Source organism: Ovis canadensis, chromosome 21 (genome assembly GCF_042477335.2).
Source record: "Ovis canadensis isolate MfBH-ARS-UI-01 breed Bighorn chromosome 21, ARS-UI_OviCan_v2, whole genome shotgun sequence".
Taxonomy (NCBI): domain Eukaryota; kingdom Metazoa; phylum Chordata; class Mammalia; order Artiodactyla; family Bovidae; genus Ovis; species Ovis canadensis.
The window spans coordinates 614,161-680,371 of NC_091265.1; positions in this window are offsets into that span (position 1 = coordinate 614,161).

Genomic DNA, 66,211 nt, shown 5'->3' on the forward strand with positions numbered 1-66,211 from the left:
GGAGGCGCAGAGCGCCCCCACCTGGAAGCCGAGTGAACAGCTGGCGCGGAGGCGAGCCTCCTCGAGGGAAGAAGAGGCAGCCCAGCCTCGTTTGGCTCAAGCCCTACTTGGCTGGAGCCGAGTGCGCCTCCAGGACGGCAGAGCTCCAGCTCTGCTCAGAGGCCCGATCTGGCAGAGTTGCTGGCGCGAGGCTGCTCTGCCCTGGGCGAGCCTTGCCCAGACTTGCCTCGCTGCTAGGCTTCCTGCCCAGGAAGGAGCAGGCTGCGCGAGGCTGGGAGACGCCACTGGCACCTTCCTGGCCTCAGCTCCGCTCCTGCCTTGCCTTTGCACCTAGGCCCCAAGCGTCCTTGGGGAGGGCTTAGGGGCCGGTGGCTTGCACACTGCCAAGGGCTCCAACAGGAAGAGCTCTGTGCGAGGGAAGGGAAGGGCCTGTGAAGGGCTCCTCCAGCGGTTGCTTGGCCGCCCAGGCTCAGCGCCGCACGGTGTGCACCAGGCTCCCAGGGCCCCTGGCTGGGGTCTGCAGCCCCGCACACCCGGAGGCTGACTCCCTGGGAGTCCAGCAGCTGCCTCACACACGTAGCTTCCCTAGCGCTCTCCTCCCCAGCAGAGACGTGTGCAGCTGGTTGGGGCCTGCCCCTGCGTGCCTGGGCTCCCGCGCACAGCCCCAGCTCAGGGCAAGCAGCCCCTGAGCCAAGACCTGCAGGAGGCGCAGAGCGCCCCCACCTGGAAGCCGAGTGAACAGCTGGCGCGGAGGCGAGTCTCCTCGAGGGAAGAAGAGGCAGCCCAGCCTCGTTTGGCTCAAGCCCTACTTGGCTGGAGCCGAGTGCGCCTCCAGGACGGCAGAGGTCCAGCTCTGCTCAGAGGCCCGTTCTGGCAGAGTTGCTGGCGCGAGGCTGCTCTGCCCTGGGCGAGCCTTGCCCAGACTTGCCTCGCTGCTAGGCTTCCTGACCAGGAAGGAGCAGGCTGCGCGAGGCTGGGAGACGCCACTGGCGCCTTCCTGGCCTCAGCTCCGCTCCTGTCTTGCCTTTGCACCTAGGCCCCAGGCGTCCTCGGGGAGGGCTTAGTGGCCGGTGGCTTGCACACTGCCAAGGGCTCCAGCAGGAAGAGCTCTGTGTGAGGGAAGGGAAGGGCCAGTGCAGGGCTCCTCCAGCGGTTGCTTGGCCGCCCAGACTCAGCGCCGCACGGAGTGCCCCAGGCTCCAAGGGCCCTGACTGGGGTCTGCAGCCCCGCACACCCGGAGGCTGACTCCCTGGGGGCCCAGCAGCTGCCTCACACACGTAGCTTCCCTAGCGCTCTCCTCCCCAGCAGAGACGTGTGCAGCTGGTTGGGGCCTGCCCCTGCGTGCCTGGGCTCCCGCGCACAGCCCCAGCTCAGGGCAAGCAGCCCCTGAGCCAAGACCTGCAGGAGGCGCAGAGCGCCCCCACCTGGAAGCCGAGTGAACAGCTGGTGCGGAGGCGAGCCTCCTCGAGGGAAGAAGAGGCAGCCCAGCCTCGTTTGGCTCAAGCCCTACTTGGCTGGAGCCGAGTGCGCCTCCAGGACGGCAGAGCTCCAGCTCTGCTCAGAGGCCCGTTCTGGCAGAGTTGCTGGCGCGAGGCTGCTCTGCCCTGGGCGAGCCTTGCCCAGACTTGCCTCGCTGCTAGGCTTCCTGCCCAGGAAGGAGCAGGCTGCGCGAGGCTGGGAGACGCCACTGGCGCCTTCCTGGCCTCAGCTCCGCTCCTGCCTTGCCTTTGCACCTAGGCCCCAGGCGTCCTTGGGGAGGGCTTAGGGGCCGGTGGCTTGCACACTGCCAAGGGCTCCAGCAGGAAGAGTTCTGTGCGAGGGAAGGGAAGGGCCAGTGCAGGGCTCCTCCAGCGGTTGCTTGGCCGCCCAGACTCAGCCCCGCACGGAGTGCCCCAGGCTCCCAGGGCCCTGGCTGGGGTCTTCAGCCCCGCACACTCGGAGGCTGACTCTCTGGGCGCCCAGCAGATGCCTCACACACGTAGCTTCCCTAGCGCTCTCCTCCCCAGCAGAGACATGTCCAGCTGGTTGGGGCCTGCCCCTGCGTGCCTGGGCTCCTGCGCATAGCCCCAGTTCAGGGCTAGCAGCCCCTGAGCCAAGACCTGCAGGAGGCGAAGAGCGCCCCCAACTGGAAGCCGAGTGAACAGCTGGCGGGGAGGCGAGCCTCCTCGAGGGAAGAAGAGGCAGCACAGCCTCGTTTGGCTCAAGCCCTACTTGGCTGGAGCTGAGTGCGCCTCCAGGACGGCAGAGCTCCAGCTCTGCTCAGAGGCCCGATCTGGCAGAGTTGCTGGCGCGAGGCTGCTCTGCCCTGGGCGAGCCTTGCCCAGACTTGCCTCGCTGTTAGGCTTCCTGCCCAGGAAGGAGCAGGCTGCGCGAGGCTGGGAGACGCCACTGGCGCCTTCCTGGCCTCAGCTCCGCTCCTGCCTTGCCTTTGCACCTAGGCCCCAGGCGTCCTTGGGGAGGGCTTAGGGGCCGGTGGCTTGCACACTGCCAAGGGCTCCAGCAGGAAGAGCTCTGTGCGAGTGAAGGGAAGGGCCAGTGCAGGGCTCCTCCAGCGGTTGCTTGGCCGCCCAGGCTCAGCGCCGCACGGAGTGCACCAGGCTCCCAGGGCCCCTGGCTGGGGTCTGAAGCTCCGCACACCCGGAGGCTGACTCCCAGGGAGTCCAGCAGCTGCCTCACACACGTAGCTTCCCTAGCGCTCTCCTCCCCAGCAGAGACGTGTGCAGCTGGTTGGGGCCTGCCCCTGCGTGCCTGGGCTCCCGCCCACAGCCCCAGCTCAGGGCAAGCAGCCACTGAGCCAAGACCTGCAGGAGGCGCAGAGCGCCCCCACCTGGAAGCCGAGTGAACAGCTGGCGCGGAGGCGAGCCTCCTCGAGGAAAGAAGAGGCAGCCCAGCCTCGTTTGGCTCAAGCCCTACTTGGCTGGAGCCGAGTGCGCCTCCAGGACGGCAGAGCTCCAGCTCTGCTCAGAGGCCCTTTCTGGCAGAGTTGCTGGCGCGAGGCTGCTCTGCCCTGGGCGAGCCTTGCCCAGACTTGCCTCGCTGCTAGGCTTCCTGCCCAGGAAGGAGCAGGCTGCGCGAGGCTGGGAGACGCCACTGGCGCCTTCCTGGCCTCAGCTCCGCTCCTGCCTTGCCTTTGCACCTAGGCCCCAGGCGTCCTTGGGGAGGGCTTAGGGGCCGGTGGCTTGCACACTGCCAAGGGCTCCAGCAGGAAGAGCTCTGTGCGAGGGAAGGGAAGGGCCTGTGCAGGGCTCCTCCAGCGGTTGCTTGGCCACCCAGGCTCAGCGCCGCACGGAGTGCACCAGGCTCCCAGGGCCCCTGGCTGGGGTCTGCAGCCCCGCACACCCGGAGGCTGACTCCCTGGGAGTCCAGCAGCTGCCTCACACACGTAGCTTCCCTAGCGCTCTCCTCCCCAGCAGAGACGTGTGCAGCTGGTTGGGGCCTGCCCCTGCGTGCCTGGGCTCCCGCCCACAGCCCCAGCTCAGGGCAAGCAGCCCCTGAGCCAAGACCTGCAGGAGGCGCAGAGCGCCCCCACCTGGAAGCCGAGTGAACAGCTGGCGCGGAGGCGAGCCTCCTCGAGGGAAGAAGAGGCAGCCCAGCCTCGTTTGGCTCAAGCCCTACTTGGCTGGAGCCGAGTGCGCCTCCAGGACTGCAGAGCTCCAGCTCTGCTCAGAGGCCCGTTCTGGCAGAGTTGCTGGCGCGAGGCTGCTCTGCCCTGGGCGAGCCTTGCCCAGACTTGCCTCGCTGCTAGGCTTCCTGCCCAGGAAGGAGCAGGCTGCGCGAGGCTGGGAGACGCCACTGGCGCCTTCCTGGCCTCAGCTCCGCTCCTGTCTTGCCTTTGCACCTAGGCCCCAGGCGTCCTCGGGGAGGGCTTAGTGGCCGGTGGCTTGCAAACTGCCAAGGGCTCCAGCAGGAAGAGCTCTGTGTGAGGGAAGGGAAGGGCCAGTGGAGGGTTCCTCCAGCGGTTGCTTGGCCGCCCAGACTCAGCGCCGCACGGAGTGCCCCAGGCTCCAAGGGCCCTAACTGGGGTCTGCAGCCCCGCACACCCGGAGGCTGACTCCCTGGGGGCCCAGCAGCTGCCTCACACACGTAGCTTCCCTAGCGCTCTCCTCCCCAGCAGAGACGTGTGCAGCTGGTTGGGGCCTGCCCCTGCGTGCCTGGGCTCCCGCGCACAGCCCCAGCTCAGGGCAAGCAGCCCCTGAGCCAAGACCTGCAGGAGGCGAAGAGCGCCCCCAACTGGAAGCCGAGTGAACAGCTGGCGGGGAGGCGAGCCTCCTCGAGGGAAGAAGAGGCAGCCCAGCCTCGTTTGGCTCAAGCCCTACTTGGCTTGAGCCGAGTGCGCCTCCAGGACGGCAGAGCTCCAGCTCTGCTCAGAGGCCCGTTCTGGCAGAGTTGCTGGCGCGAGGCTGCTCTGCCCTGGGCGAGCCTTGCCCAGACTTGCCTCGCTGCTAGGCTTCCTGCCCAGGAAGGAGCAGGCTGGGCGAGGCTGGGAGACGCCACTGGCGCCTTCCTGGCCTCAGCTCCGCTCCTGCCTTGCCTTTGCACCTAGGCCCCAGGCGTCCTTGGGGAGGGCTTAGGGGCCGGTGGCTTGCACACTGCCAAGGGCTCCAGCAGGAAGAGCTCTGTGCGAGGGAAGGGAAGGGCCAGTGCAGGGCTCCTCCAGCGGTTGCTTGGCCGCCCAGGCTCAGCGCCGCACGGAGTGCCCCAGGCTCCCAGGGCCCTGGCTCGGGTCTGCAGCCCCGCACACCCGGAGGCTGACTCTCTGGGCGCCCAGCAGATGCCTCACACACGTAGCTTCCCTAGCGCTCTCCTCCCCAGCAGAGACGTGTGCAGCTGGTTGGGGCCTGCCCCTGCGTGCCTGGGCTCCTGCGCACAGCCCCAGCTCAGGGCAAGCAGCCCCTGAGCCAAGACCTGCAGGAGGCGAAGAGCGCCCCCAACTGGAAGCCGAGTGAACAGCTGGCGGGGAGGCGAGCCTCCTCGAGGGAAGAAGAGGCAGCACAGCCTCGTTTGGCTCAAGCCCTACTTGGCTGGAGCCGAGTGCGCCTCCAGGACGGCAGAGCTCCAGCTCTGCTCAGAGGCCCGATCTGGCAGAGTTGCTGGCGCGAGGCTGCTCTGCCCTGGGCGAGCCTTGCCCAGACTTGCCTCGCTGCTAGGCTTCCTGCCCAGGAAGGAGCAGGCTGCGCGAGGCTGGGAGACGCCACTGGCGCCTTCCTGGCCTCAGCTCCGCTCCTGCCTTGCCTTTGCACCTAGGCCCCAGGCGTCCTTGGGGAGGGCTTAGGGGCCGGTGGCTTGCACACTGCCAAGGGCTCCAGCAGGAAGAGCTCTGTGCGAGGGAAGGGAAGGGCCAGTGCAGGCCTCCTCCAGCGGTTGCTTGGCCGCCCAGGCTCAGCGCCGCACGGAGTGCACCAGGCTCCCAGGGCCCCTGGCTGGGGTCTGCAGCCCTGCACACCCGGAGGCTGACTCCCTGGGCGCCCAGCAGCTGCCTCACACACGTAGCTTCCCTAGCGCTCTCCTCCCCAGCAGAGACGTGTGCAGCTGGTTGGGGCCTGCCCCTGCGTGCCTGGGCTCCCGCGCACAGCCCCAGCTCAGGGCAAGCAGCCCCTGAGCCAAGACCTGCAGGAGGCGCAGAGCGCCCCCACCTGGAAGCCGAGTGAACAGCTGGCGGGGAGGCGAGCCTCCTCGAGGGAAGAAGAGGCAGCCCAGCCTCGTTTGGCTCATGCCCTACTTGGCTGGAGCCGAGTGCGCCTCCAGGACGGCAGAGCTCCAGCTCTGCTCAGAGGCCCGTTCTGGCAGAGTTGCTGGCGCGAGGCTGCTCTGCCCTGGGCGAGCCTTGCCCAGACTTGCCTCGCTGCTAGGCTTCCTGCCCAGGAAGGAGCAGGCTGCGCGAGGCTGGGAGACGCCACTGGCGCCTTCCTGGCCTCAGCTCCGCTCCTGCCTTGCCTTTGCACCTAGGCCCCAGGCGTCCTTGGGGAGGGCTTAGGGGCCGGTGGCTTGCACACTGCCAAGGGCTCCAGCAGGAAGAGCTCTGTGCGAGGGAAGGGAAGGGCAGTGCAGGGCTCCTCCAGCCGTTGCTTGGCCGCCCAGGCTCAGCGCCGCTCGGAGTGCCCCAGGCTCCCAGGGCCCCTGGCTGGGGTCTGCAGCCCCGCACACCCGGAGGCTGACTCCCTGGGCGCCCAGCAGCTGCCTCACACACGTAGCTTCCCTAGCGCTCTCCTCCCCAGCAGAGACGTGTGCAGCTGGTTGGGGCCTGCCCCTGCGTGCCTGGGCTCCCGCCCACAGCCCCAGCTCAGGGCAAGCAGCTCCTGAGCCAAGACCTGCAGGAGGCGCAGAGCGCCCCCACCTGGAAGCCGAGTGAACAGCTGGCGCGGAGGCGAGCCTCCTCGAGGGAAGAAGAGGCAGCCCAGCCTCGTTTGGCTCAAGCCCTACTTGGCTGGAGCCGAGTGCGCCTCCAGGACGGCAGAGCTCCAGCTCGGCTCAGAGGCCCGTTCTGGCCGAGGTGCTCGCGCGAGGCTGCTCTGCCCTGGGCGAGCCTTGCCCAGACTTGCCTCGCTGCTAGGCTTCCTACCCAGGAAGGAGCAGGCTGCGCGATGCTGGGAGACGCCACTGCCGCCTTCCTGGCCTCAGCTCCGCTCCTGCCTTGCCTTTGCACCTAGGCCCCAGGCTTCCTTGGGGAGGGCTTAGGGGCCGGTGGCTTGCACACTGCCAAGGGCTCCAGCAGGAAGAGCTCTGTGCGAGGGAAGGGAAGGGCCAGTGCAGGGCTCCTCCAGCGGTTGCTTGGCCGCCCAGGCTCAGCGCCGCACGGAGTGCACCAGGCTCCCAGGGCCCCTGGCTGGGGTCTGCAGCCCCGCACACCCGGAGGTTGACTCCCTGGGAGTCCAGCAGCTGCCTCACACACGTAGCTTCCCTAGCGCTCTCCTCCCGAGCAGAGACGTGTGCAGCTGGTTGGGGCCTGCCCCTGCGTGCCTGGGCTCCCGCGCACAGCCCCAGCTCAGGGCAAGCAGCCCCTGAGCCAAGACCTGCAGGAGGCGCAGAGCGCCCCCACCTGGAAGCCGAGTGAACAGCTGGCGGGGAGGCGAGCCTCCTCGAGGGAAGAAGAGGCAGCCCAGCCTCGTTTGGCTCAAGCCCTACTTGGCTGGAGCCGAGTGCGCCTCCAGGACGGCAGAGCTCCAGCTCTGCTCAGAGGCCCGTTCTGGCAGAGTTGCTGGCGCGAGGCTGCTCTGCCCTGGGCGAGCCTTGCCCAGACTTGCCTCGCTGCTAGGCTTCCTGCCCAGGAAGGAGCAGGCTGCGCGAGGCTGGGAGACGCCACTGGCGCCTTCCTGGCCTCAGCTCCGCTCCTGCCTTGCCTTTGCACCTAGGGCCCAGGCGTCCTTGGGGAGGGCTTAGGGGCCGGTGGCTTGCACACTGCCAAGGGCTCCAGCAGGAAGAGCTCTGTGCGAGGGAAGAGAAGGGCCAGTGCAGGGCTCCTCCAGCGGTTGCTTGGCCGCCCAGGCTCAGCGCCGCACGGAGTGCACCAGGCTCCCAGGGCCCCTGGCTGGGGTCTGCAGCCCCGCACACCCGGAGGCTGACTCCCTGGGAGTCCAGCAGCTGCCTCACACACGTAGCTTCCCTAGCGCTCTCCTCCCCAGCAGAGATGTGTGCAGCTGGTTGGGGCCTGCCCCTGCGTGCCTGGGCTCCCGCGCACAGCCCCAGCTCAGGGCAAGCAGCCCCTGAGCCAAGACCTGCAGGAGGCGCAGAGCGCCCCCACCTGGAAGCCGAGTGAACAGCTGGCGCGGAGGCGAGCCTCCTCGAGGGAAGAAGAGGCAGCCCAGCCTCGTTTGGCTCGAGCCCTACTTGGCTGGAGCCGAGTGCGCCTCCAGGACGGCAGAGCTCCAGCTCTGCTCAGAGGCCCGTTCTGGCAGAGTTGCTGGCGCGAGGCTGCTCTGCCCTGGGCGAGCCTTGCCCAGACTTGCCTCGCTGCTAGGCTTCCTGCCCAGGAAGGAGCAGGCTGCGCGAGGCTGGGAGACGCCACTGGCGCCTTCCTGGCCTCAGCTCCGCTCCTGCCTTGCCTTTGCACCTAGGCCCCAGGCGTCCTTGGGGAGGGCTTAGGGGCCGGTGGCTTGCAGAGTGCCAAGGGCTCCAGCAGGAAGAGCTCTGTGCGAGGGAAGGGAAGGGCCAGTGCAGGGCTCCTCCAGCGGTTGCTTGGCCGCCCAGACTCAGCCCCGCACGGAGTGCCCCAGGCTCCCAGGGCCCTGGCTGGCATCTGCAGCCCCGCACACCCGGAGGCTGACTCTCTGGGCGCCCAGCAGATGCCTCACACACGTAGCTTCCCTAGCGCTCTCCTCCCCAGCAGAGACGTGTGCAGCTGGTTGGGGCCTGCCCCTGCGTGCCTGGGCTCCTGCGCACAGCCCCAGCTCAGGGCAAGCAGCCCCTGAGCCAAGACCTGCAGGAGGCGAAGAGCGCCCCCAACTGGAAGCCGAGTGAACAGCTGGCGGGGAGGCGAGCCTCCTCGAGGAAAGAAGAGGCAGCACAGCCTCGTTTGGCTCAAGCCCTACTTGGCTGGAGCCGAGTGCGCCTCCAGGACGGCAGAGCTCCAGCTCTGCTCAGAGGCCCGATCTGGCAGAGTTGCTGGCGCGAAGCTGCTCTGCCCTGGGCGAGCCTTGCCCAGACTTGCCTCGCTGCTAGGCTTCCTGCCCAGGAAGGAGCAGGCTGCGCGAGGCTGGGAGACGCCACTGGCGCCTTCCTGGCCTCAGTTCCGCTCCTGCCTTGCCTTTGCACCTAGGCCCCAGGCGTCCTTGGGGAGGGCTTAGGGGCCGGTGGCTTGCACACTGCCAAGGGCACCAGCAGGAAGAGCTCTGTGCGAGGGAAGGGAAGGGCCAGTGCAGGGCTCCTCCAGCGGTTGCTTGGCCGCCCAGGCTCAGCGCCGCACGGAGTGCACCAGGCTCCCAGGGCCCCTGGCTGGGGTCTGAAGCCCCGCACACCCGGAGGCTGACTCCCTGGGAGTCCAGCAGCTGCCTCACACACGTAGCTTCCCTAGCGCTCTCCTCCCCAGCAGAGACGTGTGCAGCTGGTTGGGGCCTGCCCCTGCGTGCCTGGGCTCCCGCGCACAGCCCCAGCTCAGGGCAAGCAGCCCCTGAGCCAAGACCTGCAGGAGGCGCAGAGCGCCCCCACCTGGAAGCCGAGTGAACAGCTGGCGCGGAGGCGAGCCTCCTCGAGGGAAGAAGAGGCAGCCCAGCCTCGTTTGGCTCAAGCCCTACTTGGCTGGAACCGAGTGCGCCTCCAGGACGGCAGAGCTCCAGCTCTGCTCAGAGGCCCGTTCTGGCAGAGTTGCTGGCGCGAGGCTGCTCTGCCCTGGGTGAGCCTTGCCCAGACTTGCCTCGCTGCTAGGCTTCCTGCCCATGAAGGAGCAGGCTGCGCGAGGCTGGGAGACGCCACTGGCGCCTTCCTGGCCTCAGCTCCGCTCCTGTCTTGCCTTTGCACCTAGGCCCCAGGCGTCCTCGGGGAGGGCTTAGTGGCCGGTGGCTTGCACACTGCCAAGGGCTCCAGCAGGAAGAGCTCTGTGTGAGGGAAGGGAAGGGCCAGTGCAGGGCTCCTCCTGCGGTTGCTTGGCCGCCCAGACTCAGCGCCGCACGGAGTGCCCCAGGCTCCAAGGGCCCTGACTGGGGTCTGCAGCCCCGCACACCCGGAGGCTGACTCCCTGGGGGCCCAGCCGCTGCCTCACACACGTAGCTTCCCTAGCGCTCTCCTCCCCAGCAGAGACGTGTGCAGCTGGTTGGGGCCTGCCCTTGCGTGCCTGGGCTCCTGCGCACAGCCCCAGCTCAGGGCAAGCAGCCCCTGAGCCAAGACCTGCAGGAGGCGAAGAGCGCCCCCAACTGGAAGCCGAGTGAACAGCTGGCGGGGAGGCGAGCCTCCTCGAGGGAAGAAGAGGCAGCACAGCCTCGTTTGGCTCAAGCCCTACTTGGCTGGAGCCGAGTGCGCCTCCAGGACGGCAGAGCTCCATCTCTGCTCAGAGGCCAGATCTGGCAGAGTTGCTGGCGCGAGGCTGCTCTGCCCTGGGCGAGCCTTGCCCAGACTTGCCTCGCTGCTAGGCTTCCTGCCCAGGAAGGAGCAGGCTGCGCGAGGCTGGGAGACGCCACTGGCGCCTTCCTGGCCTCAGCTCTGCTCCTGCCTTGCCTTTGCACCTAGGCCCCAGGCGTCCTTGGGGAGGGCTTAGGGCCCGGTGGCTTGCACACTGCCAAGGGCTCGAGCAGGAAGAGCTCTGTGCGAGTGAAGGGAAGGGCCAGTGCAGGGCTCCTCCAGCGGTTGCTTGGCCGCCCAGGCTCAGCGCCGCACGGAGTGCACCAGGCTCCCAGGGCCCCTGGCTGGGGTCTGCAGCCCTGCACACCCGGAGGCTGACTCCCTGGGCGCCCAGCAGCTGCCTCACACACGTAGCTTCCCTAGCGCTCTCCTCCCCAGCAGAGACGTGTGCAGCTGGTTGGGGCCTGCCCCTGCGTGCCTGGGCTCCCGCGCACAGCCCCAGCTCAGGGCAAGCAGCCCCTGAGCCAAGACCTGCAGGAGGCGCAGAGCGCCCCCACCTGGAAGCCGAGTGAACAGCTGGCGGGGAGGCGAGCCTCCTCGAGGGAAGAAGAGGCAGCCCAGCCTCGTTTGGCTCATGCCCTATTTGGCTGGAGCCGAGTGCGCCTCCAGGACGGCAGAGCTCCAGCTCTGCTCAGAGGCCCGTTCTGGCAGAGTTGCTGGCGCGAGGCTGCTCTGCCCTGGGCGAGCCTTGCCCAGACTTGCCTCGCTGCTAGGCTTCCTGCCCAGGAAGGAGCAGGCTGCGCGTGGCTGGGAGACGCCACTGGCGCCTTCCTGGCCTCAGCTCCGCTCCTGCCTTGCCTTTGCACCTAGGCCCCAGGCGTCCTTGGGGAGGGCTTAGGGGCCGGTGGCTTGCACACTGCCAAGGGCTCCAGCAGGAAGAGCTCTGTGCGAGGGAAGGGAAGGGCCAGTGCAGGGCTCCTCCAGCGGTTGCTTGGCCGCCCTGGCTCAGCGCCGCTCGGAGTGCCCCAGGCTCCCAGGGCCCCTGGCTGGGGTCTGCAGCCCCGCACACCCGGAGGCTGACTCCCTGGGCGCCCAGCAGCTGCCTCACACACGTAGCTTCCCTAGCGCTCTCCTCCCCAGCAGAGACGTGTGCAGCTGGTTGGGGCCTGCCCCTGCGTGCCTGGGCTCCCGCCCACAGCCCCAGCTCAGGGCAAGCAGCTCCTGAGCCAAGACCTGCAGGCGGCGCAGAGCGCCCCCACCTGGAAGCCGAGTGAACAGCTGGCGCGGAGGCGAGCCTCCTCCAGGAAAGAAGAGGCAGCCCAGCCTCGTTTGGCTCAAGCCCTACTTCTCTGGAACCGAGTGCGCCTCCAGGACGGCAGAGCTCCAGCTCTGCTCAGAGGCCAGTTCTGGCAGAGTTGCTGGCGCGAGGCTGCTCTGCCCTGGGCGAGCCTTGCCTAGACTTGCCCCGCTGCTAGGCTTCCTGCCCAGGACGGAGCAGGCTGCGCGAGGCTGGGAGACGCCACTGGCGCCTTCCTGGCCTCAGCTCCGCTCCTGCCTTGCCTTTGCACCTAGGCCCCAGGCGTCCTTGGGGAGGGCTTAGTGGCCGGTGGCTTGCACACTGCCAAGGGCTCCAGCAGGAAGAGCTCTGTGCGAGGGAAGGGAAGGGCCAGTGCAGGGCTCCTCCAGCGGTTGCTTGGCCGCCCAGGCTCAGCGCCGCACGGAGTGCACCAGGCTCCCAGGGCCCCTGGCTGGGGTCTGCAGCCCCGCACACCCGGAGGCTGACTCCCTGGGTGCCCAGCAGCTGCCTCACACACGTAGCTTGCCTAGCGCTCTCCTCCCCAGCAGAGACGTGTGCAGCTGGTTGGGGCCTGCCCCTGCGTGCCTGGGCTCCCGCCCACAGCCCCAGCTCAGGGCAAGCAGCCCCTGAGCCAAGACCTGCAGGAGGCGCAGAGCGCCCGCACCTGGAAGCCGAGTGAACAGCTGGCGGGGAGGCGAGCCTCCTCGAGGGAAGAAGAGGCAGCCCAGCCTCGTTTGGCTCAAGCCCTAGTTGGCTGGAGCCGAGTGCGCCTCCAGGACGGCAGAGCTCCAGCTCTGCTCAGAGGCCCGTTCTGGCAGAGTTGCTGGCGCGAGGCTGTTCTGCCCTGGGCGAGCCTTGCCCAGACTTGCCTCGCTGCTAGGCTTCCTGCCCAGGAAGGAGCAGGCTGCGCGAGGCTGGGAGACGCCACTGGCGCATTCCTGGCCTCAGCTCCGCTCCTTCCTTGCCTTTGAACCTAGGCCCCAGGCGTCCTTGGGGAGGGCTTAGGGGCCGGTGGCTTGCACACTGCCAAGGGTTCCAGCAGGAAGAGCTCTGTGCGAGGGAAAGGAAGGGCCAGTGCAGGGCTCCTCCAGCGGTTGCTTGGCCGCCCAGGCTCAGCGCCGCACGGAGTGCCCCAGGTTCCCAGGGCCTCTGGCTGGGGTCTGCAGCCCCGCACACCCGGAGGCTCACTCCCTGGGCGCCCAGCAGCTGCCTCACACACGTAGCTTCCCTAGCGCTCTCCTCCCCAGCAGAGACGTGTGCAGCTGGTTGGGGCCTGCCCCTGCGTGCCTGGGCTCCCGCGCACAGCCCCAGCTCAGGGCAAGCAGCCCCTGAGCCAAGACCTGCAGGAGGCGCAGAGCGCCCCCACCTGGAAGCCGAGTGAACAGCTGGCGCGGAGGCGAGCCTCCTCGAGGGAAGAAGAGGCAGCCCAGCCTCGTTTGGCTCAAGCCCTACTTGGCTGGAGCCGAGTGCGCCTCCAGGACGGCAGAGCTCCAGCTCTGCTCAGAGGCCCGTTCTGGCAGAGTTGCTGGCGCGAGGCTGCTCTGCCCTGGGCGAGCCTTGCCCAGACTTGCCTCGCTGCTAGGCTTCCTGCCCAGGAAGGAGCAGGCTGCGCGAGGCTGGGAGACGCCACTGGCGCCTTCCTGGCCTCAGCTCCGCTCCTGCCTTGCCTTTGCACCTAGGCCCCAGGCGTCCTTGGGGAGGGCTTAGGGGCCGGTGGCTTGCACACTGCCAAGGGCTCCAGCAGGAAGAGCTCTGTGCGAGGGAAGGGAAGGGCCAGTGCAGGGCTCCTCCAGCGGTTGCTTGGCCGCCCAGGCTCAGCGCCGCACGGAGTGCACCAGGCTCCCAGGGCCGCTGGTTGGGGTCTGCAGCCCCGCACACCCGGAGGCTGACTCCCTGGGAGTCCAGCAGCTGCCTCACACACGTAGCTTCCCTAGCGCTCTCCTCCCCAGCAGAGACGTGTGCAGCTGGTTGGGGCCTGCCCCTGCGTGCCTGGGCTCCCGCGCACAGCCCCAGCTCAGGGCAAGCAGCCCCTGAGCCAAGACCTGCAGGAGGCGCAGAGCGCCCCCACCTGGAAGCCGAGTGAACAGCTGGCGCGGAGGCGAGCCTCCTCGAGGGAAGAAGAGGCAGCCCAGCCTCGTTTGGCTCAAGCCCTACTTGGCTGGAGCCGAGTGCGCCTCCAGGACGGCAGAGCTCCAGCTCTGCTCTGAGGCCCGTTCTGGCAGAGTTGCTGGTGCGAGGCTGCTCTGCCCTGGGCGAGCCTTGCCCAGACTTGCCTCGCTGCTAGGCTTCCTGCCCAGGAAGGAGCAGGCTGCGCGAGGCTGGTAGACGAAACTGGCGCCTTCCTGGCCTCAGCTCCGCTCCTGCCTTGCCTTTGCACCTAGGCCCCAGGCTTCCTTGGGGAAGGCTTAGGGGCCGGAGGCTTGCACACTGCCAAGGGCTCTAGCAGGAAGAGCTCTGTGCTAGGGAAGGGAAGGGCCAGTGCAGGGCTCCTCCAGCGGTTGCTTGGCCGCCCAGGCTCAGCGCCGCACGGAGTGCACCAGGCTCCCAGGGCCCTGGCTGGGGTCTGCAGCCCCGCACACCCGGAGGCTGACTCCCTGGGCGCCCAGCAGCTGCCTCACACACGTAGCTTCCCTAGCGCTCTCCTCCCCAGCAGAGACGTGTTCAGCTGGTTGGGGCCTGCCCCTGCGTGCCTTGGCTCCCGCCCACAGCCCCAGCTCAGGGCAAGCAGCCCCTGAGCAAAGACCTGCAGGAGGGGCCGAGCGCCCCCACCTGGAAGCCGAGTGAACAGCTGGCGGGGAGGCGAGCCTCCTCGAGGGAAGAAGAGGCAGCCCAGCCACGTTTGGCTCAAGCCCTAGTTGGCTGGAGCCGAGTGCGCCTCCAGGACGGCAGAGCTCCAGCTCTGCTCAGAGGCCCGTTCTGGCCGAGTTGCTGGCGCGAGGCTGCTCTGCCCTGGGCGAGCCTTGCCCAGACTAGCCTCGCTGCTAGGCTTCCTGCCCAGGAAGGAGCAGGCTGCGCGAGGCTGGGAGACGCCACTGGCACCTTCCTGGCCTCAGCTCCGCTCCTGCCTTGCCTTTGAACCTAGGCCCCAGGCGTCCTTGGGGAGGGCTTAGGGGCCGGTGGCTTGCACACTGCCAAGGGCTCCAGCAGGAAGAGCTCTGTGCGAGGGAAAGGAAGGGCCAGTGCAGGGCTCCTCCAGCGGTTGCTTGGCCGCCCAGGCTCAGCGCCGCACGGAGTGCCCCAGGTTCCCAGGGCCCCTGGCTGGGGTCTGCAGCCCCGCACACCCGGAGGCTGACTCCCTGGGCGCCCAGCAGCTGCCTCACACACGTAGCTTCCCTAGCGCTCTCCTCCCCAGCAGAGACGTGTGCAGCTGGTTGGGGCCTGCCCCTGCGTGCCTGGGCCCCCGCCCACAGCCCCAGCTCAGGGCAAGCAGCCCCTGAGCCAAGACCTGCAGGAGGCGCAGAGCGCCCCCTCCTGGAAGCCGAGTGAACAGCTGGCGCGGAGGCGAGCCTCCTCGAGGGAAGAAGAGGCAGCCCAGCCTCGTTTGGCTCAAGCCCTACTTGGATGGAACCGAGTGCGCCTCCAGGATGGCAGAGCTCCAGCTCTGCTCAGAGGCCCGTTCTGGCCGAGTTGCTGGAGCGAGGCTGCTCTGCCCTGGGCGAGCCTTGCCCAGACTTGCCTCGCTGCTAGGCTTCCTGCCCAGGAAGGAGCAGGCTGCGCGAGGCTGGGAGACGCCACTGGCGCCTTCCTGGCCTCAGCTCCGCTCCTGCCTTCCCTTTGCACCTAGGCCCCAGGCGTCCTTGGGGAGGGCTTAGGGGCCGGTGGCTTGCACACTGCCAAGGGCTCCAGCAGGAAGAGCTCTGTGCGAGGGAAGGGAAGGGCCAGTGCAGGGCTCCTCCAGCGGTTGCTTGGCCGCCCAGGCTCAGCGCCGCACGGAGTGCACCAGGCTCCCAGGGCCCCTGGCTGGGGTCTGCAGCCCCGCACACCCGGAGGCTGACTCCCTGGGCGCCCAGCAGCTGCCTCACACACGTAGCTTCCCTAGCGCTCTCCTCCCCAGCAGAGACGTGTGCAGCTGGTTGGGGCCTGCCCCTGCGTGCCTGGGCTCCCGGGCACAGCCCCAGCTCAGGGCAAGCAGCCCCTGAGCCAAGACCTGCAGGAGGCGCAGAGCGACCCCACCTGGAAGCCGAGTGAACAGCTGGCGGGGAGGCGAGCCTCCTCGAGGGAAGAAGAGGCAGCCCAGCCTCGTTTGGCTCAAGCCCTACTTGGCTGGAGCCGAGTGCGCCTCCAGGACGGCAGAGCTCCAGCTCTGCTCAGAGGCCCGTTCTGGCAGAGTTGCTGGCGCGAGGCTGCTTTGCCCTGGGCGAGCCTTGCCCAGACTTGCCTCGCTGCTAGGCTTCCTGCCCAGGAAGGAGCAGGCTGCGCGAGGCTGGGAGACGCCACTGGCGCCTTCCTGGCCTCAGCTCCGCTCCTGCCTTGCCTTTGCACCTAGGCCCCGGCGTCCTTGGGGAGGGCTTAGGGGCCGGTGGCTTGCACAGTGCCAAGGGCTCCAGCAGGAAGAGCTCTGTGCGAGGGAAGGGAAGGGCCAGTGCAGGGCTCCTCCAGCGGTTGCTTGGCCGCCCAGGTTCAGCGCCGCATGGAGTGCACCAGGCTCCCAGGGCCCCTGGCTGGGGTCTGCAGCCCCGCACACCCGGAGGCTGACTCCCTGGGCGCCCAGCAGCTGCCTCACACACGTAGCTTCCCTAGCGCTCTCCTCCCCAGCAGAGACGTGTGCAGCTGGTTGGGGCCTGCCCCTGCGTGCCTGGGCTCCCGCGCACAGCCCCAGCTCAGGGCAAGCAGCCCCTGAGCCAAGACCTGCAGGAGGCGCAGAGCGACCCCACCTGGAAGCCGAGTGAACAGCTGGCGGGGAGGCGAGCCTCCTCGAGGGAAGAAGAGGCAGCCCAGCCTCGTTTGGCTCAAGCCCTACTTGGCTGGAGCCGAGTGCGCCTCCAGGACGGCAGAGCTCCAGCTCTGCTCAGAGGCCCGTTCTGGCAGAGTTGCTGGCGCGAGGCTGCTCTGCCCTGGGCGAGCCTTGCCCAGACTTGCCTCGCTGCTAGGCTTCCTGCCCAGGAAGGAGCAGGCTGCGCGAGGCTGGGAGACGCCACTGGCGCCTTCCTGGCCTCAGCTCCGCTCCTGCCTTGCCTTTGCACCTAGGCCCCAGGCGTCCTTGGGGAGGGCTTAGGGGCCGGTGGCTTGCACACTGCCAAGGGCTCCAGCAGGAAGAGCTCTGTGCGAGGGAAGGGAAGGGCCAGTGCAGGGCTCCTCCAGCGGTTGCTTGGCCGCCCAGGCTCAGCGCCGCACGGAGTGCACCAGGCTCCCAGGGCCCCTGGCTGGGGTCTGCAGCCCCGCACACCCGGAGGCTGACTCCCTGGGAGTCCAGCAGCTGCCTCACACACGTAGCTTCCCTAGCGCTCCCCTCCCCAGCAGAGACGTGTGCAGCTGGTTGGGGCCTGCCCCTGCGTGCCTGGGCTCCCGCGCACAGCCCCAGCTCAGGGCAAGCAGCCCCTGAGCCAAGACCTGCAGGAGGCGCAGAGCGCCCCCACCTGGAAGCCGAGTGAACAGCTGGCGGGGAGGCGAGCCTCCTCGAGGGAAGAAGAGGCAGCCCAGCCTCGTTTGGCTCAAGCCCTACTTGGCTGGAGCCGAGTGCGCCTCCAGGACGGCAGAGCTCCAGCTCTGCTCAGAGGCCCGTTCTGGCCGAGTTGATGGCGCGAGGCTGCTCTGCCCTGGGCGAGCCTTGCCCAGACTTGCCTCGCTGCTAGGCTTCCTGCCCAGGAAGGAGCAGGCTGCGCGAGGCTGGGAGACGCCACTGGCGCCTTCCTGGCCTCAGCTCCGCTCCTGCCTTGCCTTTGCACCTAGGCCCCAGGCGTCCTTGGGGAGGGCTTAGGGGCCGGTGGCTTGCACACTGCCAAGGGCTCCAGCAGGAAGAGCTCTGTGCGAGGGAAGGGAAGGGCCAGTGCAGGGCTCCTCCAGCGGTTGCTTGGCCGCCCAGGCTCAGCGCCGCACGGAGTGCACCAGGCTCCCAGGGCCCCTGGCTGGGGTCTGCAGCCCTGCACACCCGGAGGCTGACTCCCTGGGCGCCCAGCAGCTGCCTCACACACGTAGCTTCCCTAGCGCTCTCCTCCCCAGCAGAGACGTGTGCAGCTGGTTGGGGCCTGCCCCTGCGTGCCTGGGCTCCCGGGCACAGCCCCAGCTCAGGGCAAGCAGCCCCTGAGCCAAGACCTGCAGGAGGCGCAGAGCGACCCCACCTGGAAGCCGAGTGAACAGCTGGCGGGGAGGCGAGCCTCCTCGAGGGAAGAAGAGGCAGCCCAGCCTCGTTTGGCTCAAGCCCTACTTGGCTGGAGCCGAGTGCGCCTCCAGGACGGCAGAGCTCCAGCTCTGCTCAGAGGCCCGTTCTGGCAGAGTTGCTGGCGCGAGGCTGCTTTGCCCTGGGCGAGCCTTGCCCAGACTTGCCTCGCTGCTAGGCTTCCTGCCCAGGAAGGAGCAGGCTGCGCGAGGCTGGGAGATGCCACTGGCGCCTTCCTGGCCTCAGCTCCGCTCCTGCCTTGCATTTGCACCTAGGCCCCGGCGTCCTTGGGGAGGGCTTAGGGGCCGGTGGCTTGCACAGTGCCAAGTGCTCCAGCAGGAAGAGCTCTGTGCGAGGGAAGGGAAGGGCCAGGGCAGGTCTCCTCCAGCGGTTGCTTGGCCGCCCAGGTTCAGCGCCGCACGGAGTGCACCAGGCTCCCAGGGCCCCTGGCTGGGGTCTGCAGCCCCGCACACCCGGAGGCTGACTCCTTGGGCGCCCAGCAGCTGCCTCACACACGTAGCTTCCCTAGCGCTCTCCTCCCCAGCAGAGACGTGTGCAGCTGGTTGGGGCCTGCCCCTGCGTGCCTGGGCTCCCGCGCACAGCCCCAGCTCAGGGCAAGCAGCCCCTGAGCCAAGACCTGCAGGAGGCGCAGAGCGACCCCACCTGGAAGCCGAGTGAACAGCTGGCGGGGAGGCGAGCCTCCTCGAGGGAAGAAGAGGCAGCCCAGCCTCGTTTGGCTCAAGCCCTACTTGGCTGGAGCCGAGTGCGCCTCCAGGACGGCAGAGCTCCAGCTCTGCTCAGAGGCCCGTTCTGGCAGAGTTGCTGGCGCGAGGCTGCTCTGCCCTGGGCGAGCCTTGCCCAGACTTGCCTCGCTGCTAGGCTTCCTGCCCAGGAAGGAGCAGGCTGCGCGAGGCTGGGAGACGCCACTGGCGCCTTCCTGGCCTCAGCTCCGCTCCTGCCTTGCCTTTGCACCTAGGCCCCAGGCGTCCTTGGGGAGGGCTTAGGGGCCGGTGGCTTGCACAGTGCCAAGGGCTCCTGCAGGAAGAGCTCTGTGCGAGGGAAGGGAAGGGCCAGTGCAGGGCTCCTCCAGCGGTTGCTTGGCCGCCCAGGCTCAGCGCCGCACGGAGTGCACCAGGCTCCTAGGGCCCCTGGCTGGGGTCTGCAGCCCCGCACACCCGGACGCTGACTCCCTGGGCGCCCAGCAGCTGCCTCACACACGTAGCTTCCCTAGCGCTCTCCTCCCCAGCAGAGACGTGTGCAGCTGGTTGGGGCCTGCTCCTGCGTACCTGGGCTCCCGCGCACAGCCCCAGCTCAGGGCAAGCAGCCCCTGAGCCAAGACCTGCAGGAGGCGCAGAGCGCCCCCACCTGGAAGCCGAGTGAACAGCTGGCGGGGAGGCGAGCCTCCTCCAGGGAAGAAGAGGCAGCCCAGCCTCGTTTGGCTCAAGCCCTACTTCTCTGGAACCGAGTGCGCCTCCAGGACGGCAGAGCTCCATCTCTGCTCAGAGGCCAGTTCTGGCAGAGTTGCTGGCGCGAGGCTGCTCTGCCCTGGGTGAGCCTTGCCCAGACTTGCCTCGCTGCTAGGCTTCCTGCCCAGGAAGGAGCAGGCTGCGCGAGGCTGGGAGACGCCACTGGCGCCTTCCTGGCCTCAGCTCCGCTCCTGCCTTGCCTTTGCACCTAGGCCCCAGGCGTCCTTGGGGAGGGCTTAGGGGCCGGTGGCTTGCACACTGCCAAGGGCTCCAGCAGGAAGAGCTCTGTGCGAGGGAAAGGAAGGGCCAGTGCAGGGCTCCTCCAGCGGTTGCTTGGCCGCCCAGGCTCAGCGCCGCACGGAGTGCCCCAGGTTCCCAGGGCCCCTGGCTGGGGTCTGCAGCCCCGCACACCCGGAGGCTGACTCCCTGGGCGCCCAGCAGCTGCCTCACACACGTAGCTTCCCTAGCGCTCTCCTCCCCAGCAGAGACGTGTGCAGCTGGTTGGGGCCTGCCCCTGCGTGCCTGGGCTCCCGCCCACAGCCCCAGCTCAGGGCAAGCAGCCCCTGAGCCAAGACCTGCAGGAGGCGCAGAGCGCCCCCACCTGGAAGCCGAGTGAACAGCTGGCGGGGAGGCGAGCCTCCTCGAGGGAAGAAGAGGCAGCCCAGCCTCGTTTGGCTGCCCTACTTGGCTGGTGCCGAGAGCGCCTCTAGGACGGCAGAGCTCCAGCTCTGCTCAGAGGCCCGTTCTGGCAGAGTTGCTGGCGCGAGGCTGCTCTGCCCTGGGCGAGCCTTGCCCAGACTTGCCTCGCTGCTAGGCTTCCTGCCCAGGAAGGAGCAGGCTGCGCGAGGCTGGGAGACGCCACTGGCGCCTTCCTGGCCTCAGCTCTGCTCCTGCCTTGCCTTTGCACCTAGGCCCCAGGCGTCCTTGGGGAGGGCTTAGGGGCCGGTGGCTTGCACACTGCCAAGGGCTCCAGCAGGAAGAGCTCTGTGTGAGGGAAGGGAAGGGCCAGTGCAGGGCTCCTCCAGCGGTTGCTTGGCCGCCCAGGCTCAGCGCCGCACGGAGTGCACCAGGCTCCCAGGGCCCCTGGCTGGGGTCTGCAGCCCCGCACACCCGGAGGCTGACTCCCTGGGCGCCCAGCAGCTGCCTCACACACGTAGCTTCCCTAGCGCTCTCCTCCCCAACAGAGACGTGTGCAGCTGGTTGGGGCCTGCCCCTGCGTGCCTGGGCCCCCGCCCACAGCCCCAGCTCAGGGCAAGCAGCCCCTGAGCCAAGACCTGCAGGAGGCGCAGAGCGCCCCCACCTGGAAGCCGAGTGAACAGCTGGCGCGGAGGCGAGCCTCCTCGAGGGAAGAAGAGGCAGCCCAGCCTCGTTTGGCTCAAGCCCTACTTGGATGGAGCCGAGTGCGCCTCCAGGACGGCAGAGCTCCAGCTCTGCTCAGAGGCCCGTTCTGGCCGAGTTGCTGGCGCGAGGCTGCTCTGCCCTGGGCGAGCCTTGCCCAGACTTGCCTCGCTGCTAGGCTTCCTGCCCAGGAAGGAGCAGGCTGCGCGAGGCTGGGAGACGCCACTGGCGCCTTCCTGGCCTCAGCTCCGCCCCTGCCTTGCCTTTGCACCTAGGCCCCAGGCGTCCTTGGGGAGGGCTTAGGGGCCGGTGGCTTGCACAGTGCCAAGGGCTCCAGCAGGAAGAGCTCTGTGCGAGGGAAGGGAAGGGCCAGTGCAGGGCTCCTCCAGCGGTTGCTTGGCCGCCCAGGCTCAGCGCCGCACGGAGTGCACCAGGCTCCCAGGGCCCCTGGCTGGGGTCTGCAGCCCCGCACACCCGGAGGCTGACTCCCTGGGCGCCCAGCAGCTGCCTCACACACGTAGCTTCCCTAGCGCTCTCCTCCCCAGCAGAGACGTGTGCAGCTGGTTGGGGCCTGCCCCTGCGTGCCTGGGCTCCCGCCCACAGCCCCAGCTCAGGGCAAGCAGCCCCTGAGCCAAGACCTGCAGGAGGCGCAGAGCGCCCCCACCTGGAAGCCGAGTGAACAGCTGGCGGGGAGGCGAGCCTCCTCGAGGGAAGAAGAGGCAGCCCAGCCTCGTTTGGCTGCCCTACTTGGCTGGAGCCGAGAGCGCCTCTAGGACGGCAGAGCTCCAGCTCTGCTCAGAGGCCCGTTCTGGCAGAGTTGCTGGCGCGAGGCTGCTCTGCCCTGGGCGAGCCTTGCCCAGACTTGCCTCGCTGCTAGGCTTCCTGCCCAGGAAGGAGCAGGCTGCGCGAGGCTGGGAGACGCCACTGGCGCCTTCCTGGCCTCAGCTCTGCTCCTGCCTTGCCTTTGCACCTAGGCCCCAGGCGTCCTTGGGGAGGGCTTAGGGGCCGGTGGCTTGCACACTGCCAAGGGCTCCAGCAGGAAGAGCTCTGTGTGAGGGAAGGGAAGGGCCAGTGCAGGGCTCCTCCAGCGGTTGCTTGGCCGCCCAGGCTCAGCGCCGCACGGAGTGCACCAGGCTCCCAGGGCCCCTGGCTGGGGTCTGCAGCCCCGCACACCCGGAGGCTGACTCCCTGGGCGCCCAGCAGCTGCCTCACACACGTAGCTTCCCTAGCGCTCTCCTCCCCAGCAGAGACGTGTGCAGCTGGTTGGGGCCTGCCCCTGCGTGCCTGGGCCCCCGCCCACAGCCCCAGCTCAGGGCAAGCAGCCCCTGAGCCAAGACCTGCAGGAGGCGCAGAGCGCCCCCACCTGGAAGCCGAGTGAACAGCTGGCGCGGAGGCGAGCCTCCTCGAGGGAAGAAGAGGCAGCCCAGCCTCGTTTGGCTCAAGCCCTACTTGGATGGAGCCGAGTGCGCCTCCAGGACGGCAGAGCTCCAGCTCTGCTCAGAGGCCCGTTCTGGCCGAGTTGCTGGCGCGAGGCTGCTCTGCCCTGGGCGAGCCTTGCCCAGACTTGCCTCGCTGCTAGGCTTCCTGCCCAGGAAGGAGCAGGCTGCGCGAGGCTGGGAGACGCCACTGGCGCCTTCCTGGCCTCAGCTCCGCCCCTGCCTTGCCTTTGCACCTAGGCCCCAGGCGTCCTTGGGGAGGGCTTAGGGGCCGGTGGCTTGCACAGTGCCAAGGGCTCCAGCAGGAAGAGCTCTGTGCGAGGGAAGGGAAGGGCCAGTGCAGGGCTCCTCCAGCGGTTGCTTGGCCGCCCAGGCTCAGCGCCGCACGGAGTGCACCAGGCTCCCAGGGCCCCTGGCTGGGGTCTGCAGCCCCGCACACCCGGAGGCTGACTCCCTGGGCGCCCAGCAGCTGCCTCACACACGTAGCTTCCCTAGCGCTCTCCTCCCCAGCAGAGACGTGTGCAGCTGGTTGGGGCCTGCCCCTGCGTGCCTGGGCTTCCGCGCACAGCCCCAGCTCAGGGCAAGCAGCCCCTGAGCCAAGACCTGCAGGAGGCGCAGAGCCCCCCACCTGGAAGCCGAGTGAACAGCTGGCGCGGAGGCGAGCCTCCTCGAGGGAAGAAGAGGCAGCCCAGCCTCGTTTGGCTCAAGCCCTACTTGGCTGGAGCCGAGTGCGCCTCCAGGACGGCAGAGCTCCAGCTCTGCTCAGAGGCCCGTTCTGGCAGAGTTGCTGGCGCGAGGCTGCTCTGCCCTGGGCGAGCCTTGCCCAGACTTGCCTCGCTGCTAGGCTTCCTGCCCAGGAAGGAGCAGGCTGCGCGAGGCTGGGAGACGCCACTGGCGCCTTCCTGGCCTCAGCTCCGCTCCTGCCTTGCCTTTGCACCTAGGCCCCAGGCGTCCTTGGGGAGGGCTTAGGGGCCGGTGGCTTGCACACTGCCAAGGGCTCCAGCAGGAAGAGCTCTGTGCGAGGGAAGGGAAGGGCCAGTGCAGGGCTCCTCCAGCGGTTGCTTGGCCGCCCAGGCTCAGCGCCGCACGGAGTGCACCAGGCTCCCAGGGCCCCTGGCTGGGGTCTGCAGCCCCGCACACCCGGAGGCTGACTCCCTGGGCGCCCAGCAGCTGCCTCACACACGTAGCTTCCCTAGCGCTCTCCTCCCCAGCAGAGACGTGTGCAGCTGGTTGGGGCCTGCCCCTGCGTGCCTGGGCCCCCGCCCACAGCCCCAGCTCAGGGCAAGCAGCCCCTGAGCCAAGACCTGCAGGAGGCGCAGAGCGCCCCCACCTGGAAGCCGAGTGAACAGCTGGCGGGGAGGCGAGCCTCCTCGAGGGAAGAAGAGGCAGCCCAGCCTCGTTTGTCTCAAGCCCTACTTGGATGGAACCGAGTGCGCCTCCAGGACGGCAGAGCTCCAGCTCTGCTCAGATGCCCGTTCTGGCCGAGTTGCTGGCGCGAGGCTGCTCTGCCCTGGGCGAGCCTTGCCCAGACTTGCCTCGCTGCTAGGCTTCCTGCCCAGGAAGGAGCAGGCTGCGCGAGGCTGGGAGACGCCACTGGCGCCTTCCTGGCCTCAGCTCCGCTCCTGCCTTGCCTTTGCACCTAGGCCCCAGGCGTCCTTGGGGAGGGCTTAGGGGCCGGTGGCTTGCACACTGCCAAGGGCTCCAGCAGGAAGAGCTCTGTGCGAGGGAAGGGAAGGGCCAGTGCAGGGCTCCTCCAGCGGTTGCTTGGCCGCCCAGGCTCAGCGCCGCACGGAGTGCACCAGGCTCCCAGGGCCCCTGGCTGGGGTCTGCAGCCCCGCACACCCGGAGGCTGACTCCCTGGGCGCCCAGCAGTTGCCTCACACACGTAGCTTCCCTAGCGCTCTCCTCCCCAGCAGAGACGTGTGCAGCTGGTTGGGGCCTGCCCCTGCGTGCCTGGGCTCCCGCGCACAGCCCCAGCTCAGGGCAAGCAGCCCCTGAGCCAAGACCTGCAGGAGGCGCAGAGCGCCCCCACCTGGAAGCCGAGTGAACAGCTGGCGCGGAGGCGAGCCTCCTCGAGGGAAGAAGAGGCAGCCCAGCCTCGTTTGGCTCAAGCCCTACTTGGCTGGAGCCGAGTGCGCCTCCAGGACGGCAGAGCTCCAGCTCTGCTCAGAGGCCCGTTCTGGCAGAGTTGCTGGCGCGAGGCTGCTCTGCCCTGGGCGAGCCTTGCCCAGACTTGCCTCGCTGCTAGGCTTCCTGCCCAGGAAGGAGCAGGCTGCGCGAGGCTGGGAGACGCCACTGGCGCCTTCCTGGCCTCAGCTCCGCTCCTGCCTTGCCTTTGCACCTAGGCCCCAGGCGTCCTTGGGGAGGGCTTAGGGGCCGGTGGCTTGCACACTGCCAAGGGCTCCAGCAGGAAGAGCTCTGTGCGAGGGAAGGGAAGGGCCAGTGCAGGGCTCCTCCAGCGGTTGCTTGGCCGCCCAGGCTCAGCGCCGCACGGAGTGCACCAGGCTCCCAGGGCCGCTGGTTGGGGTCTGCAGCCCCGCACACCCGGAGGCTGACTCCCTGGGAGTCCAGCAGCTGCCTCACACACGTAGCTTCCCTAGCGCTCCCCTCCCCAGCAGAGACGTGTGCAGCTGGTTGGGGCCTGCCCCTGCGTGCCTGGGCTCCCGCGCACAGCCCCAGCTCAGGGCAAGCTGCCCCTGAGCCAAGACCTGCAGGAGGCGCAGAGCGCCCCCACCTGGAAGCCGAGTGAACAGCTGGCGGGGAGGCGAGCCTCCTCGAGGGAAGAAGAGGCAGCCCAGCCTCGTTTGGCTCAAGCCCTACTTGGCTGGAGCCGAGTGCGCCTCCAGGACGGCAGAGCTCCAGCTCTGCTCAGAGGCCCGTTCTGGCCGAGTTGCTGGCGCGAGGCTGCTCTGCCCTGGGCGAGCCTTGCCCAGACTTGCCTCGCTGCTAGGCTTCCTGCCCAGGAAGGAGCAGGCTGCGCGAGGCTGGGAGACGCCACTGGCGCCTTCCTGGCCTCAGCTCCGCTCCTGCCTTGCCTTTGCACCTAGGCCCCAGGCGTCCTTGGGGAGGGCTTAGGGGCCGGTGGCTTGCACACTGCCAAGGGCTCCAGCAGGAAGAGCTCTGTGCGAGGGAAGGGAAGGGCCAGTGCAGGGCTCCTCCAGCGGTTGCTTGGCCGCCCAGGCTCAGCGCCGCACGGAGTGCACCAGGCTCCCAGGGCCCCTGGCTGGGGTCTGCAGCCCCGCACACCCGGAGGCTGACTCCCTGGGCGCCCAGCAGTTGCCTCACACACGTAGCTTCCCTAGCGCTCTCCTCCCCAGCAGAGACGTGTGCAGCTGGTTGGGGCCTGCCCCTGCGTGCCTGGGCTCCCGCGCACAGCCCCAGCTCAGGGCAAGCAGCCCCTGAGCCAAGACCTGCAGGAGGCGCAGAGCGCCCCCACCTGGAAGCCGAGTGAACAGCTGGCGCGGAGGCGAGCCTCCTCGAGGGAAGAAGAGGCAGCCCAGCCTCGTTTGGCTCAAGCCCTACTTGGCTGGAGCCGAGTGCGCCTCCAGGACGGCAGAGCTCCAGCTCTGCTCAGAGGCCCGTTCTGGCAGAGTTGCTGGCGCGAGGCTGCTCTGCCCTGGGCGAGCCTTGCCCAGACTTGCCTCGCTGCTAGGCTTCCTGCCCAGGAAGGAGCAGGCTGCGCGAGGCTGGGAGACGCCACTGGCGCCTTCCTGGCCTCAGCTCCGCTCCTGCCTTGCCTTTGCACCTAGGCCCCAGGCGTCCTTGGGGAGGGCTTAGGGGCCGGTGGCTTGCACACTGCCAAGGGCTCCAGCAGGAAGAGCTCTGTGCGAGGGAAGGGAAGGGCCAGTGCAGGGCTCCTCCAGCGGTTGCTTGGCCGCCCAGGCTCAGCGCCGCACGGAGTGCACCAGGCTCCCAGGGCCGCTGGTTGGGGTCTGCAGCCCCGCACACCCGGAGGCTGACTCCCTGGGAGTCCAGCAGCTGCCTCACACACGTAGCTTCCCTAGCGCTCCCCTCCCCAGCAGAGACGTGTGCAGCTGGTTGGGGCCTGCCCCTGCGTGCCTGGGCTCCCGCGCACAGCCCCAGCTCAGGGCAAGCAGCCCCTGAGCCAAGACCTGCAGGAGGCGCAGAGCGCCCCCACCTGGAAGCCGAGTGAACAGCTGGCGGGGAGGCGAGCCTCCTCGAGGGAAGAAGAGGCAGCCCAGCCTCGTTTGGCTCAAGCCCTACTTGGCTGGAGCCGAGTGCGCCTCCAGGACGGCAGAGCTCCAGCTCTGCTCAGAGGCCCGTTCTGGCCGAGTTGCTGGCGCGAGGCTGCTCTGCCCTGGGCGAGCCTTGCCCAGACTTGCCTCGCTGCTAGGCTTCCTGCCCAGGAAGGAGCAGGCTGCGCGAGGCTGGGAGACGCCACTGGCGCCTTCCTGGCCTCAGCTCCGCCCCTGCCTTGCCTTTGCACCTAGGCCCCAGGCGTCCTTGGGGAGGGCTTAGGGGCCGGTGGCTTGCACAGTGCCAAGGGCTCCAGCAGGAAGAGCTCTGTGCGAGGGAAGGGAAGGGCCAGTGCAGGGCTCCTCCAGCGGTTGCTTGGCCGCCCAGGCTCAGCGCCGCACGGAGTGCACCAGGCTCCCAGGGCCCCTGGCTGGGGTCTGCAGCCCCGCACACCCGGAGGCTGACTCCCTGGGCGCCCAGCAGCTGCCTCACACACGTAGCTTCCCTAGCGCTCTCCTCCCCAGCAGAGACGTGTGCAGCTGGTTGGGGCCTGCCCCTGCGTGCCTGGGCTCCCGCCCACAGCCCCAGCTCAGGGCAAGCAGCCCCTGAGCCAAGACCTGCAGGAGGCGCAGAGCGCCCCCACCTGGAAGCCGAGTGAACAGCTGGCGGGGAGGCGAGCCTCCTCGAGGGAAGAAGAGGCAGCCCAGCCTCGTTTGGCTGCCCTACTTGGCTGGAGCCGAGAGCGCCTCTAGGACGGCAGAGCTCCAGCTCTGCTCAGAGGCCCGTTCTGGCAGAGTTGCTGGCGCGAGGCTGCTCTGCCCTGGGCGAGCCTTGCCCAGACTTGCCTCGCTGCTAGGCTTCCTGCCCAGGAAGGAGCAGGCTGCGCGAGGCTGGGAGACGCCACTGGCGCCTTCCTGGCCTCAGCTCTGCTCCTGCCTTGCCTTTGCACCTAGGTCCCAGGCGTCCTTGGGGAGGGCTTAGGGGCCGGTGGCTTGCACACTGCCAAGGGCTCCAGCAGGAAGAGCTCTGTGTGAGGGAAGGGAAGGGCCAGTGCAGGGCTCCTCCAGCGGTTGCTTGGCCGCCCAGGCTCAGCGCCGCACGGAGTGCACCAGGCTCCCAGGGCCCCTGGCTGGGGTCTGCAGCCCCGCACACCCGGAGGCTGACTCCCTGGGCGCCCAGCAGCTGCCTCACACACGTAGCTTCCCTAGCGCTCTCCTCCCCAGCAGAGACGTGTGCAGCTGGTTGGGGCCTGCCCCTGCGTGCCTGGGCCCCCGCCCACAGCCCCAGCTCAGGGCAAGCAGCCCCTGAGCCAAGACCTGCAGGAGGCGCAGAGCGCCCCCACCTGGAAGCCGAGTGAACAGCTGGCGCGGAGGCGAGCCTCCTCGAGGGAAGAAGAGGCAGCCCAGCCTCGTTTGGCTCAAGCCCTACTTGGATGGAGCCGAGTGCGCCTCCAGGACGGCAGAGCTCCAGCTCTGCTCAGAGGCCCGTTCTGGCCGAGTTGCTGGCGCGAGGCTGCTCTGCCCTGGGCGAGCCTTGCCCAGACTTGCCTCGCTGCTAGGCTTCCTGCCCAGGAAGGAGCAGGCTGCGCGAGGCTGGGAGACGCCACTGGCGCCTTCCTGGCCTCAGCTCCGCCCCTGCCTTGCCTTTGCACCTAGGCCCCAGGCGTCCTTGGGGAGGGCTTAGGGGCCGGTGGCTTGCACAGTGCCAAGGGCTCCAGCAGGAAGAGCTCTGTGCGAGGGAAGGGAAGGGCCAGTGCAGGGCTCCTCCAGCGGTTGCTTGGCCGCCCAGGCTCAGCGCCGCACGGAGTGCACCAGGCTCCCAGGGCCCCTGGCTGGGGTCTGCAGCCCCGCACACCCGGAGGCTGACTCCCTGGGCGCCCAGCAGCTGCCTCACACACGTAGCTTCCCTAGCGCTCTCCTCCCCAGCAGAGACGTGTGCAGCTGGTTGGGGCCTGCCCCTGCGTGCCTGGGCTTCCGCGCACAGCCCCAGCTCAGGGCAAGCAGCCCCTGAGCCAAGACCTGCAGGAGGCGCAGAGCCCCCCACCTGGAAGCCGAGTGAACAGCTGGCGCGGAGGCGAGCCTCCTCGAGGGAAGAAGAGGCAGCCCAGCCTCGTTTGGCTCAAGCCCTACTTGGCTGGAGCCGAGTGCGCCTCCAGGACGGCAGAGCTCCAGCTCTGCTCAGAGGCCCGTTCTGGCAGAGTTGCTGGCGCGAGGCTGCTCTGCCCTGGGCGAGCCTTGCCCAGACTTGCCTCGCTGCTAGGCTTCCTGCCCAGGAAGGAGCAGGCTGCGCGAGGCTGGGAGACGCCACTGGCGCCTTCCTGGCCTCAGCTCCGCTCCTGCCTTGCCTTTGCACCTAGGCCCCAGGCGTCCTTGGGGAGGGCTTAGGGGCCGGTGGCTTGCACACTGCCAAGGGCTCCAGCAGGAAGAGCTCTGTGCGAGGGAAGGGAAGGGCCAGTGCAGGGCTCCTCCAGCGGTTGCTTGGCCGCCCAGGCTCAGCGCCGCACGGAGTGCACCAGGCTCCCAGGGCCCCTGGCTGGGGTCTGCAGCCCCGCACACCCGGAGGCTGACTCCCTGGGCGCCCAGCAGCTGCCTCACACACGTAGCTTCCCTAGCGCTCTCCTCCCCAGCAGAGACGTGTGCAGCTGGTTGGGGCCTGCCCCTGCGTGCCTGGGCCCCCGCCCACAGCCCCAGCTCAGGGCAAGCAGCCCCTGAGCCAAGACCTGCAGGAGGCGCAGAGCGCCCCCACCTGGAAGCCGAGTGAACAGCTGACGGGGAGGCGAGCCTCCTCGAGGGAAGAAGAGGCAGCCCAGCCTCGTTTGTCTCAAGCCCTACTTGGATGGAACCGAGTGCGCCTCCAGGACGGCAGAGCTCCAGCTCTGCTCAGATGCCCGTTCTGGCCGAGTTGCTGGCGCGAGGCTGCTCTGCCCTGGGCGAGCCTTGCCCAGACTTGCCTCGCTGCTAGGCTTCCTGCCCAGGAAGGAGCAGGTTGCGCGAGGCTGGGAGACGCCACTGGCGCCTTCCTGGCCTCAGCTCCGCTCCTGCCTTGCCTTTGCACCTAGGCCCCAGGCGTCCTTGGGGAGGGCTTAGGGGCCGGTGGCTTGCACACTGCCAAGGGCTCCAGCAGGAAGAGCTCTGTGCGAGGGAAGGGAAGGGCCAGTGCAGGGCTCCTCCAGCGGTTGCTTGGCCGCCCAGGCTCAGCGCCGCACGGAGTGCACCAGGCTCCCAGGGCCCCTGGCTGGGGTCTGCAGCCCCGCACACCCGGAGGCTGACTCCCTGGGCGCCCAGCAGTTGCCTCACACACGTAGCTTCCCTAGCGCTCTCCTCCCCAGCAGAGACGTGTGCAGCTGGTTGGGGCCTGCCCCTGCGTGCCTGGGCTCCCGCGCACAGCCCCAGCTCAGGGCAAGCAGCCCCTGAGCCAAGACCTGCAGGAGGCGCAGAGCGCCCCCACCTGGAAGCCGAGTGAACAGCTGGCGCGGAGGCGAGCCTCCTCGAGGGAAGAAGAGGCAGCCCAGCCTCGTTTGGCTCAAGCCCTACTTGGCTGGAGCCGAGTGCGCCTCCAGGACGGCAGAGCTCCAGCTCTGCTCAGAGGCCCGTTCTGGCAGAGTTGCTGGCGCGAGGCTGCTCTGCCCTGGGCGAGCCTTGCCCAGACTTGCCTCGCTGCTAGGCTTCCTGCCCAGGAAGGAGCAGGCTGCGCGAGGCTGGGAGACGCCACTGGCGCCTTCCTGGCCTCAGCTCCGCTCCTGCCTTGCCTTTGCACCTAGGCCCCAGGCGTCCTTGGGGAGGGCTTAGGGGCCGGTGGCTTGCACACTGCCAAGGGCTCCAGCAGGAAGAGCTCTGTGCGAGGGAAGGGAAGGGCCAGTGCAGGGCTCCTCCAGCGGTTGCTTGGCCGCCCAGGCTCAGCGCCGCACGGAGTGCACCAGGCTCCCAGGGCCGCTGGTTGGGGTCTGCAGCCCCGCACACCCGGAGGCTGACTCCCTGGGAGTCCAGCAGCTGCCTCACACACGTAGCTTCCCTAGCGCTCCCCTCCCCAGCAGAGACGTGTGCAGCTGGTTGGGGCCTGCCCCTGCGTGCCTGGGCTCCCGCGCACAGCCCCAGCTCAGGGCAAGCAGCCCCTGAGCCAAGACCTGCAGGAGGCGCAGAGCGCCCCCACCTGGAAGCCGAGTGAACAGCTGGCGGGGAGGCGAGCCTCCTCGAGGGAAGAAGAGGCAGCCCAGCCTCGTTTGGCTCAAGCCCTACTTGGCTGGAGCCGAGTGCGCCTCCAGGACGGCAGAGCTCCAGCTCTGCTCAGAGGCCCGTTCTGGCCGAGTTGATGGCGCGAGGCTGCTCTGCCCTGGGCGAGCCTTGCCCAGACTTGCCTCGCTGCTAGGCTTCCTGCCCAGGAAGGAGCAGGCTGCGCGAGGCTGGGAGACGCCACTGGCGCCTTCCTGGCCTCAGCTCCGCTCCTGCCTTGCCTTTGCACCTAGGCCCCAGGCGTCCTTGGGGAGGGCTTAGGGGCCGGTGGCTTGCACACTGCCAAGGGCTCCAGCAGGAAGAGCTCTGTGCGAGGGAAGGGAAGGGCCAGTGCAGGGCTCCTCCAGCGGTTGCTTGGCCGCCCAGGCTCAGCGCCGCACGGAGTGCACCAGGCTCCCAGGGCCCCTGGCTGGGGTCTGCAGCCCCGCACACCCGGAGGCTGACTCCCTGGGCGCCCAGCAGCTGCCTCACACACGTAGCTTCCCTAGCGCTCTCCTCCCCAGCAGAGACGTGTGCAGCTGGTTGGGGCCTGCCCCTGCGTGCCTGGGCTCCCGGGCACAGCCCCAGCTCAGGGCAAGCAGCCCCTGAGCCAAGACCTGCAGGAGGCGCAGAGCGACCCCACCTGGAAGCCGAGTGAACAGCTGGCGGGGAGGCGAGCCTCCTCGAGGGAAGAAGAGGCAGCCCAGCCTCGTTTGGCTCAAGCCCTACTTGGCTGGAGCCGAGTGCGCCTCCAGGACGGCAGAGCTCCAGCTCTGCTCAGAGGCCCGTTCTGGCAGAGTTGCTGGCGCGAGGCTGCTTTGCCCTGGGCGAGCCTTGCCCAGACTTGCCTCGCTGCTAGGCTTCCTGCCCAGGAAGGAGCAGGCTGCGCGAGGCTGGGAGATGCCACTGGCGCCTTCCTGGCCTCAGCTCCGCTCCTGCCTTGCCTTTGCACCTAGGCCCCGGCGTCCTTGGGGAGGGCTTAGGGGCCGGTGGCTTGCACAGTGCCAAGTGCTCCAGCAGGAAGAGCTCTGTGCGAGGGAAGGGAAGGGCCAGTGCAGGGCTCCTCCAGCGGTTGCTTGGCCGCCCAGGTTCAGCGCCGCACGGAGTGCACCAGGCTCCCAGGGCCCCTGGCTGGGGTCTGCAGCCCCGCACACCCGGAGGCTGACTCCCTGGGCGCCCAGCAGCTGCCTCACACACGTAGCTTCCCTAGCGCTCTCCTCCCCAGCAGAGACGTGTGCAGCTGGTTGGGGCCTGCCCCTGCGTGCCTGGGCTCCCGCGCACAGCCCCAGCTCAGGGCAAGCAGCCCCTGAGCCAAGACCTGCAGGAGGCGCAGAGCGACCCCACCTGGAAGCCGAGTGAACAGCTGGCGGGGAGGCGAGCCTCCTCGAGGGAAGAAGAGGCAGCCCAGCCTCGTTTGGCTCAAGCCCTACTTGGCTGGAGCCGAGTGCGCCTCCAGGACGGCAGAGCTCCAGCTCTGCTCAGAGGCCCGTTCTGGCAGAGTTGCTGGCGCGAGGCTGCTCTGCCCTGGGCGAGCCTTGCCCAGACTTGCCTCGCTGCTAGGCTTCCTGCCCAGGAAGGAGCAGGCTGCGCGAGGCTGGGAGACGCCACTGGCGCCTTCCTGGCCTCAGCTCCGCTCCTGCCTTGCCTTTGCACCTAGGCCCCAGGCGTCCTTGGGGAGGGCTTAGGGGCCGGTGGCTTGCACACTGCCAAGGGCTCCAGCAGGAAGAGCTCTGTGCGAGGGAAGGGAAGGGCCAGTGCAGGGCTCCTCCAGCGGTTGCTTGGCCGCCCAGGCTCAGCGCCGCACGGAGTGCACCAGGCTCCCAGGGCCCCTGGCTGGGGTCTGCAGCCCCGCACACCCGGAGGCTGACTCCCTGGGAGTCCAGCAGCTGCCTCACACACGTAGCTTCCCTAGCGCTCTCCTCCCCAGCAGAGACGTGTGCAGCTGGTTGGGGCCTGCCCCTGCGTGCCTGGGCTCCCGCGCACAGCCCCAGCTCAGGGCAAGCAGCCCCTGAGCCAAGACCTGCAGGAGGCGCAGAGCGCCCCCACCTGGAAGCCGAGTGAACAGCTGGCGGGGAGGCGAGCCTCCTCGAGGGAAGAAGAGGCAGCCCAGCCTCGTTTGGCTCAAGCCCTACTTGGCTGGAGCCGAGTGCGCCTCCAGGACGGCAGAGCTCCAGCTCTGCTCAGAGGCCCGTTCTGGCCGAGTTGATGGCGCGAGGCTGCTCTGCCCTGGGCGAGCCTTGCCCAGACTTGCCTCGCTGCTAGGCTTCCTGCCCAGGAAGGAGCAGGCTGCGCGAGGCTGGGAGACGCCACTGGCGCCTTCCTGGCCTCAGCTCCGCTCCTGCCTTGCCTTTGCACCTAGGCCCCAGGCGTCCTTGGGGAGGGCTTAGGGGCCGGTGGCTTGCACACTGCCAAGGGCTCCAGCAGGAAGAGCTCTGTGCGAGGGAAGGGAAGGGCCAGTGCAGGGCTCCTCCAGCGGTTGCTTGGCCGCCCAGGCTCAGCGGCGCACGGAGTGCACCAGGCTCCCAGGGCCCCTGGCTGGGGTCTGCAGCCCCGCACACCCGGAGGCTGACTCCCTGGGCGCCCAGCAGCTGCCTCACACACGTAGCTTCCCTAGCGCTCTCCTCCCCAGCAGAGACGTGTGCAGCTGGTTGGGGCCTGCCCCTGCGTGCCTGGGCTCCCGCCCACAGCCCCAGCTCAGGGCAAGCAGCCCCTGAGCCAAGACCTGCAGGAGGCGCAGAGCGACCCCACCTGGAAGCCGAGTGAACAGCTGGCGGGGAGGCGAGCCTCCTCGAGGGAAGAAGAGGCAGCCCAGCCTCGTTTGGCTCAAGCCCTACTTGGCTGGAGCCGAGTGCGCCTCCAGGACGGCAGAGCTCCAGCTCTGCTCAGAGGCCCGTTCTGGCAGAGTTGCTGGCGCGAGGCTGCTTTGCCCTGGGCGAGCCTTGCCCAGACTTGCCTCGCTGCTAGGCTTCCTGCCCAGGAAGGAGCAGGCTGCGCGAGGCTGGGAGACGCCACTGGCGCCTTCCTGGCCTCAGCTCCGCTCCTGCCTTGCCTTTGCACCTAGGCCCCAGGCGTCCTTGGGGAGGGCTTAGGGGCCGGTGGCTTGCACACTGCCAAGGGCTCCAGCAGGAAGAGCTCTGTGCGAGGGAAGGGAAGGGCCAGTGCAGGGCTCCTCCAGCGGTTGCTTGGCCGCCCAGGCTCAGCGCCGCACGGAGTGCACCAGGCTCCCAGGGCCCCTGGCTGGGGTCTGCAGCCCCGCACACCCGGAGGCTGACTCCCTGGGAGTCCAGCAGCTGCCTCACACACGTAGCTTCCCTAGCGCTCTCCTCCCCAGCAGAGACGTGTGCAGCTGGTTGGGGCCTGCCCCTGCGTGCCTGGGCTCCCACGCACAGCCCCAGCTCAGGGCAAGCAGCCCCTGAGCCAAGACCTGCAGGAGGCGCAGAGCGCCCCCACCTGGAAGCCGAGTGAACAGCTGGCGGGGAGGCGAGCCTCCTCGAGGGAAGAAGAGGCAGCCCAGCCACGTTTGGCTCAAGCCCTAGTTGGCTGGAGCCGAGTGCGCCTCCAGGACGGCAGAGCTCCAGCTCTGCTCAGAGGCCCGTTCTGGCCGAGTTGCTGGCGCGAGGCTGCTCTGCCCTGGGCGAGCCTTGCCCAGACTTGCCCCCCTGCTAGGCTTCCTGCCCAGGAAGGAGCAGGCTGCGCGAGGCTGGGAGACGCCACTGGCGCCTTCCTGGCCTCAGCTCCGCTCCTGCCTTGCCTTTGCACCTAGGCCCCAGGCGTCCTTGGGGAGGGCTTAGGGGCCGGTGGCTTGCACAGTGCCAAGGGCTCCAGCAGGAAGAGCTCTGTGCGAGGGAAGGGAAGGGCCAGTGCAGGGCTCCTCCAGCGGTTGCTTGGCCGCCCAGGCTCAGCGCCGCACGGAGTGCACCAGGCTCCTAGGGCCCCTGGCTGGGGTCTGCAGCCCCGCACACCCGGAGGCTGACTCCCTGGGCGCCCAGCAGCTGCCTCACACACGTAGCTTCCCTAGCGCTCTCCTCCCCAGCAGAGACGTGTGCAGCTGGCTGGGGCCTGCTCCTGCGTACCTGGGCTCCCGCGCACAGCCCCAGCTCAGGGCAAGCAGCCCCTGAGCCAAGACCTGCAGGAGGCGCAGAGCGCCCCCACCTGGAAGCCGAGTGAACAGCTGGCGGGGAGGCGAGCCTCCTCCAGGGAAGAAGAGGCAGCCCAGCCTCGTTTGGCTCAAGCCCTACTTCTCTGGAACCGAGTGCGCCTCCAGGACGGCAGAGCTCCATCTCTGCTCAGAGGCCAGTTCTGGCAGAGTTGCTGGCGCGAGGCTGCTCTGCCCTGGGTGAGCCTTGCCCAGACTTGCCTCGCTGCTAGGCTTCCTGCCCAGGAAGGAGCAGGCTGCGCGAGGCTGGGAGACGCCACTGGCGCCTTCCTGGCCTCAGCTCCGCTCCTGCCTTGCCTTTGCACCTAGGCCCCAGGCGTCCTTGGGGAGGGCTTAGGGGCCGGTGGCTTGCACACTGCCAAGGGCTCCAGCAGGAAGAGCTCTGTGCGAGGGAAAGGAAGGGCCAGTGCAGGGCTCCTCCAGCGGTTGCTTGGCCGCCCAGGCTCAGCGCCGCACGGAGTGCCCCAGGTTCCCAGGGCCCCTGGCTGGGGTCTGCAGCCCCGCACACCCGGAGGCTGACTCCCTGGGCGCCCAGCAGCTGCCTCACACACGTAGCTTCCCTAGCGCTCTCCTCCCCAGCAGAGACGTGTGCAGCTGGTTGGGGCCTGCCCCTGCGTGCCTGGGCTCCCGCCCACAGCCCCAGCTCAGGGCAAGCAGCCCCTGAGCCAAGACCTGCAGGAGGCGCAGAGCGCCCCCACCTGGAAGCCGAGTGAACAGCTGGCGGGGAGGCGAGCCTCCTCGAGGGAAGAAGAGGCAGCCCAGCCTCGTTTGGCTGCCCTACTTGGCTGGAGCCGAGAGCGCCTCTAGGACGGCAGAGCTCCAGCTCTGCTCAGAGGCCCGTTCTGGCAGAGTTGCTGGCGCGAGGCTGCTCTGCCCTGGGCGAGCCTTGCCCAGACTTGCCTCGCTGCTAGGCTTCCTGCCCAGGAAGGAGCAGGCTGCGCGAGGCTGGGAGACGCCACTGGCGCCTTCCTGGCCTCAGCTCTGCTCCTGCCTTGCCTTTGCACCTAGGCCCCAGGCGTCCTTGGGGAGGGCTTAGGGGCCGGTGGCTTGCACACTGCCAAGGGCTCCAGCAGGAAGAGCTCTGTGTGAGGGAAGGGAAGGGCCAGTGCAGGGCTCCTCCAGCGGTTGCTTGGCCGCCCAGGCTCAGCGCCGCACGGAGTGCACCAGGCTCCCAGGGCCCCTGGCTGGGGTCTGCAGCCCCGCACACCCGGAGGCTGACTCCCTGGGCGCCCAGCAGCTGCCTCACACACGTAGCTTCCCTAGCGCTCTCCTCCCCAACAGAGACGTGTGCAGCTGGTTGGGGCCTGCCCCTGCGTGCCTGGGCCCCCGCCCACAGCCCCAGCTCAGGGCAAGCAGCCCCTGAGCCAAGACCTGCAGGAGGCGCAGAGCGCCCCCACCTGGAAGCCGAGTGAACAGCTGGCGCGGAGGCGAGCCTCCTCGAGGGAAGAAGAGGCAGCCCAGCCTCGTTTGGCTCAAGCCCTACTTGGATGGAGCCGAGTGCGCCTCCAGGACGGCAGAGCTCCAGCTCTGCTCAGAGGCCCGTTCTGGCCGAGTTGCTGGCGCGAGGCTGCTCTGCCCTGGGCGAGCCTTGCCCAGACTTGCCTCGCTGCTAGGCTTCCTGCCCAGGAAGGAGCAGGCTGCGCGAGGCTGGGAGACGCCACTGGCGCCTTCCTGGCCTCAGCTCCGCCCCTGCCTTGCCTTTGCACCTAGGCCCCAGGCGTCCTTGGGGAGGGCTTAGGGGCCGGTGGCTTGCACAGTGCCAAGGGCTCCAGCAGGAAGAGCTCTGTGCGAGGGAAGGGAAGGGCCAGTGCAGGGCTCCTCCAGCGGTTGCTTGGCCGCCCAGGCTCAGCGCCGCACGGAGTGCACCAGGCTCCCAGGGCCCCTGGCTGGGGTCTGCAGCCCCGCACACCCGGAGGCTGACTCCCTGGGCGCCCAGCAGCTGCCTCACACACGTAGCTTCCCTAGCGCTCTCCTCCCCAGCAGAGACGTGTGCAGCTGGTTGGGGCCTGCCCCTGCGTGCCTGGGCTCCCGCCCACAGCCCCAGCTCAGGGCAAGCAGCCCCTGAGCCAAGACCTGCAGGAGGCGCAGAGCGACCCCACCTGGAAGCCGAGTGAACAGCTGGCGGGGAGGCGAGCCTCCTCGAGGGAAGAAGAGGCAGCCCAGCCTCGTTTGGCTCAAGCCCTACTTGGCTGGAGCCGAGTGCGCCTCCAGGACGGCAGAGCTCCAGCTCTGCTCAGAGGCCCGTTCTGGCAGAGTTGCTGGCGCGAGGCTGCTTTGCCCTGGGCGAGCCTTGCCCAGACTTGCCTCGCTGCTAGGCTTCCTGCCCAGGAAGGAGCAGGCTGCGCGAGGCTGGGAGACGCCACTGGCGCCTTCCTGGCCTCAGCTCCGCTCCTGCCTTGCCTTTGCACCTAGGCCCCAGGCGTCCTTGGGGAGGGCTTAGGGGCCGGTGGCTTGCACACTGCCAAGGGCTCCAGCAGGAAGAGCTCTGTGCGAGGGAAGGGAAGGGCCAGTGCAGGGCTCCTCCAGCGGTTGCTTGGCCGCCCAGGCTCAGCGCCGCACGGAGTGCACCAGGCTCCCAGGGCCCCTGGCTGGGGTCTGCAGCCCCGCACACCCGGAGGCTGACTCCCTGGGAGTCCAGCAGCTGCCTCACACACGTAGCTTCCCTAGCGCTCTCCTCCCCAGCAGAGACGTGTGCAGCTGGTTGGGGCCTGCCCCTGCGTGCCTGGGCTCCCACGCACAGCCCCAGCTCAGGGCAAGCAGCCCCTGAGCCAAGACCTGCAGGAGGCGCAGAGCGCCCCCACCTGGAAGCCGAGTGAACAGCTGGCGGGGAGGCGAGCCTCCTCGAGGGAAGAAGAGGCAGCCCAGCCACGTTTGGCTCAAGCCCTAGTTGGCTGGAGCCGAGTGCGCCTCCAGGACGGCAGAGCTCCAGCTCTGCTCAGAGGCCCGTTCTGGCCGAGTTGCTGGCGCGAGGCTGCTCTGCCCTGGGCGAGCCTTGCCCAGACTTGCCTCGCTGCTAGGCTTCCTGCCCAGGAAGGAGCAGGCTGCGCGAGGCTGGGAGACGCCACTGGCGCCTTCCTGGCCTCAGCTCCGCTCCTGCCTTGCCTTTGCACCTAGGCCCCAGGCGTCCTTGGGGAGGGCTTAGGGGCCGGTGGCTTGCACAGTGCCAAGGGCTCCAGCAGGAAGAGCTCTGTGCGAGGGAAGGGAAGGGCCAGTGCAGGGCTCCTCCAGCGGTTGCTTGGCCGCCCAGGCTCAGCGCCGCACGGAGTGCACCAGGCTCCTAGGGCCCCTGGCTGGGGTCTGCAGCCCCGCACACCCGGAGGCTGACTCCCTGGGCGCCCAGCAGCTGCCTCACACACGTAGCTTCCCTAGCGCTCTCCTCCCCAGCAGAGACGTGTGCAGCTGGCTGGGGCCTGCTCCTGCGTACCTGGGCTCCCGCGCACAGCCCCAGCTCAGGGCAAGCAGCCCCTGAGCCAAGACCTGCAGGAGGCGCAGAGCGCCCCCACCTGGAAGCCGAGTGAACAGCTGGCGGGGAGGCGAGCCTCCTCCAGGGAAGAAGAGGCAGCCCAGCCTCGTTTGGCTCAAGCCCTACTTCTCTGGAACCGAGTGCGCCTCCAGGACGGCAGAGCTCCATCTCTGCTCAGAGGCCAGTTCTGGCAGAGTTGCTGGCGCGAGGCTGCTCTGCCCTGGGTGAGCCTTGCCCAGACTTGCCTCGCTGCTAGGCTTCCTGCCCAGGAAGGAGCAGGCTGCGCGAGGCTGGGAGACGCCACTGGCGCCTTCCTGGCCTCAGCTCCGCTCCTGCCTTGCCTTTGCACCTAGGCCCCAGGCGTCCTTGGGGAGGGCTTAGGGGCCGGTGGCTTGCACACTGCCAAGGGCTCCAGCAGGAAGAGCTCTGTGCGAGGGAAAGGAAGGGCCAGTGCAGGGCTCCTCCAGCGGTTGCTTGGCCGCCCAGGCTCAGCGCCGCACGGAGTGCCCCAGGTTCCCAGGGCCCCTGGCTGGGGTCTGCAGCCCCGCACACCCGGAGGCTGACTCCCTGGGCGCCCAGCAGCTGCCTCACACACGTAGCTTCCCTAGCGCTCTCCTCCCCAGCAGAGACGTGTGCAGCTGGTTGGGGCCTGCCCCTGCGTGCCTGGGCTCCCGCCCACAGCCCCAGCTCAGGGCAAGCAGCCCCTGAGCCAAGACCTGCAGGAGGCGCAGAGCGCCCCCACCTGGAAGCCGAGTGAACAGCTGGCGGGGAGGCGAGCCTCCTCGAGGGAAGAAGAGGCAGCCCAGCCTCGTTTGGCTGCCCTACTTGGCTGGAGCCGAGAGCGCCTCTAGGACGGCAGAGCTCCAGCTCTGCTCAGAGGCCCGTTCTGGCAGAGTTGCTGGCGCGAGGCTGCTCTGCCCTGGGCGAGCCTTGCCCAGACTTGCCTCGCTGCTAGGCTTCCTGCCCAGGAAGGAGCAGGCTGCGCGAGGCTGGGAGACGCCACTGGCGCCTTCCTGGCCTCAGCTCTGCTCCTGCCTTGCCTTTGCACCTAGGCCCCAGGCGTCCTTGGGGAGGGCTTAGGGGCCGGTGGCTTGCACACTGCCAAGGGCTCCAGCAGGAAGAGCTCTGTGTGAGGGAAGGGAAGGGCCAGTGCAGGGCTCCTCCAGCGGTTGCTTGGCCGCCCAGGCTCAGCGCCGCACGGAGTGCACCAGGCTCCCAGGGCCCCTGGCTGGGGTCTGCAGCCCCGCACACCCGGAGGCTGACTCCCTGGGCGCCCAGCAGCTGCCTCACACACGTAGCTTCCCTAGCGCTCTCCTCCCCAACAGAGACGTGTGCAGCTGGTTGGGGCCTGCCCCTGCGTGCCTGGGCCCCCGCCCACAGCCCCAGCTCAGGGCAAGCAGCCCCTGAGCCAAGACCTGCAGGAGGCGCAGAGCGCCCCCACCTGGAAGCCGAGTGAACAGCTGGCGCGGAGGCGAGCCTCCTCGAGGGAAGAAGAGGCAGCCCAGCCTCGTTTGGCTCAAGCCCTACTTGGATGGAGCCGAGTGCGCCTCCAGGACGGCAGAGCTCCAGCTCTGCTCAGAGGCCCGTTCTGGCCGAGTTGCTGGCGCGAGGCTGCTCTGCCCTGGGCGAGCCTTGCCCAGACTTGCCTCGCTGCTAGGCTTCCTGCCCAGGAAGGAGCAGGCTGCGCGAGGCTGGGAGACGCCACTGGCGCCTTCCTGGCCTCAGCTCCGCCCCTGCCTTGCCTTTGCACCTAGGCCCCAGGCGTCCTTGGGGAGGGCTTAGGGGCCGGTGGCTTGCACAGTGCCAAGGGCTCCAGCAGGAAGAGCTCTGTGCGAGGGAAGGGAAGGGCCAGTGCAGGGCTCCTCCAGCGGTTGCTTGGCCGCCCAGGCTCAGCGCCGCACGGAGTGCACCAGGCTCCCAGGGCCCCTGGCTGGGGTCTGCAGCCCCGCACACCCGGAGGCTGACTCCCTGGGCGCCCAGCAGCTGCCTCACACACGTAGCTTCCCTAGCGCTCTCCTCCCCAGCAGAGACGTGTGCAGCTGGTTGGGGCCTGCCCCTGCGTGCCTGGGCTCCCGCCCACAGCCCCAGCTCAGGGCAAGCAGCCCCTGAGCCAAGACCTGCAGGAGGCGCAGAGCGCCCCCACCTGGAAGCCGAGTGAACAGCTGGCGGGGAGGCGAGCCTCCTCGAGGGAAGAAGAGGCAGCCCAGCCTCGTTTGGCTGCCCTACTTGGCTGGAGCCGAGAGCGCCTCTAGGACGGCAGAGCTCCAGCTCTGCTCAGAGGCCCGTTCTGGCAGAGTTGCTGGCGCGAGGCTGCTCTGCCCTGGGCGAGCCTTGCCCAGACTTGCCTCGCTGCTAGGCTTCCTGCCCAGGAAGGAGCAGGCTGCGCGAGGCTGGGAGACGCCACTGGCGCCTTCCTGGCCTCAGCTCTGCTCCTGCCTTGCCTTTGCACCTAGGCCCCAGGCGTCCTTGGGGAGGGCTTAGGGGCCGGTGGCTTGCACACTGCCAAGGGCTCCAGCAGGAAGAGCTCTGTGTGAGGGAAGGGAAGGGCCAGTGCAGGGCTCCTCCAGCGGTTGCTTGGCCGCCCAGGCTCAGCGCCGCACGGAGTGCACCAGGCTCCCAGGGCCCCTGGCTGGGGTCTGCAGCCCCGCACACCCGGAGGCTGACTCCCTGGGCGCCCAGCAGCTGCCTCACACACGTAGCTTCCCTAGCGCTCTCCTCCCCAGCAGAGACGTGTGCAGCTGGTTGGGGCCTGCCCCTGCGTGCCTGGGCCCCCGCCCACAGCCCCAGCTCAGGGCAAGCAGCCCCTGAGCCAAGACCTGCAGGAGGGGCCGAGCGCCCCCACCTGGAAGCCGAGTGAACAGCTGGTGCGGAGGCGAGCCTCCTCGAGGGAAGAAGAGGCAGCCCAGCCTCGTTTGGCTCAAGCCCTACTTGGATGGAGCCGAGTGCGCCTCCAGGACGGCAGAGCTCCAGCTCTGCTCAGAGGCCCGTTCTGGCCGAGTTGCTGGCGCGAGGCTGCTCTGCCCTGGGCGAGCCTTGCCCAGACTTGCCTCGCTGCTAGGCTTCCTGCCCAGGAAGGAGCAGGCTGCGCGAGGCTGGGAGACGCCACTGGCGCCTTCCTGGCCTCAGCTCCGCCCCTGCCTTGCCTTTGCACCTAGGCCCCAGGCGTCCTTGGGGAGGGCTTAGGGGCCGGTGGCTTGCACAGTGCCAAGGGCTCCAGCAGGAAGAGCTCTGTGCGAGGGAAGGGAAGGGCCAGTGCAGGGCTCCTCCAGCGGTTGCTTGGCCGCCCAGGCTCAGCGCCGCACGGAGTGCACCAGGCTCCCAGGGCCCCTGGCTGGGGTCTGCAGCCCCGCACACCCGGAGGCTGACTCCCTGGGCGCCCAGCAGCTGCCTCACACACGTAGCTTCCCTAGCGCTCTCCTCCCCAGCAGAGACGTGTGCAGCTGGTTGGGGCCTGCCCCTGCGTGCCTGGGCTTCCGCGCACAGCCCCAGCTCAGGGCAAGCAGCCCCTGAGCCAAGACCTGCAGGAGGCGCAGAGCCCCCCACCTGGAAGCCGAGTGAACAGCTGGCGCGGAGGCGAGCCTCCTCGAGGGAAGAAGAGGCAGCCCAGCCTCGTTTGGCTCAAGCCCTACTTGGCTGGAGCCGAGTGCGCCTCCAGGACGGCAGAGCTCCAGCTCTGCTCAGAGGCCCGTTCTGGCAGAGTTGCTGGCGCGAGGCTGCTCTGCCCTGGGCGAGCCTTGCCCAGACTTGCCTCGCTGCTAGGCTTCCTGCCCAGGAAGGAGCAGGCTGCGCGAGGCTGGGAGACGCCACTGGAGCCTTCCTGGCCTCAGCTCCGCTCCTGCCTTGCCTTTGCACCTAGGCCCCAGGCGTCCTTGGGGAGGGCTTAGGGGCCGGTGGCTTGCACACTGCCAAGGGCTCCAGCAGGAAGAGCTCTGTGCGAGGGAAGGGAAGGGCCAGTGCAGGGCTCCTCCAGCGGTTGCTTGGCCGCCCAGGCTCAGCGCCGCACGGAGTGCACCAGGCTCCCAGGGCCCCTGGCTGGGGTCTGCAGCCCCGCACACCCGGAGGCTGACTCCCTGGGCGCCCAGCAGCTGCCTCACACACGTAGCTTCCCTAGCGCTCTCCTCCCCAGCAGAGACGTGTGCAGCTGGTTGGGGCCTGCCCCTGCGTGCCTGGGCCCCCGCCCACAGCCCCAGCTCAGGGCAAGCAGCCCCTGAGCCAAGACCTGCAGGAGGCGCAGAGCGCCCCCACCTGGAAGCCGAGTGAACAGCTGGCGGGGAGGCGAGCCTCCTCGAGGGAAGAAGAGGCAGCCCAGCCTCGTTTGTCTCAAGCCCTACTTGGATGGAACCGAGTGCGCCTCCAGGACGGCAGAGCTCCAGCTCTGCTCAGATGCCCGTTCTGGCCGAGTTGCTGGCGCGAGGCTGCTCTGCCCTGGGCGAGCCTTGCCCAGACTTGCCTCGCTGCTAGGCTTCCTGCCCAGGAAGGAGCAGGCTGCGCGAGGCTGGGAGACGCCACTGGCGCCTTCCTGGCCTCAGCTCCGCTCCTGCCTTGCCTTTGCACCTAGGCCCCAGGCGTCCTTGGGGAGGGCTTAGGGGCCGGTGGCTTGCACACTGCCAAGGGCTCCAGCAGGAAGAGCTCTGTGCGAGGGAAGGGAAGGGCCAGTGCAGGGCTCCTCCAGCGGTTGCTTGGCCGCCCAGGCTCAGCGCCGCACGGAGTGCACCAGGCTCCCAGGGCCCCTGGCTGGGGTCTGCAGCCCCGCACACCCGGAGGCTGACTCCCTGGGCGCCCAGCAGTTGCCTCACACACGTAGCTTCCCTAGCGCTCTCCTCCCCAGCAGAGACGTGTGCAGCTGGTTGGGGCCTGCCCCTGCGTGCCTGGGCTCCCGCGCACAGCCCCAGCTCAGGGCAAGCAGCCCCTGAGCCAAGACCTGCAGGAGGCGCAGAGCGCCCCCACCTGGAAGCCGAGTGAACAGCTGGCGCGGAGGCGAGCCTCCTCGAGGGAAGAAGAGGCAGCCCAGCCTCGTTTGGCTCAAGCCCTACTTGGCTGGAGCCGAGTGCGCCTCCAGGACGGCAGAGCTCCAGCTCTGCTCAGAGGCCCGTTCTGGCAGAGTTGCTGGCGCGAGGCTGCTCTGCCCTGGGCGAGCCTTGCCCAGACTTGCCTCGCTGCTAGGCTTCCTGCCCAGGAAGGAGCAGGCTGCGCGAGGCTGGGAGACGCCACTGGCGCCTTCCTGGCCTCAGCTCCGCTCCTGCCTTGCCTTTGCACCTAGGCCCCAGGCGTCCTTGGGGAGGGCTTAGGGGCTGGTGGCTTGCACACTGCCAAGGGCTCCAGCAGGAAGAGCTCTGTGCGAGGGAAGGGAAGGGCCAGTGCAGGGCTCCTCCAGCGGTTGCTTGGCCGCCCAGGCTCAGCGCCGCACGGAGTGCACCAGGCTCCCAGGGCCGCTGGTTGGGGTCTGCAGCCCCGCACACCCGGAGGCTGACTCCCTGGGAGTCCAGCAGCTGCCTCACACACGTAGCTTCCCTAGCGCTCTCCTCCCCAGCAGAGACGTGTGCAGCTGGTTGGGGCCTGCCCCTGCGTGCCTGGGCTCCCGCGCACAGCCCCAGCTCAGGGCAAGCAGCCCCTGAGCCAAGACCTGCAGGAGGCCCAGAGCGCCCCCTCCTGGAAGCCGAGTGAACAGCTGGCGCGGAGGCGAGCCTCCTCGAGGGAAGAAGAGGCAGCCCAGCCTCGTTTGGCTCAAGCCCTACTTGGCTGGAGCCGAGTGCGCCTCCAGGACGGCAGAGCTCCAGCTCTGCTCTGAGGCCCGTTCTGGCAGAGTTGCTGGTGCGAGGCTGCTCTGCCCTGGGCGAGCCTTGCCCAGACTTGCCTCGCTGCTAGGCTTCCTGCCCCGGAAGGAGCAGGCTGCGCGAGGCTGGTAGACGAAACTGGCGCCTTCCTGGCCTCAGCTCCGCTCCTGCCTTGCCTTTGCACCTAGGCCCCAGGCTTCCTTGGGGAAGGCTTAGGGGCCGGAGGCTTGCACACTGCCAAGGGCTCTAGCAGGAAGAGCTCTGTGCTAGGGAAGGGAAGGGCCAGTGCAGGGCTCCTCCAGCGGTTGCTTGGCCGCCCAGGCTCAGCGCCGCACGGAGTGCACCAGGCTCCCAGGGCCCTGGCTGGGGTCTGCAGCCCCGCACACCCGGAGGCTGACTCCCTGGGCGCCCAGCAGCTGCCTCACACACGTAGCTTCCCTAGCGCTCTCCTCCCCAGCAGAGACGTGTTCAGCTGGTTGGGGCCTGCCCCTGCGTGCCTTGGCTCCCGCCCACAGCCCCAGCTCAGGGCAAGCAGCCCCTGAGCAAAGACCTGCAGGAGGGGCCGAGCGCCCCCACCTGGAAGCCGAGTGAACAGCTGGCGGGGAGGCGAGCCTCCTCGAGGGAAGAAGAGGCAGCCCAGCCACGTTTGGCTCAAGCCCTAGTTGGCTGGAGCCGAGTGCGCCTCCAGGACGGCAGAGCTCCAGCTCTGCTCAGAGGCCCGTTCTGGCCGAGTTGCTGGCGCGAGGCTGCTCTGCCCTGGGCGAGCCTTGCCCAGACTTGCCTCGCTGCTAGGCTTCCTGCCCAGGAAGGAGCAGGCTGCGCGAGGCTGGGAGACGCCACTGGCGCCTTCCTGGCCTCAGCTCCGCTCCTGCCTTGCCTTTGAACCTAGGCCCCAGGCGTCCTTGGGGAGGGCTTAGGGGCCGGTGGCTTGCACACTGCCAAGGGCTCCAGCAGGAAGAGCTCTGTGCGAGGGAAAGGAAGGGCCAGTGCAGGGCTCCTCCAGCGGTTGCTTGGCCGCCCAGGCTCAGCGCCGCACGGAGTGCCCCAGGTTCCCAGGGCCCCTGGCTGGGGTCTGCAGCCCCGCACACCCGGAGGCTGACTCCCTGGGCGCCCAGCAGCTGCCTCACACACGTAGCTTCCCTAGCGCTCTCCTCCCCAGCAGAGACGTGTGCAGCTGGTTGGGGCCTGCCCCTGCGTGCCTGGGCCCCCGCCCACAGCCCCAGCTCAGGGCAAGCAGCCCCTGAGCCAAGACCTGCAGGAGGCGCAGAGCGCCCCCTCCTGGAAGCCGAGTGAACAGCTGGCGCGGAGGCGAGCCTCCTCGAGGGAAGAAGAGGCAGCCCAGCCTCGTTTGGCTCAAGCCCTACTTGGATGGAACCGAGTGCGCCTCCAGGATGGCAGAGCTCCAGCTCTGCTCAGAGGCCCGTTCTGGCCGAGTTGCTGGAGCGAGGCTGCTCTGCCCTGGGCGAGCCTTGCCCAGACTTGCCTCGCTGCTAGGCTTCCTGCCCAGGAAGGAGCAGGCTGCGCGAGGCTGGGAGACGCCACTGGCGCCTTCCTGGCCTCAGCTCCGCTCCTGCCTTCCCTTTGCACCTAGGCCCCAGGCGTCCTTGGGGAGGGCTTAGGGGCCGGTGGCTTGCACACTGCCAAGGGCTCCAGCAGGAAGAGCTCTGTGCGAGGGAAGGGAAGGGCCAGTGCAGGGCTCCTCCAGCGGTTGCTTGGCCGCCCAGGCTCAGCGCCGCACGGAGTGCACCAGGCTCCCAGGGCCCCTGGCTGGGGTCTGCAGCCCCGCACACCCGGAGGCTGACTCCCTGGGCGCCCAGCAGCTGCCTCACACACGTAGCTTCCCTAGCGCTCTCCTCCCCAGCAGAGACGTGTGCAGCTGGTTGGGGCCTGCCCCTGCGTGCCTGGGCTCCCGGGCACAGCCCCAGCTCAGGGCAAGCAGCCCCTGAGCCAAGACCTGCAGGAGGCGCAGAGCGACCCCACCTGGAAGCCGAGTGAACAGCTGGCGGGGAGGCGAGCCTCCTCGAGGGAAGAAGAGGCAGCCCAGCCTCGTTTGGCTCAAGCCCTACTTGGCTGGAGCCGAGTGCGCCTCCAGGACGGCAGAGCTCCAGCTCTGCTCAGAGGCCCGTTCTGGCAGAGTTGCTGGCGCGAGGCTGCTTTGCCCTGGGCGAGCCTTGCCCAGACTTGCCTCGCTGCTAGGCTTCCTGCCCAGGAAGGAGCAGGCTGCGCGAGGCTGGGAGACGCCACTGGCGCCTTCCTGGCCTCAGCTCCGCTCCTGCCTTGCCTTTGCACCTAGGCCCCGGCGTCCTTGGGGAGGGCTTAGGGGCCGGTGGCTTGCACAGTGCCAAGGGCTCCAGCAGGAAGAGCTCTGTGCGAGGGAAGGGAAGGGCCAGTGCAGGGCTCCTCCAGCGGTTGCTTGGCCGCCCAGGTTCAGCGCCGCACGGAGTGCACCAGGCTCCCAGGGCCCCTGGCTGGGGTCTGCAGCCCCGCACACCCGGAGGCTGACTCCCTGGGCGCCCAGCAGCTGCCTCACACACGTAGCTTCCCTAGCGCTCTCCTCCCCAGCAGAGACGTGTGCAGCTGGTTGGGGCCTGCCCCTGCGTGCCTGGGCTCCCGCGCACAGCCCCAGCTCAGGGCAAGCAGCCCCTGAGCCAAGACCAGCAGGAGGCGCAGAGCGACCCCACCTGGAAGCCGAGTGAACAGCTGGCGGGGAGGCGAGCCTCCTCGAGGGAAGAAGAGGCAGCCCAGCCTCGTTTGGCTCAAGCCCTACTTGGCTGGAGCCGAGTGCGCCTCCAGGACGGCAGAGCTCCAGCTCTGCTCAGAGGCCCGTTCTGGCAGAGTTGCTGGCGCGAGGCTGCTCTGCCCTGGGCGAGCCTTGCCCAGACTTGCCTCGCTGCTAGGCTTCCTGCCCAGGAAGGAGCAGGCTGCGCGAGGCTGGGAGACGCCACTGGCGCCTTCCTGGCCTCAGCTCCGCTCCTGCCTTGCCTTTGCACCTAGGCCCCAGGCGTCCTTGGGGAGGGCTTAGGGGCCGGTGGCTTGCACACTGCCAAGGGCTCCAGCAGGAAGAGCTCTGTGCGAGGGAAGGCAAGGGCCAGTGCAGGGCTCCTCCAGCGGTTGCTTGGCCGCCCAGGCTCAGCGCCGCACGGAGTGCACCAGGCTCCCAGGGCCCCTGGCTGGGGTCTGCAGCCCCGCACACCCGGAGGCTGACTCCCTGGGCGCCCAGCAGCTGCCTCACACACGTAGCTTCCCTAGCGCTCTCCTCCCCAGCAGAGACGTGTGCAGCTGGTTGGGGCCTGCCCCTGCGTGCCTGGGCTCCCGGGCACAGCCCCAGCTCAGGGCAAGCAGCCCCTGAGCCAAGACCTGCAGGAGGCGCAGAGCGACCCCACCTGGAAGCCGAGTGAACAGCTGGCGGGGAGGCGAGCCTCCTCGAGGGAAGAAGAGGCAGCCCAGCCTCGTTTGGCTCAAGCCCTACTTGGCTGGAGCCGAGTGCGCCTCCAGGACGGCAGAGCTCCAGCTCTGCTCAGAGGCCCGTTCTGGCAGAGTTGCTGGCGCGAGGCTGCTTTGCCCTGGGCGAGCCTTGCCCAGACTTGCCTCGCTGCTAGGCTTCCTGCCCAGGAAGGAGCAGGCTGCGCGAGGCTGGGAGACGCCACTGGCGCCTTCCTGGCCTCAGCTCCGCTCCTGCCTTGCCTTTGCACCTAGGCCCCGGCGTCCTTGGGGAGGGCTTAGGGGCCGGTGGCTTGCACAGTGCCAAGGGCTCCAGCAGGAAGAGCTCTGTGCGAGGGAAGGGAAGGGCCAGTGCAGGGCTCCTCCAGCGGTTGCTTGGCCGCCCAGGTTCAGCGCCGCACGGAGTGCACCAGGCTCCCAGGGCCCCTGGCTGGGGTCTGCAGCCCCGCACACCCGGAGGCTGACTCCCTGGGCGCCCAGCAGCTGCCTCACACACGTAGCTTCCCTAGCGCTCTCCTCCCCAGCAGAGACGTGTGCAGCTGGTTGGGGCCTGCCCCTGCGTGCCTGGGCTCCCGCGCACAGCCCCAGCTCAGGGCAAGCAGCCCCTGAGCCAAGACCTGCAGGAGGCGCAGAGCGACCCCACCTGGAAGCCGAGTGAACAGCTGGCGGGGAGGCGAGCCTCCTCGAGGGAAGAAGAGGCAGCCCAGCCTCGTTTGGCTCAAGCCCTACTTGGCTGGAGCCGAGTGCGCCTCCAGGACGGCAGAGCTCCAGCTCTGCTCAGAGGCCCGTTCTGGCAGAGTTGCTGGCGCGAGGCTGCTCTGCCCTGGGCGAGCCTTGCCCAGACTTGCCTCGCTGCTAGGCTTCCTGCCCAGGAAGGAGCAGGCTGCGCGAGGCTGGGAGACGCCACTGGCGCCTTCCTGGCCTCAGCTCTGCTCCTGCCTTGCCTTTGCACCTAGGCCCCAGGCGTCCTTGGGGAGGGCTTAGGGGCCGGTGGCTTGCACACTGCCAAGGGCTCCAGCAGGAAGAGCTCTGTGCGAGGGAAGGGAAGGGCCAGTGCAGGGCTCCTCCAGCGGTTGCTTGGCCGCCCAGGCTCAGCGCCGCACGGAGTGCACCAGGCTCCCAGGGCCCCTGGCTGGGGTCTGCAGCCCCGCACACCCGGAGGCTGACTCCCTGGGAGTCCAGCAGCTGCCTCACACACGTAGCTTCCCTAGCGCTCTCCTCCCCAGCAGAGACGTGTGCAGCTGGTTGGGGCCTGCCCCTGCGTGCCTGGGCTCCCGCGCACAGCCCCAGCTCAGGGCAAGCAGCCCCTGAGACAAGACCTGCAGGAGGCGCAGAGCGCCCCCACCTGGAAGCCGAGTGAACAGCTGGCGGGGAGGCGAGCCTCCTCGAGGGAAGAAGAGGCAGCCCAGCCTCGTTTGGCTCAAGCCCTACTTGGCTGGAGCCGAGTGCGCCTCCAGGACGGCAGAGCTCCAGCTCTGCTCAGAGGCCCGTTCTGGCCGAGTTGCTGGCGCGAGGCTGCTCTGCCCTGGGCGAGCCTTGCCCAGACTTGCCTCGCTGCTAGGCTTCCTGCCCAGGAAGGAGCAGGCTGCGCGAGGCTGGGAGACGCCACTGGCGCCTTCCTGGCCTCAGCTCCGCTCCTGCCTTGCCTTTGCACCTAGGCCCCAGGCGTCCTTGGGGAGGGCTTAGGGGCCGGTGGCTTGCACACTGCCAAGGGCTCCAGCAGGAAGAGCTCTGTGCGAGGGAAGGGAAGGGCCAGTGCAGGGCTCCTCCAGCGGTTGCTTGGCCGCCCAGGCTCAGCGCCGCACGGAGTGCACCAGGCTCCCAGGGCCCCTGGCTGGGGTCTGCAGCCCCGCACACCCGGAGGCTGACTCCCTGGGAGTCCAGCAGCTGCCTCACACACGTAGCTTCCCTAGCGCTCTCCTCCCCAGCAGAGACGTGTGCAGCTGGTTGGGGCCTGCCCCTGCGTGCCTGGGCTCCCGCGCACAGCCCCAGCTCAGGGCAAGCAGCCCCTGAGCCAAGACCTGCAGGAGGCGCAGAGCGCCCCCACCTGGAAGCCGAGTGAACAGCTGGCGGGGAGGCGAGCCTCCTCGAGGGAAGAAGAGGCAGCCCAGCCTCGTTTGGCTCAAGCCCTACTTGGCTGGAGCCGAGTGCGCCTCCAGGACGGCAGAGCTCCAGCTCTGCTCAGAGGCCCGTTCTGGCCGAGTTGATGGCGCGAGGCTGCTCTGCCCTGGGCGAGCCTTGCCCAGACTTGCCTCGCTGCTAGGCTTCCTGCCCAGGAAGGAGCAGGCTGCGCGAGGCTGGGAGACGCCACTGGCGCCTTCCTGGCCTCAGCTCCGCTCCTGCCTTGCCTTTGCACCTAGGCCCCAGGCGTCCTTGGGGAGGGCTTAGGGGCCGGTGGCTTGCACACTGCCAAGGGCTCCAGCAGGAAGAGCTCTGTGCGAGGGAAGGGAAGGGCCAGTGCAGGGCTCCTCCAGCGGTTGCTTGGCCGCCCAGGCTCAGCGCCGCACGGAGTGCACCAGGCTCCCAGGGCCCCTGGCTGGGGTCTGCAGCCCCGCACACCCGGAGGCTGACTCCCTGGGCGCCCAGCAGCTGCCTCACACACGTAGCTTCCCTAGCGCTCTCCTCCCCAGCAGAGACGTGTGCAGCTGGTTGGGGCCTGCCCCTGCGTGCCTGGGCTCCCGGGCACAGCCCCAGCTCAGGGCAAGCAGCCCCTGAGCCAAGACCTGCAGGAGGCGCAGAGCGACCCCACCTGGAAGCCGAGTGAACAGCTGGCGGGGAGGCGAGCCTCCTCGAGGGAAGAAGAGGCAGCCCAGCCTCGTTTGGCTCAAGCCCTACTTGGCTGGAGCCGAGTGCGCCTCCAGGACGGCAGAGCTCCAGCTCTGCTCAGAGGCCCGTTCTGGCAGAGTTGCTGGCGCGAGGCTGCTTTGCCCTGGGCGAGCCTTGCCCAGACTTGCCTCGCTGCTAGGCTTCCTGCCCAGGAAGGAGCAGGCTGCGCGAGGCTGGGAGACGCCACTGGCGCCTTCCTGGCCTCAGCTCCGCTCCTGCCTTGCCTTTGCACGTAGGCCCCGGCGTCCTTGGGGAGGGCTTAGGGGCCGGTGGCTTGCACAGTGCCAAGGGCTCCAGCAGGAAGAGCTCTGTGCGAGGGAAGGGAAGGGCCAGTGCAGGGCTCCTCCAGCGGTTGCTTGGCCGCCCAGGTTCAGCGCCGCACGGAGTGCACCAGGCTCCCAGGGCCCCTGGCTGGGGTCTGCAGCCCCGCACACCCGGAGGCTGACTCCCTGGGCGCCCAGCAGCTGCCTCACACACGTAGCTTCCCTAGCGCTCTCCTCCCCAGCAGAGACGTGTGCAGCTGGTTGGGGCCTGCCCCTGCGTGCCTGGGCTCCCGCGCACAGCCCCAGCTCAGGGCAAGCAGCCCCTGAGCCAAGACCTGCAGGAGGCGCAGAGCGACCCCACCTGGAAGCCGAGTGAACAGCTGGCGGGGAGGCGAGCCTCCTCGAGGGAAGAAGAGGCAGCCCAGCCTCGTTTGGCTCAAGCCCTACTTGGCTGGAGCCGAGTGCGCCTCCAGGACGGCAGAGCTCCAGCTCTGCTCAGAGGCCCGTTCTGGCAGAGTTGCTGGCGCGAGGCTGCTCTGCCCTGGGCGAGCCTTGCCCAGACTTGCCTCGCTGCTAGGCTTCCTGCCCAGGAAGGAGCAGGCTGCGCGAGGCTGGGAGACGCCACTGGCGCCTTCCTGGCCTCAGCTCCGCTCCTGCCTTGCCTTTGCACCTAGGCCCCAGGCGTCCTTGGGGAGGGCTTAGGGGCCGGTGGCTTGCACACTGCCAAGGGCTCCAGCAGGAAGAGCTCTGTGCGAGGGAAGGGAAGGGCCAGTGCAGGGCTCCTCCAGCGGTTGCTTGGCCGCCCAGGCTCAGCGCCGCACGGAGTGCACCAGGCTCCCAGGGCCCCTGGCTGGGGTCTGCAGCCCCGCACACCCGGAGGCTGACTCCCTGGGAGTCCAGCAGCTGCCTCACACACGTAGCTTCCCTAGCGCTCTCCTCCCCAGCAGAGACGTGGGCAGCTGGTTGGGGCCTGCCCCTGCGTGCCTGGGCTCCCGCGCACAGCCCAGCTCAGGGCAAGCAGCCCCTGAGCCAAGACCTGCAGGAGGCGCAGAGCGCCCCCACCTGGAAGCCGAGTGAACAGCTGGCGGGGAGGCGAGCCTCCTCGAGGGAAGAAGAGGCAGCCCAGCCTCGTTTGGCTCAAGCCCTACTTGGCTGGAGCCGAGTGCGCCTCCAGGACGGCAGAGCTCCAGCTCTGCTCAGAGGCCCGTTCTGGCCGAGTTGATGGCGCGAGGCTGCTCTGCCCTGGGCGAGCCTTGCCCAGACTTGCCTCGCTGCTAGGCTTCCTGCCCAGGAAGGAGCAGGCTGCGCGAGGCTGGGAGACGCCACTGGCGCCTTCCTGGCCTCAGCTCCGCTCCTGCCTTGCCTTTGCACCTAGGCCCCAGGCGTCCTTGGGGAGGGCTTAGGGGCCGGTGGCTTGCACACTGCCAAGGGCTCCAGCAGGAAGAGCTCTGTGCGAGGGAAGGGAAGGGCAAGTGCAGGGCTCCTCCAGCGGTTGCTTGGCCGCCCAGGCTCAGCGCCGCACGGAGTGCACCAGGCTCCCAGGGCCCCTGGCTGGGGTCTGCAGCCCCGCACACCCGGAGGCTGACTCCCTGGGCGCCCAGCAGCTGCCTCACACACGTAGCTTCCCTAGCGCTCTCCTCCCCAGCAGAGACGTGTGCAGCTGGTTGGGGCCTGCCCCTGCGTGCCTGGGCTCCCGCGCACAGCCCCAGCTCAGGGCAAGCAGCCCCTGAGCCAAGACCTGCAGGAGGCGCAGAGCGCCCCCACCTGGAAGCCGAGTGAACAGCTGGCGGGGAGGCGAGCCTCCTCGAGGGAAGAAGAGGCAGCCCAGCCTCGTTTGGCTCAAGCCCTACTTGGCTGGAGCCGAGTGCGCCTCCAGGACGGCAGAGCTCCAGCTCTGCTCAGAGGCCCGTTCTGGCCGAGTTGCTGGCGCGAGGCTGCTCTGCCCTGGGCGAGCCTTGCCCAGACTTGCCTCGCTGCTAGGCTTCCTGCCCAGGAAGGAGCAGGCTGCGCGAGGCTGGGAGACGCCACTGGCGCCTTCCTGGCCTCAGCTCCGCTCCTGCCTTGCCTTTGCACCTAGGCCCCGGCGTCCTTGGGGAGGGCTTAGGGGCCGGTGGCTTGCACACTGCCAAGGGCTCCAGCAGGAAGAGCTCTGTGCGAGGGAAGGGAAGGGCCAGTGCAGGGCTCCTCCAGCGGTTGCTTGGCCGCCCAGGCTCAGCGCCGCACGGAGTGCACCAGGCTCCCAGGGCCCCTGGCTGGGGTCTGCAGCCCCGCACACCCGGAGGCTGACTCCCTGGGAGTCCAGCAGCTGCCTCACACACGTAGCTTCCCTAGCGCTCTCCTCCCCAGCAGAGACGTGTGCAGCTGGTTGGGGCCTGCCCCTGCGTGCCTGGGCTCCCGCGCACAGCCCCAGCTCAGGGCAAGCAGCCCCTGAGCCAAGACCTGCAGGAGGCGCAGAGCGCCCCCACCTGGAAGCCGAGTGAACAGCTGGCGGGGAGGCGAGCCTCCTCGAGGGAAGAAGAGGCAGCCCAGCCTCGTTTGGCTCAAGCCCTACTTGGCTGGAGCCGAGTGCGCCTCCAGGACGGCAGAGCTCCAGCTCTGCTCAGAGGCCCGTTCTGGCCGAGTTGATGGCGCGAGGCTGCTCTGCCCTGGGCGAGCCTTGCCCAGACTTGCCTCGCTGCTAGGCTTCCTGCCCAGGAAGGAGCAGGCTGCGCGAGGCTGGGAGACGCCACTGGCGCCTTCCTGGCCTCAGCTCCGCTCCTGCCTTGCCTTTGCACCTAGGCCCCGGCGTCCTTGGGGAGGGCTTAGGGGCCGGTGGCTTGCACAGTGCCAAGGGCTCCAGCAGGAAGAGCTCTGTGCGAGGGAAGGGAAGGGCCAGTGCAGGGCTCCTCCAGCGGTTGCTTGGCCGCCCAGGTTCAGCGCCGCACGGAGTGCACCAGGCTCCCAGGGCCCCTGGCTGGGGTCTGCAGCCCCGCACACCCGGAGGCTGACTCCCTGGGCGCCCAGCAGCTGCCTCACACACGTAGCTTCCCTAGCGCTCTCCTCCCCAGCAGAGACGTGTGCAGCTGGTTGGGGCCTGCCCCTGCGTGCCTGGGCTCCCGCGCACAGCCCCAGCTCAGGGCAAGCAGCCCCTGAGCCAAGACCTGCAGGAGGCGCAGAGCGACCCCACCTGGAAGCCGAGTGAACAGCTGGCGGGGAGGCGAGCCTCCTCGAGGGAAGAAGAGGCAGCCCAGCCTCGTTTGGCTCAAGCCCTACTTGGCTGGAGCCGAGTGCGCCTCCAGGACGGCAGAGCTCCAGCTCTGCTCAGAGGCCCGTTCTGGCAGAGTTGCTGGCGCGAGGCTGCTCTGCCCTGGGCGAGCCTTGCCCAGACTTGCCTCGCTGCTAGGCTTCCTGCCCAGGAAGGAGCAGGCTGCGCGAGGCTGGGAGACGCCACTGGCGCCTTCCTGGCCTCAGCTCCGCTCCTGCCTTGCCTTTGCACCTAGGCCCCAGGCGTCCTTGGGGAGGGCTTAGGGGCCGGTGGCTTGCACACTGCCAAGGGCTCCAGCAGGAAGAGCTCTGTGCGAGGGAAGGGAAGGGCCAGTGCAGGGCTCCTCCAGCGGTTGCTTGGCCGCCCAGGCTCAGCGCCGCACGGAGTGCACCAGGCTCCCAGGGCCCCTGGCTGGGGTCTGCAGCCCCGCACACCCGGAGGCTGACTCCCTGGGAGTCCAGCAGCTGCCTCACACACGTAGCTTCCCTAGCGCTCTCCTCCCCAGCAGAGACGTGTGCAGCTGGTTGGGGCCTGCCCCTGCGTGCCTGGGCTCCCGCGCACAGCCCAGCTCAGGGCAAGCAGCCCCTGAGCCAAGACCTGCAGGAGGCGCAGAGCGCCCCCACCTGGAAGCCGAGTGAACAGCTGGCGGGGAGGCGAGCCTCCTCGAGGGAAGAAGAGGCAGCCCAGCCTCGTTTGGCTCAAGCCCTAGTTGGCTGGAGCCGAGTGCGCCTCCAGGACGGCAGAGCTCCAGCTCTGCTCAGAGGCCCGTTCTGGCCGAGTTGCTGGCGCGAGGCTGCTCTGCCCTGGGCGAGCCTTGCCCAGACTTGCCTCGCTGCTAGGCTTCCTGCCCAGGAAGGAGCAGGCTGCGCGAGGCTGGGAGACGCCACTGGCGCCTTCCTGGCCTCAGCTCCGCTCCTGCCTTGCCTTGGCACCTAGGCCCCAGGCGTCCTTGGGGAGGGCTTAGGGGCCGGTGGCTTGCACACTGCCAAGGGCTCCAGCAGGAAGAGCTCTGTGCTAGGGAAGGGAAGGGCCAGTGCAGGGCTCCTCCAGCGGTTGCTTGGCCGCCCAGGCTCAGCGCCGCACGGAGTGCACCAGGCTCCTAGGGCCCCTGGCTGGGGTCTGCAGCCCCGCACACCCGGAGGCTGACTCCCTGGGCGCCCAGCAGCTGCCTCACACACGTAGCTTCCCTAGCGCTCTCCTCCCCAGCAGAGACGTGTGCAGCTGGCTGGGGCCTGCTCCTGCGTACCTGGGCTCCCGCGCACAGCCCCAGCTCAGGGCAAGCAGCCCCTGAGCCAAGACCTGCAGGAGGCGAAGAGCGCCCCCACCTGGAAGCCGAGTGAACAGCTGGCGCGGAGGCGAGCCTCCTCCAGGGAAGAAGAGGCAGCCCAGCCTCGTTTGGCTCAAGCCCTACTTCTCTGGAACCGAGTGCGCCTCCAGGACGGCAGAGCTCCATCTCTGCTCAGAGGCCAGTTCTGGCAGAGTTGCTGGCGCGAGGCTGCTCTGCCCTGGGCGAGCCTTGCCCAGACTTGCCTCGCTGCTAGGCTTCCTGCCCAGGAAGGAGCAGGCTGCGCGAGGCTGGGAGACGCCACTGGCGCCTTCCTGGCCTCAGCTCCGCTCCTGCCTTGCCTTTGCACCTAGGCCCCAGGCGTCCTTGGGGAGGGCTTAGGGGCCGGTGGCTTGCACACTGCCAAGGGCTCCAGCAGGAAGAGCTCTGTGCGAGGGAAGGGAAGGGCCAGTGCAAGGCTCCTCCAACGGTTGCTTGGCCCCCCAGGCTCAGTGCCGCACGGAGTGCCCCAGGCTCCCAGGGCCCGTGGCTGGGGTCTGCAGCACCGCACACCCGGAGGCTGACTCCCTGGGCGCCCAGCAGCTGCCTCACACACGTAGCTTCCCTAGCGCTCGCCTCCCCAGCAGAGACGTGTGCAGCTGGTTGGGGCCTGCCCCTGCGTGCCTGGGCTCCCGCCCACAGCCCCAGCTCAGGGCAAGCAGCCCCTGAGCCAAGACCTGCAGGAGGCGCAGAGCGCCCCCACCTGGAAGCCGAGTGAACAGCTGGCGGGGAGGCGAGCCTCCTCGAGGGAAGAAGAGGCAGCCCAGCCTCGTTTGGCTCAAGCCCTACTTGGCTGGAGCCGAGTGCGCCTCCAGGACGGCAGAGCTCCAGCTCTGCTCAGAGGCCCGTTCTGGCAGAGTTGCTGGCGCGAGGCTGCTCTGCCCTGGGCGAGCCTTGCCCAGACTTGCCTCGCTGCTAGGTTTCCTGCCCAGGAAGGAGCAGGCTGCGCGAGGCTGGGAGACGCCACTGGCGCCTTCCTGGCCTCAGCTCCGCTCCTGCCTTGCCTTTGCACCTAGGCCCCAGGCGTCCTTGGGGAGGGCTTAGGGGCCGGTGGCTTGCACACTGCCAAGGGCTCCAGCAGGAAGAGCTCTGTGCGAGGGAAGGGAAGGGCCAGTGCAGGGCTCCTCCAGCGGTTGCTTGGCCCCCCAGGCTCAGTGCCGCACGGAGTGCACCAGGCTCCCAGGGCCCCTGGCTGGGGTCTGCAGCCCCGCACACCCAGAGGCTGACTCCCTGGGAGCCCAGCAGCTGCCTCACACACGTGGCTTCCCTAGCGCTCTCCTCCCCAGCAGAGACGTGTGCAGCTGGTTGGGGCCTGCCCCTGGGTGCCTGGGCTCCCGCGCACTGCCCAAGCTCAGGGCAAGCATCCCCTGAGCCAAGACCTGTAGGAGGCGCAGAGCGCCCCCACCTGGAAGCCGAGTGAACAGCTGGTGGGGAAGGTAGCCTCCTCGAGGGAAGAAGAGGCAGCCCAGCCTCGTTTGGATCAAGCCCTACTTGGCTGGAGCCCAGTGCGCCTCCAGGACGGCAGAGCTCCAGCTCTGCTCAGAGGCCCGTTCTGGCAGAGTTGCTGGCGCGAGGCTGCTCTGCCCTAGGCGAGCCTTGCCCAGACTTGCCTCGCTGCTAGGTTTCCTGCCCTGGAAGGAGCAGGCTGCGCGAGGCTGGGAGACGCCACTGGCGCCTTCCTGGCCTCAGCTCCGCTCCTGCCTTGCCTTTGCACCTAGGCCCCAGGCGTCCTTGGGGAGGGCTTAGGGGCCGGTGGCTTGCACACTGCCAAGGGCTCCAGCATGTAGAGCTCTGTGCGAGGGAAGGAAGGGCCAGTGCAGGTCTCCTCCAGCGGTTGCTTGGCCGCCCAGGCTCAGCGCCGCACGGAGTGCACCAGGCTCCCAGGGCGCCTGGCTGGAGTCTGCAGCCCCACACACCCGGAGGCTGACTCCCTGGGCGCCCAGCAGCTGCCTCACACACGTAGCTTCCCTAGCCCTCTCCTCCCCAGCAGAGACGTGTGCAGCTGGTTGGGGCCTGCCCCTGCGTGCCTGGGCTCCCGCGCACAGCCCCAGCTCAGGGCAAGCAGCCCCTGAGCCAAGACCTGTAGGAGGCGCAGAGCGCCCCCACCTGGAAGCCGAGTGAACAGCTGGCAGGGAGGCGAGCCTCCTCGAGGGAAGAAGAGGCAGCCCAGCCTCGTTTGGCTCAAGCCCTACTTGGCTGGAGCCGAGTGCGCCTCCAGGACGGCAGAGCTCCAGCTCTGCTCAGAGGCCCGTTCTGGCAGAGTTGCTGGCGCGAGGCTGCTCTGCTCTGGGCGAGCCTTACCCAGACTTGCCTCGCTGCTAGGCTTCCTGCCCTGGAAGGAGCAGGCTACGCGAGGCTGGGAGACGCCACTGGCGCCTTCCTGGCCTCAGCTCCGCTCCTGCCTTGCCTTTGCACCTAGGCCCCAGGCGTCCTTGGGGATGGCTTAGGGGCCGGTGGCTTGCACACTGCCAAAGGCTCCAGCAGGAAGAGCTCTGTGCGAGGGAAGGAAGGGCCAGTGCTGGGCTCCTCCAGCGGTTGCTTGGCCCCCCAGGCTCAGTGCCGCACGGAGTGCACCAGGCTCCCAGGGCCCCTGGCTGGGGTCTGCAGCCCCGCACACCCAGAGGCTGACTCCCTGGGAGCCCAGCAGCTGCCTCACACACGTGGCTTCCCTAGCGCTCTCCTCCCCAGCAGAGACGTGTGCAGCTGGTTGGGGCCTGCCCCTGGGTGCCTGGGCTCCCGCGCACAGCCCAAGCTCAGGGCAAGCATCCGATGAGCCAAGACCTGTAGGAGGCGCAGAGCGCCCCCACCTGGAAGCCGAGTGAACAGCTGGTGGGGAAGGTAGCCTCCTCGAGGGAAGAAGAGGCAGCCCCGCCTCGTTTGGATCAAGCCCTACTTGGCTGGAGCCCAGTGCGCCTCCAGGACGGCAGAGCTCCAGCTCTGCTCAGAGGCCCGTTCTGGCAGAGTTGCTGGCGCGAGGCTGCTCTGCCCTAGGCGAGCCTTGCCCAGACTTGCCTCGCTGCTAGGCTTCCTGCCCTGGAAGGAGCAGGCTGCGCGAGGCTGGGAGACGCCACTGGCGCCTTCCTGGCCTCAGCTCCGCTCCTGCCTTGCCTTTGCACCTAGGCCCCAGGCGTCCTTGGGGAGGGCTTAGGGGCCGGTGGCTTGCACACTGCCAAGGGCTCCAGCAGGAAGAGCTCTGTGCGAGGGAAGGGAAGGGCCAGTGCAGGGCTCCTCCAGCGGTTGCTTGGCCGCCCAGGCTCAGCGCCGCACGGAGTGCACCAGGCTCCCAGGGCCCCTGGCTTGGGTCTGCAGCCCCGCACACCCGGAGGCTGAATCCCTGGGCGCCCAGGAGCTGCCTCACACACGTAGCTTCCCTAGCGCTCCCCTCCCCAGCAGAGACGTGTGCAGCTGGTTGGAGCCTGCCCCTGCGTGCCTGGGCCCCCGCCCACAGCCCCAGCTCAGGGCAAGCAGCCCCTGAGCCAAGACCTGCAGGAGGCGCAGAGCGCCCCCACCTGGAAGCCGAGTGAACAGCTGGCGGGGAGGCGAGCCTCCTCGAGGGAAGAAGAGGCAGCGCAGCCTCGTTTGGCTCAAGCCCTACTTGGCTGGAGCCGAGTGCGCCTCCAGGACGGCAGAGCTCCAGCTCTGCTCAGAGGCCCGTTCTGGCCGAGTTGCTGGCGCGAGGCTGCTCTGCCCTGGGCGAGCCTTGCCCAGACTTGCCTCGCTGCTAGGCTTCCTGCCCTGGAAGGAACAGGCTGCGCGAGGCTGGGAGACGCCACTGGCGCCTTCCTGGCCTCAGCTCCGCTCCTGCCTTGCTTTTGCACCTAGGCCCCAGGCGTCCTTGGGGAAGGCTTAGGGGCCGGAGGCTTGCACACTGCCAAGGGCTCCAGCAGGAAGAGCTCTGTGCTAGGGAAGGGAAGGGCCAGTGCATGGTTCCTCCAGCGGTTGCTTGGCCTCCCAGGCTCAGCGCCGCACGGAGTGCACCAGGCTCCCAGGGCCCCTGGCTGGGGTCTGCAGCCCCGAACACCCGGAGGCTGACTCCCTGGGCGCCCAGAAGCTGCCTCACACACGTAGCTTCCCTAGCGCTCTCCTCCCTAGCAGAGACGTGTGCAGCTGGTTGGGGCCTGCCCCTGCGTGCCTGGGCTCCCGCCGACAGCCCCAGCTCAGGGCAAGCAGCCCCTGAGCCAAGACCTGCAGGAGGCGCAGAGCGCCCCCACCTGGAAGCCGAGTGAACAGCTGGCGGGGAGGCGAGCCTCCACGAGGGAAGAAGAGGCAGCCCAGCCTCGTTTGGCTGCCCTACTTGGCTGGAGCCGAGAGCGCCTCCAGGACGGCAGAGCTCCAGCTCTGCTCAGAGGCCCGTTCTGGCAGAGTTGCTGGCGCGAGGCTGCTCTGCCCTGGGCGAGCCTTGCCCAGACTTGCCTCGCTGCTAGGCTTCCTGCCCAGGAAGGAGCAGGCTGCGCGAGGCTGGGAGACGCCACTGGCGCCTTCCTGGCCTCAGCTCCGCTCCTGCCTTGCCTTTGCACCTAGGCCCCAGGCGTCCTTGGGGAGGGCTTAGGGGCCGGTGGCTTGCACACTGCCAAGGGCTCCAGCAGGAAGAGCTCTGTGCGAGGGAAGGGAAGGGCCAGTGCAGGGCTCCTCCAGCGGTTGCTTGGCCGCCCAGGCTCAGCGCCGCACGGAGTGCCCCAGGCTCCCAGGGCCCCTGGCTGAGGTATGCAGCCCCGCACACCCGGAGGCTGACTCCCTGGGCGCCAAGCAGCTGCCTCACACACGTAGCTTCCCTAGCGCTCTCCTCCCCAGCAGAGACGTGTGCAGCTGGTTGGGGCCTGCCCCTGCGTGCCTGGGCTCCCGCCCACAGCCCCAGCTCAGGGCAAGCAGCCCCTGAGCCAAGACCTGCAGGAGGCGCAGAGCGCCCCCACCTGGAAGCCGAGTGAACAGCTGGCGGGGAGGCGAGCCTCCTCGAGGGAAGAAGAGGCAGCCCAGCCTCGTTTGGCTCAAGCCCTACTTGGCTGGAGCCGAGTGCGCCTCCAGGACGGCAGAGCTCCAGCTCTGCTCAGAGGCCCGTTCTGGCCGAGTTGCTGGCGCGAGGCTGCTCTGCCCTGGGCGAGCCTTGCCCAGACTTGCCTCGCTGCTAGGCTTCCTGCCCAGGAAGGGGCAGGCTGCGCGAGGCTGGGAGACGCCACTGGCGCCTTCCTGGCCTCAGCTCCGCTCCTGCCTTGCCTTTGCACCTAGGCCCCAGGCGTCATTGGGGAGGCCTTAGGGGCCGGTGGCTTGCAGAGTGCCAAGGGCTCCAGCAGGAAGAGCTCTGTGCGAGGGAAGGGAAGGGCCAGTGCAGGGCTCCTCCAACGGTTGCTTGGCCCCCCAGGCTCAGTGCCGCACGGAGTGCCCCAGGCTCCCAGGGCCCCTGGCTGGGGTCTGCAGCCCCGCACACCCGGAGGCTGACTCCCTGGGCGCCCAGCAGCTGCCTCACACACGTAGCTTCCCTAGCGCTCGCCTCCCCAGCAGAGACGTGTGCAGCTGGTTGGGGCCTGCCCCTGCGTGCCTGGGCTCCCGCCCACAGCCCCAGCTCAGGGCAAGCAGCCCCTGAGCCAAGACCTGCAGGAGGCGCAGAGCGCCCCCACCTGGAAGCCGAGTGAACAGCTGGCGGGGAGGCGAGCCTCCTCGAGGGAAGAAGAGGCAGCCCAGCCTCGTTTGGCTCAAGCCCTACTTGGTTGGAGCCGAGTGCGCCTCCAGGACGGCAGAGCTCCAGCTCTGCTCAGAGGCCCGTTCTGGCAGAGTTGCTGGCGCGAGGCTGCTCTGCCCTGGGCGAGCCTTGCCCAGACTTGCCTCGCTGCTAGGCTTCCTGCCCAGGAAGGAGCAGGCTGCGCGAGGCTGGGAGACGCCACTGGCGCCTTCCTGGCCTCAGCTCCGCTCCTGCCTTGCCTTTGCACCTAGGCCCCAGGTGTCCTTGGGGAGGGCTTAGGGGCCGGTGGCTTGCACACTGCCAAGGGCTCCAGCAGGAAGAGCTCTGTGCGAGGGAAGGGAAGGGCCAGTGCAGGGCTCCGCCAGCGGTTGCTTGGCCGCCCAGGCTCAGCGCCGCACGGAGTGCACCAGGCTCCCAGGGCCCCTGGCTGGGGTCTGCAGCCCCGAACACCCGGAGGCTGACTCCCTGGGCGCCCAGCAGCTGCCTCACACACGTAGCTTCCCTAGCGCTCTCCTCCCCAGCAGAGACGTGTGCAGCTGGTTGGGGCCTGCCCCTGGGTCCCTGGGCTCCCGCGCACAGCCCCAGCTCAGGGCAAGCATCCACTGAGCCAAGACCTGTAGGAGGCGCAGAGCGCCCCCACCTGGAAGCCGAGTGAACAGCTGGCGGGGAAGATAGCCTCCTCGAGGGAAGAAGAGGCAGCCCAGCCTCGTTTGGCTCAAGCCCTACTTGGCTGGAGCCGAGTGCGCCTCCAGGACGGCAGATCTCCAGCTCTGCTCAGAGGCCCGTTCTGGCAGAGTTGCTGGCGCGAGGCTGCTCTGCCCTAGGCGAGCCTTGCCCAGACTTGCCTCGCTGCTAGGCTTCCTGCCCTGGAAGGAGCAGGCTGCGCGAGGCTGGGAGACGCCACTGGCGCCTTCCTGGCCTCAGCTCCGCTCCTGCCTTGCCTTTGCACCTAGGCCCCAGGCGCCCTTGGGGAGGGCTTAGGGGCCGGTGGCTTGCACACTGCCAAGGGCTCCAGCAGGAAGAGCTCTGTGCGAGGGAAGGAAGGGCCAGTGCAGGTCTCCTCCAGCGGTTGCTTGGCCGCCCAGGCTCAGCGCCGCACGGAGTGCACCAGGCTCCCAGGGCGCCTGGCTGGTGTCTGCAGCCCCGCACACCCGGAGGCTGACTCCCTGGGCGCCCAGCAGCTGCCTCACACACGTAGCTTCCCTAGCGCTCTCCTCCCCAGCAGAGACGTGTGCAGCTGGTTGGGGCCTGCCCCTGCGTGCCTGGGCTCCCGCGCACAGCCCCAGCTCAGGGCAAGCAGCCCCTGAGCCAAGACCTGCAGGAGGCGCAGAGCGCCCCCACCTGGAAGCCGAGTGAAAAGCTGGCGGGGAGGCGAGCCTCCTCGAGGGAAGAAGAGGCAGCCCAGCCTCGTTTGGCTCAAGCCCTACTTGGCTGGAGCCGAGTGCGCCTCCAGGACGGCAGAGCTCCAGCTCTGCTCAGAGGCCCGTTCTGGCAGACTTGCTGGCGCGAGGCTGCTCTGCCCTGGGCGAGCCTTGCCCAGACTTGCCTCGTTGCTAGGCTTCCTGCCCTGGAAGGAGCAGGCTGCGCGAGGCTGGGAGACGCCACTGGCGCCTTCCTGGCCTCAGCTCCGCTCCTGCCTTGCTTTTGCACCTAGGCCCCAGGCGTCCTTGGGGAAGGCTTAGGGGCCGGAGGCTTGCACACTGCCAAGGGCTCCAGCAGGAAGAGCTCTGTGCTAGGGAAGGGAAGGGCCAGTGCAGGGCTCCTCCAGCGGTTGCTTGGCCGCCCAGGCTCAGCGCCGCACGGAGTGCACCAGGCTCCCAGGGCCCCTGGCTGGGGTCTGCAGCCCCGCACACCCGGAGGCTGACTCCCTGGGCGCCCAGCAGCTGCCTCACACACGTAGCTTCCCTAGCGCTCTCCTCCCCAGCAGAGACGTGTGCAGCTGGTTGGGGCCTGCCCCTGCGTGCCTGGGCTCCCGCGCACAGCCCCAGCTCAGGGCAAGCAGCCCCTGAGCCAAGACCTGCAGGAGGCGCAGAGCGACCCCACCTGGAAGCCGAGTGAACAGCTGGCGGGGAGGCGAGCCTCCTCGAGGGAAGAAGAGGCAGCCCAGCCTCGTTTGGCTCAAGCCCTACTTGGCTGGAGCCGAGTGCGCCTCCAGGACGGCAGAGCTCCAGCTCTGCTCAGAGGCCCGTTCTGGCAGAGTTGCTGGCGCGAGGCTGCTTTGCCCTGGGCGAGCCTTGCCCAGACTTGCCTCGCTGCTAGGCTTCCTGCCCAGGAAGGAGCAGGCTGCGCGAGGCTGGGAGACGCCACTGGCGCCTTCCTGGCCTCAGCTCCGCTCCTGCCTTGCCTTTGCACCTAGGCCCCAGGCGTCCTTGGGGAGGGCTTAGGGGCCGGTGGCTTGCACACTGCCAAGGGCTCCAGCAGGAAGAGCTCTGTGCGAGGGAAGGGAAGGGCCAGTGCAGGGCTCCTCCAGCGGTTGCTTGGCCGCCCAGGCTCAGCGCCGCACGGAGTGCACCAGGCTCCCAGGGCCCCTGGCTGGGGTCTGCAGCCCCGCACACCCGGAGGCTGACTCCCTGGGAGTCCAGCAGCTGCCTCACACACGTAGCTTCCCTAGCGCTCTCCTCCCCAGCAGAGACGTGTGCAGCTGGTTGGGGCCTGCCCCTGCGTGCCTGGGCTCCCACGCACAGCCCCAGCTCAGGGCAAGCAGCCCCTGAGCCAAGACCTGCAGGAGGCGCAGAGCGCCCCCACCTGGAAGCCGAGTGAACAGCTGGCGGGGAGGCGAGCCTCCTCGAGGGAAGAAGAGGCAGCCCAGCCACGTTTGGCTCAAGCCCTAGTTGGCTGGAGCCGAGTGCGCCTCCAGGACGGCAGAGCTCCAGCTCTGCTCAGAGGCCCGTTCTGGCCGAGTTGCTGGCGCGAGGCTGCTCTGCCCTGGGCGAGCCTTGCCCAGACTTGCCTCGCTGCTAGGCTTCCTGCCCAGGAAGGAGCAGGCTGCGCGAGGCTGGGAGACGCCACTGGCGCCTTCCTGGCCTCAGCTCCGCCCCTGCCTTGCCTTTGCACCTAGGCCCCAGGCGTCCTTGGGGAGGGCTTAGGGGCCGGTGGCTTGCACAGTGCCAAGGGCTCCAGCAGGAAGAGCTCTGTGCGAGGGAAGGGAAGGGCCAGTGCAGGGCTCCTCCAGCGGTTGCTTGGCCGCCCAGGCTCAGCGCCGCACGGAGTGCACCAGGCTCCCAGGGCCCCTGGCTGGGGTCTGCAGCCCCGCACACCCGGAGGCTGACTCCCTGGGCGCCCAGCAGCTGCCTCACACACGTAGCTTCCCTAGCGCTCTCCTCCCCAGCAGAGACGTGTGCAGCTGGTTGGGGCCTGCCCCTGCGTGCCTGGGCTTCCGCGCACAGCCCCAGCTCAGGGCAAGCAGCCCCTGAGCCAAGACCTGCAGGAGGCGCAGAGCCCCCCACCTGGAAGCCGAGTGAACAGCTGGCGCGGAGGCGAGCCTCCTCGAGGGAAGAAGAGGCAGCCCAGCCTCGTTTGGCTCAAGCCCTACTTGGCTGGAGCCGAGTGCGCCTCCAGGACGGCAGAGCTCCAGCTCTGCTCAGAGGCCCGTTCTGGCAGAGTTGCTGGCGCGAGGCTGCTCTGCCCTGGGCGAGCCTTGCCCAGACTTGCCTCGCTGCTAGGCTTCCTGCCCAGGAAGGAGCAGGCTGCGCGAGGCTGGGAGACGCCACTGGCGCCTTCCTGGCCTCAGCTCCGCTCCTGCCTTGCCTTTGCACCTAGGCCCCAGGCGTCCTTGGGGAGGGCTTAGGGGCCGGTGGCTTGCACACTGCCAAGGGCTCCAGCAGGAAGAGCTCTGTGCTAGGGAAGGGAAGGGCCAGTGCAGGGCTCCTCCAGCGGTTGCTTGGCCGCCCAGGCTCAGCGCCGCACGGAGTGCACCAGGCTCCTAGGGCCCCTGGCTGGGGTCTGCAGCCCCGCACACCCGGAGGCTGACTCCCTGGGCGCCCAGCAGCTGCCTCACACACGTAGCTTCCCTAGCGCTCTCCTCCCCAGCAGAGACGTGTGCAGCTGGCTGGGGCCTGCTCCTGCGTACCTGGGCTCCCGCGCACAGCCCCAGCTCAGGGCAAGCAGCCCCTGAGCCAAGACCTGCAGGAGGCGCAGAGCGCCCCCACCTGGAAGCCGAGTGAACAGCTGGCGCGGAGGCGAGCCTCCTCCAGGGAAGAAGAGGCAGCCCAGCCTCGTTTGGCTCAAGCCCTACTTCTCTGGAACCGAGTGCGCCTCCAGGACGGCAGAGCTCCATCTCTGCTCAGAGGCCAGTTCTGGCAGAGTTGCTGGCGCGAGGCTGCTCTGCCCTGGGCGAGCCTTGCCCAGACTTGCCTCGCTGCTAGGCTTCCTGCCCAGGAAGGAGCAGGCTGCGCGAGGCTGGGAGACGCCACTGGCGCCTTCCTGGCCTCAGCTCCGCTCCTGCCTTGCCTTTGCACCTAGGCCCCAGGCGTCCTTGGGGAGGGCTTAGGGGCCGGTGGCTTGCACACTGCCAAGGGCTCCAGCAGGAAGAGCTCTGTGCGAGGGAAGGGAAGGGCCAGTGCAAGGCTCCTCCAACGGTTGCTTGGCCCCCCAGGCTCAGTGCCGCACGGAGTGCCCCAGGCTCCCAGGGCCCGTGGCTGGGGTCTGCAGCACCGCACACCCGGAGGCTGACTCCCTGGGCGCCCAGCAGCTGCCTCACACACGTAGCTTCCCTAGCGCTCGCCTCCCCAGCAGAGACGTGTGCAGCTGGTTGGGGCCTGCCCCTGCGTGCCTGGGCTCCCGCCCACAGCCCCAGCTCAGGGCAAGCAGCCCCTGAGCCAAGACCTGCAGGAGGCGCAGAGCGCCCCCACCTGGAAGCCGAGTGAACAGCTGGCGGGGAGGCGAGCCTCCTCGAGGGAAGAAGAGGCAGCCCAGCCTCGTTTGGCTCAAGCCCTACTTGGCTGGAGCCGAGTGCGCCTCCAGGACGGCAGAGCTCCAGCTCTGCTCAGAGGCCCGTTCTGGCAGAGTTGCTGGCGCGAGGCTGCTCTGCCCTGGGCGAGCCTTGCCCAGACTTGCCTCGCTGCTAGGCTTCCTGCCCAGGAAGGAGCAGGCTGCGCGAGGCTGGGAGACGCCACTGGCGCCTTCCTGGCCTCAGCTCCGCTCCTGCCTTGCCTTTGCACCTAGGCCCCAGGCGTCCTTGGGGAGGGCTTAGGGGCCGGTGGCTTGCACACTGCCAAGGGCTCCAGCAGGAAGAGCTCTGTGCGAGGGAAGGGAAGGGCCAGTGCAGGGCTCCTCCAGCGGTTGCTTGGCCCCCCAGGCTCAGTGCCGCACGGAGTGCACCAGGCTCCCAGGGCCCCTGGCTGGGGTCTGCAGCCCCGCACACCCAGAGGCTGACTCCCTGGGAGCCCAGCAGCTGCCTCACACACGTGGCTTCCCTAGCGCTCTCCTCCCCAGCAGAGACGTGTGCAGCTGGTTGGGGCCTGCCCCTGGGTGCCTGGGCTCCCGCGCACTGCCCAAGCTCAGGGCAAGCATCCCCTGAGCCAAGACCTGTAGGAGGCGCAGAGCGCCCCCACCTGGAAGCCGAGTGAACAGCTGGTGGGGAAGGTAGCCTCCTCGAGGGAAGAAGAGGCAGCCCAGCCTCGTTTGGATCAAGCCCTACTTGGCTGGAGCCCAGTGCGCCTCCAGGACGGCAGAGCTCCAGCTCTGCTCAGAGGCCCGTTCTGGCAGAGTTGCTGGCGCGAGGCTGCTCTGCCCTAGGCGAGCCTTGCCCAGACTTGCCTCGCTGCTAGGCTTCCTGCCCTGGAAGGAGCAGGCTGCGCGAG